Source organism: Mytilus edulis, chromosome 3 (assembly GCF_963676685.1).
Source record: "Mytilus edulis chromosome 3, xbMytEdul2.2, whole genome shotgun sequence".
NCBI lineage: Eukaryota > Metazoa > Mollusca > Bivalvia > Mytilida > Mytilidae > Mytilus > Mytilus edulis.
Genome location: NC_092346.1, coordinates 6,057,563 through 6,123,343, shown reverse-complemented (window position 1 = coordinate 6,123,343; position 65,781 = coordinate 6,057,563). Strand labels below are relative to the sequence as shown.

Below are 65,781 nucleotides of genomic sequence, written 5' to 3'. Positions count from 1 at the left end.
AGTCTGAGAAAGTTATTAAAATTTTAAAAAACTTTAACCAGAGTGAATGTAATATTTCCTGGCGAAAAAACTAAGTCCATTTATAAGTAAAATAAGGGAAAAATGATTTTTTTTTTACAAAATTCACTACTAGATACTATCTTATGATCATAAACAAGCTTCTGTCCAAGTTTGGTACTAATCCAAGATAGTTTTTAAAAAGTTATAAACCCTTACAAACCCTCATTCAAACCAATACAAACTTACAGCTATAATTTCGGATATTGCAAATCACATACTTTTCAAGCATTGGAAAAGATGAAAAAGAGAAAATATCTTTTCTTAATCTTTCCTTTGCCATCAAAGGTCTCGATGGCGTCAACTTAGGCAATATCCTTCATCATAAATTGAATCAATCGAGAATACCTCCTTATTTCAAAGACCAGTCTGTACCAATAATTTCTTACACCTATACCACTCATATTGCAACTAAAATTTCCAATTACAAACATATGGAACGCCGTAGCTGCCTTATGTGTACTTGTTTTTAGATACGCTTATACTTTTCAATATATGCACATAGTTTTTCTATATATGCACATACTTTTTCTCTATATGCACATAGTTTACTTTTTATGCACATAGTTTACTTTATATGCACATAGTTTTTCTATATATGCACATAGTTTTTCTATATATGCACATAGTTTTTCTATATATGCATATAGTTTTACTATATATGCACATACTTTTTCTCTATACGCACATACTTGTTCTCTATATGCACATAGTTTACTTTATATGCACATAGTTTTTCTCTATATGCACATCTGTTACTTATTCGTTTTTAATGCGCGGAGTATACGGTTGCACTTTGAATTAAATCGTTTTTCAATTGTGTTCATTTCATTGGTGGTAACAATGTGTTCTTACAGATGAAATGACCCTATAAGCGCGATTGCAACCGTTCCAGTGCTCGGTTAATACCCTGTTACTTATTCACTTATAATACATTTGTTGTACGTTGCACCTTTTAAAAAAGGATTTTCAATTGTGTCCGTGTCTTTGATGGTAACAATGTGTTTTAAAAAAATTGAAATTACCCTATTAGCGCGCATGTACCCGTTCCAGCGCTCGGTTAATACCCTGTTACCTATTCACTTATAATACGTTTGTCGTACGTAGAACCTTTTAGAAAAGGATTTTCAATTAAGTTCATATCTCTGGTGGTAATAATGTTTTCTAAGAGATGAAATGACCCTATCAGCGCGCATGCACCAGTTCCAGCGCTCTGTTAATACCATGTTACCTATTCACTTTTAATACGTTTGTTGTACGTTGCACCTTTCAGAAAAGGATTTTCAATTTTGTCCATGTCTCTTGTGGTAACAATGTGTTCTTAGAGATGAAATTACCCTATTAGCACGCAAGTATCCGTTCCAGCGCTCGGTAAATAACCTGTTAACTGTTATATAAAATTAAAGTATTTACATGTTTCTGCTTTTGCACATATTTTCCTTGGAGAACCCTGACAAATATGGTTGAAAATCAAATATGATGAATAAAAGATAAAAATTTGCTCTCCTTAATGAACATTTATCATTGTCATAGAAAATTGTAGATTAAAGCAATGTCCCTATTTTTTGGTGGCAGCTTTGTGACAAGTACAGCTTTCTCTTAAATGTTAAATTTACTATTCTAATAAATTCAAACTCTGAATGTTTACACTGCCATTACACATGGAATATTTAAACAAAATCATCCAAAACGTACAAACAAAAATAAGTCTGAACATACTACACTACACATAAAAAGTATTACAAACGTATTATAAGCGAATAAGTAACGAATAGGTAACAGGGTATTAACCGAGCGCTGGAACGGGTACATACGCAGTAATAGGGTTATTTCATCTCTAAGAACACATTGTTACCACCTGAGACATGGACATAATTGAAAATCCTTTTCTAAAAGGTGCAATGTACAACAAACGTATTATAAGTGAATAGGTAACGAATAGGTAACAAATAGGTAACAGGGTATTAACCGAGCGCTGGAACGGGTACATACGCGCTAATAGGGTCATTCAATCTCTAAGATCACATTGTTACCACCAGAGACATGAACACAATTGAAAATCCTTTTCTAAAAGGTGCAACGAACAATAAACGTATTATAAGTGAATAGGTAACGAATAGGTAACGAATAGATAACAGGGTGTCAACCGAGCGCTGGAACGGGTACATGCGCGCTAACAGGGTCATTTCATCTCTAAGAACACATTGTTACACCAAGAGACATGGGCACAATTGAATTTTTTTTTTTAAAGGTGCAACGTACAACAAACGTATTATAAGTGAATAAGTAACAGGGTATTAACCGAGCACTGGAACGGTTGCAATCGCGCTTATAGGGTCATTTCATCTGTAATAACACATCGTTACCACCAGAGACATGAACACAATTGAAAAACGTAACGTGCAACCGTATACTCCGCGCATTAAAAACGAATAAGTAACAGATGTGCATATAGAGAAAAACTATGTGCATATAAAGTAAACTATGTGCATATAGAGAACAAGTATGTGCGTATAGAGAAAAAGTATGTGCATATATAGTAAAACTATGTGCATATATAGAAAAACTATGTGCATATATAGAAAAACTATGTGCATATAAAGTAAACTATGTGCATATAAAGTAAACTATGTGCATATAGAGAAAAATTATGTGCATATATAGAAAAACTATGTGCATATATTGAAAAGTATAAGCGTATCTAAAAACAAGTACACATAAGGCAGCTACGGCGTTCCATACAAACACGTTTTGCAGAATCTAAGTATTGGCGACTTCAAGTCTAAACCTCCTGATTGCACTTGTGCTAGTTCCCAATTTACATATAATCTTTTTGGCCACATTATTACCGGTGACCTCAACATTGTTAATAACACTTCCCTACGAAATGTGTTATCGAAAGGTCCAAAATATCGTGAGCCGAAATCCATCAACTGGAAATACAACTTTAAAATTTTGATGGATTCAGTCGAGGATTATGCCAGGCAATGGGCTAAGCGTGAGAAGGAAGACGTAGAACTCTTTCCGAATGGATTAAGGCAGTGAGGTCGTTGATACAAATACGAATTAAAAAACTGAATGGGTCTATCAATGCCCATGCTTCGTCAATTTTTAAAGACCCTAAAGTTTCAAACACTTATCCTACCTTCATGACAAATATGTTGTTGTCCCCGCAGATAAAGCCCAAACAACATAATTTTTGTGTGTAAAACTCATTACATTAACTGATTGATAAACGAATTAGGTTTTGACAATTCAATTGTAAACCCAACACATACCCTCACGACACTTACCAAAGAGGAAATCCTGGATAATCATAGGTCTGTTCTATGTACCTTTGGAATTTCAACCAAAGATGATGAACTGGATCTTCCATCACTGTATTGGATATCTAAACTGCATAAATGTCCTTACAAATAACGGTATATTGCTGGGTCTTCAAAGTGCTTCACGAAACTTCAAATTATTAACATCTATGTTATCAGCAATCAAAGACGGGCTTCAAAGTTATTGTGAAACTGCCTATTCTAGAGGTGGCGTGAATCAGATGTGGATACTTAAAAATTCCAATCTAACTCTCATTCAAACAAAAAATTCTCTGAAACTGACATTATTAAGATGCTTGATTTCTTGATTGACAACATATTTGTTACGTTCGGAGGACGTGTTTTTCAACAGACTATCGGCATTCCAATGGGAACAAATTGTACCCCTCTTCTTGCCGACTTGTTTTTTTTTATTATTATGAGGCTGACTTCATACAGGAACTTCTTAGGAAGAAAGATAAGAAGTAAGGAACATCCTTTAACTCTACTTTCCGCTATATAGATGATGTTCTTTCATGCACTAAATAATTCAAAATTTGTTGACTATGTCGAATGCATCTATCCCATTGAACTAGAGATAAAGGATACAACATATACAGTTAAGTCGGCCTCATATCTTGACTTACATCTAGAAATCGACAATGAGGGTCGATTGAAAACAAAACTTTACGACAAAAGAGATGATTTCAGCTTTCCAATTGTGAACTTTCCATTTCTAAGTAGCAACATTCCAGCAGCACCTGCATACGGTGTATATATCTCCCAATTGGTACGATATCCCCGTGCTTGCATTTCCTATCATGATTTTCTTGATAAGAGGGTTGTTGCTTATAAGGAAGTATTAAATCAAGAGTTCCAAATGGTGAAGTTGAAAACATCTCTTCGTAAATTTTACGAACGCCATCACGAGTTGGTTAACCGTTATGGAATAACCATTTCACAAATGATATCGGATATGTTCCTTACGACGTAACTACAATCCCCTTCCCTTTCATGAATGTGACCTACCGAATTAGACTACTTACCGGATTTGTTATAACACAAGCAAAACGACGGGTGTCACATGTGGAGCAGGATCTGCTTACCCTTCCGGAGCACCTGAGTTCACCCCTAGTTTTTGGTGGGGTTCGTGTTGTTTATTCTTTAGTTTTCTATGTTGTGTCATGTGTACTATTGTTTGTCTGTTTGTCCTTTTCACTTTTAGCCATGGCGCTGTCAGTTTATTTTCGATTTATGAGATTGACTGTCCCTCTGGTATCTTTCGTCCCTTTTTTATAAAAAAATTAAAAACTTTAACCAGAGAGTGAATGTAATGTTTGTGGCAAAAAAACTAGGCCACTTATAAGAAAAATGCGGAAAACAGGATTTTTTTTTTATACAAAATTTACTTCTTGATACTATCTGATGATCATAAACAAGCCTCTGTCCAAGTTTGGTAGAAATCCAGGATAGTTTAAGAAAGTTATTAAAATTCAAAAACTTTAACCACAGAGTGAATATTTGTGGACGCCACGACGACGGAATGTAGAATCGGTATAGCTCGCTTTTTCGACTTAAGTCGAAGGCTCGACAAAATGTACGGAAAACAAATATGTAACACATCAACAAACGACAACCACTGAACTTCAGGCTCCAGACTTTGGACAACTTAGTTTTTTTCTTTCAATTAACAATTACATTCACTCTATGGTTAAATAAAAAAAAAATGATAACTGTCTTAAAAAAACCTGGATTTCTACCAAACTTGAACAGAAGCTTTTTTCTGATCAAAAGCTATTATCTAGAAGGAAATTTTGTAAACATTTATTTCCTGCTTATCCGTATGTATACATTACTTATAAATAGACTAAGTTTTTCTTCCAGTTAATATTACATACAGTATGCAGTTATAGTTTTAAACATTTATTAGATTCATAAATAATCCTTGATTTTTACCAAACTTTGGAACAAGCTTCTTGCAATCAAAAGTTAGTATCTAGAGGGAAAATTCTCTTATTTTTGTTGAGCCTGCGACTTTTATTCGCAAAAGCAAGACAGCGATCCTACATTCCGTATGAGTTAAGGGATAATCATCAAGCAATGTATAAAATCTTCTTTATCATGTGTTCATTTTATAAATCTATAGATTTGATTGCATACTGTATTCATTTTTTACTAGCATAACTCTTTCGTAAATTTTAAACGTTATAATTTCATTTACTGTAAACAACGGCAATCGTAGGCGAGACACGGGGTTAACCCATACGAATTTCAAAACTGTATTCGTTAAATAGCAATTGCATCAGTCAGTCAGTAAAATTAACAGCCCCTCTTAAGATGGTTGTAACTTTAGGATGGAGACATAAGGAATTATAATTTAATAAAATATGCATTGAAGACCTGTTGGTGACCCTCTGCTGTTGTTTTTTATTTGGTCGGGTTGTTGTCTCTTTGACACATTCCCCATTTCCATTCTCAATTTTATTTTCTTGCAAAACCAAAAACTTGGTTAGTCTTTTGTCTTTTTTTTCCATTTATTTATGTGCAACAGATTTGGAAAAATAAATAAAGAAGATCAAAGAAGCCAGGTTATTTTTCCATTAACAATCCGAACTTTTCTGAATGGGTTCCAGAGCTAGAAATTGAAGAAACAACAGACACGGCTTCCTCCGTCTCATTTTTAGAGTTATACCTCGAATTTGACATAAACAGTCACTTCAGAACAAGAATTTATGACAAACGAGACGATTTTTAATTGCTTTGTAACACGGAACCCGTGTCTGAGCAGAAAGTGGATGATTCAGGGGTGTTTCAAGGAACGTCTCGTCCTTTTTCTAAAAAGGATCATCGGAAGGTACCAATTAAGACCTTGTTGATAAATATTCCGTATCAACTTCACAAATAATACACGATAGTCTTGAAGTATCGATTTTGTGTACTAACGTGTTTTAGTATTCTTTTTTTTGTCTTTATTAATATTACTGTTACTGTTTAAAGTCTGTGTTTGGATGATATCAATTTGACGTGAATCCGTCATTTTGTTATTGTGCTATTGTAAATTTTTGTGTTCTTGTTTTTCATTTTTGCTAATGTGCTTTTGTATTTATGGCTTTTTGTGCTTATTTGTTACATATTTGTTTGTTTTATAAGGATTACGATTATAACACAATGTTGACTCCTGTACCCTTATTTTTTTTAACATTTTGACCTTTTACAAATGTATGTCTGTTTGTTTTGTTCACTAATCGTTGTCAATATAATGGAATTCGATGCAACTGTAGTACAAGTGAGAGGTTTACCTAGCTATAAAACCATGCTTTATCCACCATTTTCTACATAAATTGAACATCGGTAAACTACTGTTGCTAAAATATTCTGCATTAAATCTTTATGGCACTCTAGACCTTTATGGCACTCTAGACCATCAGTCTAATTGCCCAAAAGTAGCAGTTTTTGATTATCTGTAGAGAGGGCGACATAGATAGTAAGCAATCAATTCCTTTGCAAAAAGTTAAGGTAAACATTTTAGGAACATAAGGGATTTTACCCTCAAATATCAAAAATTGTATCAGTTTCCCGTCTGATATCCATGCCTATCCATGACTAACCGTTTTGAAACGATGAAACAATATGACTACTTATCGAAGTTGTTGCACGGTAGCGACGATTTTTCCGAATTTATATTAAAATCGGCTAATTATCTTGAAAACTATAATAGATAGAGAGTACTTTAAATAGCATAAACATGATAAATGATCAGCTAGACAAGACCTACAAGTATGTTAACATGGTCGTAATTTACTCCTGATATGAACTATTGCCATTGAATTAAGAACTTTTGTTAATCTTTTGTTTTTTTAATCATAGAAGTAAATAGAAAATTAAAATGTCAAATATTGTCAGCTATACGAGATCTACAAATCAGTCAACAGATTGTCGATGGTGGTATCAGAAAAAAGTAAAAATTACAAAACATCGAATTCCGAAGGAAAATTTAAAACAGAAAATCCATTTTTAAAAGCTGAAACACATCAAACAAATGAAAACAACTGTCATATTTCAGATTTGATACAGGCATTCCCTTATGCAGAAAATCGGGCAGAAAATGGTGGATTAACCCTGGTTGTATAGCTAGCTAAGACTTTCACGTGTATGACAGTCGCATAAAATTCCCTTATATTGACAATCCATTAGATTGTGATAAGGTCGGGTTGATGGGGACTTACTAGTTGGTCAATAAAATTTGGTGACAGTTGTGTTTGTATTGCAATACAAATTTAAGTAAAGATTATTTAACCACGCTCCCTCAGTCATGATCCTTTGATTGGAAACTTTTGCTTATTGTTGAAATGCGCATCATGGAACAGGAACTGGTCGATGCCTAGCTCTGCTCGCAGAAAATTCGACATAGGGATAGTCATCCGGTGGTGTTAGCTCAATTCTTAAAAGCTTTATATTTTAGAAGGTGGAAGACCTGGATGCTTCATACTTTGTATATGGATGCCTCATGTTACAAAGTTTCCGTCAGTCACATGTCCAATGTCCTTGACCTCATTTTCATGGTTCAGTGACCACTTGGAAAAAAAGATAAGATTTTTTTGTAATGTTAAATTCCCTGTTATTATAAATAATAGGATAACTATATTTGGTATGTGCGTACCTTGCAAGGTCCTCATGCCCGTCAGACAGTTTTCACTTGACATCGACCTCATTTCATGGATCAGTGAACAAGGTTAAGTTTTGGTGGTCAAGTCCATATCTGAGATTCATTAAGCAATAGGTCTAGAATATTCAGTGTATGGAAGCATTGTAAGGTGTACATGTCAAACAGACAGGTGTCATCTGACCTTGACCTCCTTTTCATGGTTCAGTGGTTATAGTTGAGTTTTTGTGTTTTGGTCTGTTTTTCTTATACTGTATGCAATAGGTAAACTATATTTGGTGTATGGAATGATTGTAAGGTGTACATGTCCAGCTGGCAGGTGTCATCTGACCTTGACCTCATTTTCATGGTTCAGTGGTCAAAGTTAAGTTTTTTAGTTTTGGCCTTTTTTTCTAATACTAAATGCAATAGGTCAACTCTATTTGGTGTATGGAAATATTTTATGATCTATGTCAGTTGTGCAGGTTTTATTTGACCTTGACCTCATTTTCACGGTTCATTGCTCAGTGTTAAGTTTTTGTGTTTTGGTCTGTTTTTCTTAAACTATAAGTAATAGATCAACTATATATGTTGTAGGGAAGAATTGTAAGCTGTACATGCATGCCTGGCATGGTTCATCTGACCTTGACCTCATTTTATTGGTTCAAAGGTCAATGTTAGTTTGCTTGGTTTATGTTTAGTTTATGTGACAGTTGTAATAAAGCTTTATGTTTAGGACTATCAACAGAATATCAATGATTCGTAAAGAAGGCGAGACATTTCAGTGTGTGCACTCTTGTTGTCATATGGCTCATGATGTGTGTACTCACGTGTTTGAAAAAAGGTACTTCGGTTCTTGCATGAACATCCGAAGTGTGTGTTATCAAAATTTGCAATTACACCCAGATTTGTATTCTCTCAATCGATCTATGACTTTCGAACAGCGGTATACAGCTGATGTCTTTTTTGGAAAAAGTAAAATAACAAAAATACCGAATTCCGAGGAAAATTCAAAACAAAAAGTCCTTAATAAAATGGCAAAATCAAAAGCTCAAACACATCAAACGAATGGATAACAACTGTCATATTCCTGACTTGGTACAGGTATTTTTTCATGTAGAAAATGATGGATTTATCTGGTTTTATAGCTAGCAAATCCTCTCACTTGTATGACAGTCCTTTAAAATTCCAAGGATGAAGTCTGACAGAGCGATTTGGAATGTAATATAGATTAAATAGTGTTGGAGAGCGTCACTTCTTGAAATGTGGCGTAGACCTAGTGATTTTCCCAGTAATCTCTATTGGTGTTATCTTTGTTTTTGAAGAAATACAAGGAGCGGATCCACGATTTTTTAATAGATGATGTAACTCCCAACAATTGCATATTTATTGCCGAGTGGAGCAATTCGAAACATTTTTTAGACGATTTTATACAAATCAATTATACATACCGTGGAAAACAGGATACTTTTTAATGTCTTTGGCGATCAAAGAGTGCCGGGCGTTCGTTCTCTACGCCCCCTTGTATCTGCCAATACAAACTATACCGGTATCATTTGTGACAAGTTATTTGTTCTTTCACCATTGAAGAAATCTCTGACGTAGTTTCGACTGTTTTCAAGTTAAGGAATACAAAAGCGTATGTGTATAACTAAATATTCTTTTTTATATAGGAAATCTATTAATAGTAGTATGAAATCAATGTGTACGGGTTAAAGTCCGTAAAGTAATAATTAATAGAAAATCTTGATCGATTTTTGACAAACTGTTGTTTGGTTAAAGCTATATTAGTATATGTAATGCGGTAACGATGTTTTCCATTGAGACAACTATATCCATGCGCCGAGACTAAAAATCAAGGATGTAAACATCTTCAGCATGTGGGCAAACCCAATGGTGTTTGTCGTATAAGAAACTAGAAATAGGATGACCATTATCATGGATAAAATGTGAACAATGCAAAAGAAAATAAACAAACAGCCTGTTTAAATCTAATATAAATGAATACTTTATTGCAAAAATTCCAGTTTGAATGGTTTTATACTAGTCATATTTTGGGACCCTTTAAAGCTTGCTGTTCGGCGGAGCCAAGGCTCCGTGTGAATACCGTACTTTGACCTATAATGGTGTACGTTTGCAAATTATGAGACTTGGATTGACAGTCATCTCGTGTCACTCATATCACACCTTCTTCTATCTATCTTTATGGTATAGCAACGAAAACATATTAACAACATGATAGTAGTAGAGACCGAACGGGAAAAAAACATTATAAGAAAACATATAAAATTAAGTAACAATATGTGATCTGATTGACCATCAAACATTAACCTAAAACAGCTACGATATGATATGAGATCATTGTAAAGCCTATAGTGACAATCGAAGATTTGGTAGAATTTCACTTCCATATTATATAAATGCATTCTATTTGGGTGAAATAGAAAACGAATCAAATTATAACCGAAGACGTATACCGGTATAGTTTGTATTGGCATGTTGTATCAACGATAGAATTTTAGTATATTCACGTTTTGCTGTGGGTTACCCTTTCGGTATACATGTCAAATATATCAACATACTATATAGTATATGATGAAGATGGTAATCTATATTTCAGTGAAAGGATATCTGTGAAAACTGTACACTGTTTTTTAGTCTAAATAATCTGAAAATACCTGTATCATCTGCTGAAACTTAATGACAGAAAGTTTCATTATTAGCTTTTATACTGGGTATATTTATCATATCTAAACTTAATAGTATATATAAATATATATATATATACAACTATATATATATATAAGAATAATTATTTTGTCCACAAATGTTTAATATTTTTTTTAAATGTTTCAAAGTCCCTCTGGTATTTCAAGTTTGGCGTCTATTTAAATACAACTTAATTAATAAGATTCTTAGTATAATTATAAAACTGCATGCTGGCTGTATAAATTTATCTGCATCTAATCCGGTCAGAAAATTTTCAAATCTATACCAGTTTTAAATAACTACCGTTTACAATACCATTTATGTATAAACTACATAAAAACGATACGTTTGCTTCCATAAAACCAATAATTCAAATAAGCAATAAGCATGAAACAAGCCAAAATTACACCCATACATCAAATATCTGATGAGTTATAAATAGAAATTCACCGACCAATCAAATTAAAGGACATTCGGTACTTCTCTACGCTTATCAGATTATGAAAGTACAAATAATGTTGGAGGGTTTGGCTTAGATGACAGTCAACTACAACAGATCAATAAAGAAGCATGCTGAAGATACAAGCAGGAATATTTGTGTTCTTTTATTTCTCAATTGTAAGTTTTTTTACCTTTTTTTCTTGTACACAAATATGCAATGACAAATCTGGTAAGAAAGTGTGTCACGTCACCAAACTGTCCAACGACATATTTCTTTTTATTAAACAAGAAAAGGTAAAGAAAACACTATCATTAAGAGAAATTAAATATTTTGTTTCATCTTTAAGGGATAGTTAAAAAAAACACTATCAATGTGTAAAGTGACAAGAAAATGGACAAACTTGTCATTTTAGTTCTTTACCTATAAATTTCAAGATTTCAGAGCTGTTATTTACCTCAAGGATAGCCTTGTTTACCTGATATATATATATATACATATCTTCTCACATGGATTTTCACTATGTTTCATATAAAACATTAAGTGTTTAATTGGATATATTCCTTGTGAAGCATTTTCATATATATCATGTATATATGGACTCTTTTATGTCGTCTTAAATGAAAGGTTAATTTTTTTTTCTCACAGAAAAAAATTAAAATAGCCGTTTAAGACATGATAATTATTTTGACCATGTGAATTGTTTGTATACTCTTATCCAACACCAAGAGTTTTGTTTAAATGTACATAGATGATAATGGGCTCCATTTCTGACCTGAAGACAAGTCACTTTATGTTTGGAATTTCATTTATGATCAATTAAACGATATATATATCACTCTTAATATATATGTGTCAATCCACATCATGTTGTAAAAATCCAGTCTTAAATAAAACAATTTTCATTTTTTTGTTACAATAAAACATAATTTTTGAAATATTTATAGAAAAGAATGATTTGTAACAAAATGTCCATGTTGCACTTTGTACATGTTGTATGTTAAAATATATCCAAATCTACATTTGTAATGTGACATTTCAGTAAACTTGTAGGGTGTTATTTGAGACATATAACTATTTTAAGGACTTTTTCTTGGTGAAACACACTTAACTTATTAGATTAAAAATGTACTCAACATGGTATAGTGAAAAAAGGCCATTTTTTATTAATATAATATAAGTCATATTAAAGCGACACTGGAGTCTTTTAAGTAGTTTAATTCCATTGCAGTAATTAAACATAAAGAATGTTCCATGATGTGTTCAAAAGTGAAATTGAAATTTAAAATTTTTTTTTATGCAAACATTTAATTTTTATCTGTTGCTTTTAAATCCCTTATGAAATTTTCTAATCATACAACTCATTTTAAAGTTTACATTCATTGCGACTCAAAGGAATACTTTGTATCAATCAAAATACATAAAAATCTTTTATAAAGCTACAATTTGAATAATTGCAAAGGTTTGCCAATTTTCAGAGGGTTGATAGGTACAATAAATTGTCCAACATGTCCAAGGCAAAAAGAAAATCATTTTTGAAATGAATTGATTACCAATAACAGTCATTGTGTGACAGCAATATTTTGTTATAAATGAACAATAAATAGTCATAACATTCTAGCCTACGGGGCATTTTATCTATACAGTTCAGTTCAATTTGATCAGTCAACATAATTGTCATGTAAGTCAGGGAAAGAATATGCAGCTTTTTTTGAGAGAGCAAACATTGCCATTATATGACTTTTTGTCATGTTTGTGCTAAGGTGGTGTTAAGCAAACATTAGTCAATCAATATATTGTTTTGATGGCATCAAACATTTTGCAGTATTTACTTTACATTGTGGTGAAATATAAAATTGAAAGCAGTACTGCACAAGTATAATTAAATTCCTCTTTAAATATTCAAACTACTGTTTTTGCCAATTAATAAAGTTCTAGTAAATTTAGAAATTCATACAAAAATATGACTGATAGATCATAGTTTGTTATTGTAATAAGAATGTTAATTTTAAAGCAATATTTTCAATTCTTCAAAATCATAGGCATCAACTAATTTTCAAATTTTCAAATATTTGTTTTTTAACATGTTTAAACTAAAGTACATTAAATATGTTAAACATGCAGTTCCACATGTTTTAAAAAAAAAAATATATAAATGTAATTAACATATATATATATATGTAAACAGTATACAATGTTCATTTGCTGGATGAAATTTACATTAAATGACAATACCATTATAACATTAGAATTTACAAAATGAGCTTGTTACAATTTTTATACGACCGCAAAATTTGAAAAATTTTTCGTCGTATATTGCTATCACGTTGGCGTCGGCGTCGTCGTCGTCGTCGTCGGCGTCGTCGTCGTCGTCGTCCTGCTTCCGAATACTTTTAGTTTTCGCACTCTAACTTTAGTAAAAGTGAATGGAAATCTATGAAATTTTAACACAAGGTTTATGACCACAAAAGGAAGGTTGGGATTGATTTTGGGAGTTTTGGTCCCAACATTTTAGGAATTAGGGGCCAAAAAGGGCCCAAATAAGCATTTTCTTGGTTTTCGCACTATAACTTTAGTTAAAGTTAATAGAAATCTATGAAATTTTGACACAAGGTTTATGACCACAAAAGGAAGGTTGGGATTGATTTTGGGAGTTTTGGTTCCAACAGTTTAGGAATTAAGGGCCAAAAAAAGGGCCCAAATAAGCATTATTCTTGGTTTTTGCACCATAACTTTAGTATAAGTAAATAGAAATCTATGAAATTTAAACACAAGGTTTATGACCATAAAAGGAAGGTTGGGTTTGATTTTGGGAGTTTTGGTCCTAACAGTTTAGGAATAAGGGGCCCAAAGGGTCTAAAATTGAACTTTGTGTGATTTCATCAAAAATTGAATAATTGGGGTTCTTTGATATGCCGAATCTAACTATGTATGTAGATTCTTAATTTTTGGTCCCGTTTTCAAATTGGTCTACATTAAGGTCCAAAGGGTCCAAAATTAAACTTGGTTTGATTTTAACAAAAATTAAATCCTTGGGGTTCTTTGATATGCTGAATTTAAAAATGTACTTAGATTTTTAATTATTGGCCTAGTTTTCAAGTTAGTCCAAATTGTGGTCCAAAATTAAACTTTGTTTGTTTTCATTAAAAATTGAATAATTGGGGTTTTTGATATGCCAAATCTAACTGTGTATGTAGATTCTTAATTTTTGGTCCAGTTTTCAAATTGGTCTACATTAAGGTCCAAAGGGTCCAAAATTAAACTAAGTTTGATTTTAACAAAAATTAAATTCTTGGGCTTATTAATATGCTTTATCTAAATATGTACTTTGATTTTTGATTATGGGCCCAGTTTTCAAGTTGGTCCAAATCAGGATTCCATATCAAGTATTGTGCAATAGCAAGAAATTTTCAATTGCACAGTATTGCACAATAGCAAGAAATATCTAATTGCACAATATTGTGCAATAGCAATTAATTTTCAATTAGAGTTATCTTTCTTTGTATAGAATAGTAGTTGATAATATATGTTGGAAATTTGCCAGACATGACTATGATGTCATTTTCTATTTTTATTTGCCAATAACTTTATGTAAATAACTTCATTGGAAATTTGCCAATATAAAATGTTGCTGATGAAGCTTTTTTTCCTTATCTTATCTAAAATGTTTTTAGATAATGTATGTTGGACATTTGCCAGACATGACTATGATGTCATTTTCTATTTTTATTTGCCAATAACTTTATGTAAATAACTTCATTGGAAATTTGCCAATATAAAATGTTGCTGATGAAGTTATTTTTATTGTTTTATACAATAAACAATGTATATTCACTTTTACTACCAACCAATCTTTACCATTCAGTGATAACAAATACTTTATTTTACATTTTAATATTTTATGATGTATTTAAAAGAGTAGTTATTGTTGCAAACTCCATTAGAAATTTGAATTGATATCAGTTTTGGAAAAAGGGAAGCGGGGATGTGAAAAAAAAGGGGGGGGGGGGTTAAATTTTTCTCATTTCAGATTTCATAAATAAAAAGAAAATTTCTTCAAACATTTTTTTGAGAGGATTAATATTCAACAGCATAGTGAATTGCTCAAAGGCAAAAAAAAAACTTTTAAGTTCATTAGACCACATTCATTCTGTGTCAGAAACCTATGCTGTGTCAACTATTTAATTTAAGATTTAAAAAGTTTGAAGAAGAAATCTTTAATTGATTTGTAAAATCTTGACATTTGTTTTGTGTAAAAAAAAAACATGTAATGTCAAAAATTTGATCACAATCCAAATTCAGAGCTGTATCACGCTTGAATGTTTTGTCCATACTTGCCCCAACTGTTCAGGGTTCGACCTCTGCGGTCGTATAAAGCTGCGCCCTGCGGAGCACCTGGTTTAGTCTAATAAAGTGATTTATAACAGTACAATGAAATATAATCAAGTGTTGGCTTAAGCTAGAGTACTTTCTATCTTATTAAACATTCATTTACAAACGTTGCAGTTATTAAAATTAGAATTATTGCTGAATTGTGACATATATACATGTAAACGTCTATATATATTTATTAATGGTTAAAAATAGACATAATGTTTACATGGTTTAATAAATCTCTTATCTGATTCAAAATCTGTAAGTTTAATATGCCATATGCTTTATGTTAGTTGATAATTGGATCTCATTTCAATATAGCCATTTCACTATGCTGTAGAGTATATGGAGTAATTAAGCAAATGATCAGAAATTGACATTTATAAACATGATAAAGACGCATCTAGATCTATAACGGAATACATGAAAAGAAAAACTATTCCAGGAACATTATCTTGTTAGCTTAGTTTTATTCGATCCTAGATATATATATGCATTGTGTGTTGAAGGCTGTACTTTTACCTATAATGGTTGTCTTATACAAATTGGATGGAGAGATGTCTCATTGGCACTCATACCACAACTTCTTTCAAAAAAGTATATCTTTTGAAAGGATTTAAGATAAAGTTTTTTATGCCTTTTCTTTTAACATACCTGCTGACTTTTGAAAAATCTCCATGGGTGATTTTAACCCAAACAGATGCCTATACTCCTCTTATATTGTCATAATAGATTTTCTTTAGGTCAACATCTCTAATGGGGGGTACCCTCCCCCCTCCCCCCCCCCCAATAAATTGGGATAGTTGGCAGGTTTGTATTCATTATCTATCATTCTGAAAGAGCCCACCATTTAGTTGCTACTGGTAAAGAAAATAGGGCAAGATAAAACAAAATTCTGAATAGCATACATTTGTATTTTTGTTTGGTCTCACATAATATTCATGATAGTGTTTAACAATTTTTGCTTAAGATTTTATATTGTATATCTATCCAACTTTTTGAGTAAAATAATTGCTTTGATAGAATGTGCATTTGATTCTATTAATATTTTTTGTTTAATTTTGATTTTATCCCCATTATTCTTTTTTATATAACAGTACAATATAGTTTCCAGATCCTCATTAATGATATTATTGATAAAGCTGAGAAAAAAAATCCCCTTGATACTATAAATGTTGTCAGACAAAAATTTAAACCAAGTGAAAATTTCCATCAGTACTACATGTATCTTATACTCTGGATTCTAATATGACGTGCTTTTTTAGCTTTGGGTACAAAGCCATGTTCTAATTCGAATAGAACATGGGCTGCACGTAATTGACGTCATAATTGAAACAGTAACTTCAGATGAATTTTGAACAACGCCAGAGATCAAAATTGACATTTTTGTTGGTGTTTCTCGCTAGGAAATAAAATAAAAACATTCTAAAAGCAAGTTTAAATGTTTCTGTTCTTTTTTATTGATAAACTTGATTTTTCTATAGGGATTTTGTTCATCAAATCAAAATGGCGACATTTCGAGCGTCTACTATAGGTCATCTTCGAAGTACAAAAGTTCAAAATATTCCTATTAGAATCGAAATAATTCTATCATGCCATGCTCTATGCTCATTTTAACATGGGTAGGCATTATATTTGTAAACATTTAATACCTCGCTTATGCTCGGTATCAAGATATTAACAAATATAATGCCTACCCATGTTAAAATGAGCATAGAGCAGGGCATGAAAGAATTATTTCTTAATTTTAATATATGTGAAGTTTTTCTGTGTTTTCAAAATAGGAGATTGCACTGGTATAATTTCAGTATTTGTCATATTTGTCAAGCACAATATATTTTTATGTTTTATTTCATACCATTGATAAAATGTCACTACAAAATACATTATACAACAACCACAAAAACTTCTCTATTTACTATAGCATTTCCCTAATGTGGTAAAATATATAGAGAAATATGGATTTTATATTCCCACGATAAAACACCTCTGTAATGTATAAGATAGGAGAATTAAAAGTCGTAATTGTTACTATCGGTTTATTGTATCACATTTCCCATCAACGATGATTAAAAAACAAGAGAAATAAATAAACTGTAAATGACAAGTGATGTCCGATACTACGTGATTAGGAGTTTCTATTAGGTTTCCAAGATAAGAAACAAACTTAGTCTCATGTCAGTTCAATTCTTATCTTTTACTAGTATTGAACATTAGGTCAGGAAAAAGTTAATTAGTTTCCAATTTTTCATTAACAGTATTTTTGATAATTAACTGTAACTAGAAAATATTCATATCACGTCTTTGATATGAAACTAATAGATATTAAAAAGCTTGTGGCTTACACTGTCATTGGTTTGTAAATTACATTCATGTTTTTGCATATGAAACAATCTATTCCTTATTCAACATTTTCGTAAAGGATTATTTTACGGGAAAAAATGCAGGGTTTTGTCATTACCGATTGTTTACAACTCATCCAGTTTCGATGAAGGGATAATGGTATTTAAATCGTGTTAGGTGTCTTCAGTTGACGGAGAATTCTTTTACGAGCTTAGCTTTAAAAAAAACCGCTATTGATTTAGTGTTTCTATGAAAATGATAGTCAGCAAGACTATAGCTGGCTTTTGTTATGTCAGGTTCAGATAATTTTGTTCAACACTTTTACTGTAGGTTATTTAAACCATGAAATCCGTCATAATTTTGAATTAGCTTAATATCATGGAGTAATTAAACTGCAAAATCAGAAATTTTCAAGATTCTTTTATTATATACTGAAAATAGTCACAGGAAATGTTTTACAAAAATGAAAACCTGGCATTTTATCTTTGATAGCATTATTTGTACGAAACAATTACTGAAATATTTTAACCTGCATTTTTGTCAATTGTTAAAAAAAAGAGCAAAAATAAATGCATACAAAGATTTCTGAATTTATAGCACATCTCATCATGATAAAATCTTCAGGGGTGTAACTAGTATATAGATAAGTAAAGAATTACCCAGACTACTGACTTTATACATGTACATACCTTAAATTAAAGCCCTTTAGACATTTTTTCAGGTTATTAGTTAATGAACTAAGTATCTTAATATCTGTATTTGTAAATAAAATAAGATAAAAATAAAATTGAGAATGGTAATAGGGAATATGTCAAAGAGACAACCAATCCAAAGAGCAGATAACAGCCAAAGACCACCAATGGGTCTGCAATGCAGCGAGAAAATCCCACACCTGGAGGAGGCCTCAGCCCCCACCCCCCAATAAAGATAATAACTTGTTCTGTGAAAATGGACCTCATACTAAACTCAAAAACATATAAATTAACTAAAATTAAAAACATAAAAGATTAGCAAAGGCCTGAGGCTCAAGACTTCAGACAGGTGCAAAAAAGCGGCAGTGTTAAACTTGTTTTTTGAATTCTAGACTAGAACCAAATACAAAAAAAACCAAAAAAGTCCTGTCATGTTATCATGGTTTTCAACATGATGTGAAGTGTCTAAAATTCTTTCATTTTTTACCAATAACTGCATGTAAATTAAAAAATTAATGCGTGCATATATTATTGCGATTTTGTCATTTTGGACTTCAATGCGATTTAAATTTTTGCGATATTGTAAAAAATCCGCAATAATTTCTGAATTTACAGTATTCTTTAAAATTTAGTACCCCATTATTATTCCTAATTTTTAGCTCACCTGGCCCGAAGGGCCAAGTGAGCTATTCCCATCACTTTGCGTCCGGCGTCCGGCGTCGTCGTCCGTCGTCGTCCGTCGTCGTTAACTTTTACAAAAATCTTCTCCTCTGAAACTACTGGGCCAAATCAAACCAAACTTGGCCACAATCATCATTGGGGTATCTAGTTTAAAAAATGTGTGGCGTGACCCGGTCAACCAACCAAGATGGCCGCCACGGCTAAAAATAGAACATAGGGGTAAAATGCAGTTTTTGGCTTATAACTCAAAAACCAAAGCATTTAGAGCAAATCTGACAGGGGTATAAATGTTTATCAGGTCAAGATCTATCTGCCCTGAAATTTTCAGATGAATCGGTCAATTGGTTGTTGGGTTGCTGCCCCTGAATTGGTAATTTTGAGGAAATTTTGCTGTTTTTGGTTAATATCTTGAATATTATTATAGATAGAGATAAATTGTAAAACAGCAATAATGTTCAGCAAAGCAAGATCTACAAATAAGTCAACATGACGAAAATGGTCAGTTGACCCGTTTAGGAGTTATTGCCCTTTATAGTCAATTTTTAACCATTTTTCGTTAATTAAAGTAATCTTTTACAAAAATCTTCTTCTCAGAAACTACTTGGCCAAATTAATCAAAACTTTGCCACAATCATCTTTGGGGTATCTAGTTTAAAAAATGTGTGGCGTGACCCGGTCAACCAACCAAGATGGCCGCCACGGCTAAAAATAGAACAAAGGGGTAAAATGCAGTTTTTGGCTTATAACTCAAAAACCAAAGCATTTTGAGGAAATCTAACATGGAATAAAAATGTTTATTAGGTCAAGATCTATCTGCCCTGAAATTTTCAGATGAATCGGTCAACCTGTTGTTGGGTTGCTGCCCCTGAATTGGTAATTTTGAGGAAATTTTTGCCGTTTTTGGTTATTATCTTGAATATTATTATAGATAGAGATAAACTGTAAAAGCAATAATGTTCAGCAAAGTTAGATTTACAAATAAGTCAACATGACCGAAATGGTCAGTTGACCCCTTAAGGAGTTATTGCCCTTTATAGTCAATTTTTAACCATTTTTCATAAATCTAAGTAATCTTTTACAAAAATCTTCTCCTCTGAAACTAATCCGTCAAATTAATCCAAAGTTGGCCACAATCATCTTTGGGGTATCTAGTTTAAAAAATGTGTGGCATGACCCGGTCAACCAACCAAGATGGCCGCCACGGCTAAAAATAGAACATAGGGGTAAAATGCAGTTTTTGGCTTATAACTCAAAAACCAAAACATTTAGAGGAAATCTGACATGGAGTAAAAATGTTTATCAGGTCAAGATCTATCTGCCCTGAAATTTTCAGATGAATCGGTCAACCTGTTGTTGGGTTGCTGCCCCTGAATTGGTAATTTTGAGGAAATTTTTGCCGTTTTTAGCTCACCTGGCCCGAAGGGCCAAGTGAGCTTTTCCCATCACTTGGCGTCCGGCGTCCGTCGTCCGTCGTCCGTCGTCCGTCGTCCGTCGTCCGTCGTCCGTCGTCGTCCGTCGTTAACTTTTACAAAAATCTTCTCCTCTGAAACTACTGGGCTAATTTCAACCAAACTTGGTTACAATCATCATTGGGGTATCTAGTTTAAAAATTGTGTTCGGTGACTCCGCCAACCAACCAAGATGGCCGCCATGGCTAAAAATAGAACATGGGGGTAAAATGCAGTTTTTGGCTTATAACTCAAAAACCAAAGCATTTAGAGCAAATCTGACATGGGGGTAAAATTGTTTATCAGGTCAAGATCTAACTGCCCTGAAATTTTCAGATGAATCGGACAACCCGTTGTTAGGTTGCTGCCCCTGAATTGGTAATTTTAAGAAAATTTTTGCTGTTTTTGGTTATTATCTTGAATATTATTATAGATAGAGATAAACTGTAAATAGAAAAAATGTTAAACAAAGTAAGAATTACAAATAAGTCAACAGGTCCAAAATGGTCAGTTGACCTCTTTAGGAGTTATTGCCCTTTATAGTCAATTTTTAACCATTTTTCGTAAATCTTAGTTATCTTTTACAAAAATCTTCTCCTCTGAAACTACTGGGCCAAATTTAACCAAATATGGCAATAATCATAATTAGGGTATTTATTTTAAAAATTGTGTCCGGTGACCCGCACAACAAACCAAGATGGCCGCCATGGCTAAAAATAGAACATAGGGGTAAAATGCAGTTTTTGGCTTATAACTCAAAAACCAAAGCAATTAGAGCAAATCTGACAGGATGAAAGTTGTTTATTAGGTCAAGATCTAACTGTCCTGAAATTTTCAGATGAATCGGACAACCCTTTGTTAGGTTGCTGCCCCTGAATTGGTAATTTTAAGGAAATTTTTGCTATTTTTGGTTATTTTCTTGAATATTATTATAGATAGAGATAAACTGTAAATAGAAAAAATGTTTAGCAAAGTAAGATTTACAAATAAGTCAACAGGTCCAAAATGGTCAGTTGACCCCTTTAGGAGTTATTGTCCTTTATAGTCAATTTTTAACCATTTTTTTCGTAAATCTTAGTTATATTTTACAAAAATCTTCTCCTCTGAAACTACTGGGCCAAATAAAAGCAAACTTGGCCACAATCATCATTGGGGTATCTAGTTTAAAAAATGTGTCCAGTGACCCAGCCAACCAACCAAGATGGCCGCCATGGCTAAAAATAGAACATAGGGGTAAAATGCAGTTTTGGGCTTATAACTTAAAAACCAAAGCATTTAGAGCAAATCTGACAGTGGAAAAAATTGTTTATCAAGTCCAGATCTATCTGCTCTAAAATTTTCAGATGAATTGGACAACTGGTTGTTAGGTTGCTGCCCCTGAATTGGTAATTTTAAGGAAATTTTGCTGTTTTTTGTTATTATCTTGAATACTATTATAGAGAGAGATAATCTGTAAACAGCAATAATGTTCAGAAAAGTAAGATTTACAAATAAGTCAACGTGACTGAAATGGTCAATTGACCCCCTAAGGAGTTATTGTCCTTTATAGTCAATTTTTTAAAATTTTCATAAAATTTGTAAATTTTTACTAACATTTTCCACTGAAACTACTTGGCCAAGTTCATTATAGATAAAGATAATTGTAAGCAGCAAGAATGTTCAGTAAAGTAAGATGTACAAACACTTCACCATCACTAAAACACAATTTTTCATGAATCTATCTGCGTCCTTTGTTTAATATTCACATATACCAAGGTGAGCGACACAGGCTCTTTAGAGCCTCTAGTTGGTTATTATCTTGAATATCATTATAGATAGAGATAAACTGTAAACAGCAATAATGTTCATCAAAGTAAGATTTACAAATAAGTCAACATGACCGAAATGGTCAGTTGACCCCTTTAGGAGTTATTGCCCTTTATAGTCAATTTTTAACCATTTTTCGTAAATCTTAGTTATCTTTTACAAAAATCTTCTCCTCTGAAACTACTGGGCCAAATTAATTCAAACTTGGCCACAATCATCTTTGAGGTACCTTGTTTGAAAAATGTGTCCGATGACCTGGCCATCCAACCAAGATGGCCACCACGGCTAAAAATAGAACAGGGGTAAAATGTAGTTTTTTGCTTACAACTCTGAAACCCAAATCATTTAGAGGAAATCTGACAAAGAGTTAAATTGTTAATCAAGTCAATATATATCTGCCCTGAAATATTCAAATGAATTGGACAACCGGTTGTTGGGTTGCTGCCCTCCAATTGGTAATTTTTAAAGAAATTTTGCTGTTTTTGGTTATTATCTTGAATACTATTATAGATAGCGATAAACTGTAAACAGCAACAATGTTCATCAAAGTAAGATCTACAAATAAGTCCACATGACCTAAATGGTCAATTGACCCCTTAAGGAGTTATTGCCCTTTATAGTCAATTTTTAACAATTTTCATTAATTTGGTAAATTTATGTAAATTTTTACCAAATATTTTTCTCTGTTACTAATGGGCAAAGTTCATTATAGATATAATTGTAAGAAGCAAGAATGTTCAGTAAAGTAAGAACTTCAAACACATCACCATCACCAAAATGCAATTTTGTCATGAATCCATTTGTGTCCTTTGTTTAATATGCACATAGACCAAGGTGAGCGACACAGGCTCTTTAGAGCCTCTAGTTTATTTTGAGTACCAATTTTTCTTTTAGTGTGACCCATTATTCTCTACTATTCTGTAAACCTCATTAAGACACTCATATAAAGGTTCTTTCTCAAGAACAAAATCTTATCATAATCTACCTCTTTTGATATGTTTAACAAGTGGTTGTTTTAATTTTTGTAGTAATTTCCTTGTGATGTGCTCACCTTAGTTCAAGAACATCGTTTTTCTATTAATAGTACATTTAATAAGCTTATGTATAAAAGAGTTTGTTGTCTGCTCTATGGTTGGGTTGTTGTCACTTTGACACATTCCCCATTTCCTATCTTAATTTTATCTTGTTTACATTACAGACATCACTGCAAACAAACCCTACGGTGTCTTTGATATATAATTAATGTAGGCATGTCATTTATTATTTAACTAGCTTTAAAACATAATTTTTTTATTTTTATATCACATTTAGAAGTGTTTGCTTTATATTTACAATTATAATAACATTGATGATTAAAGATGCTTGAAATATAACATGTATAAGGTCACATGTAAATCACATGACAAATGAGTCTGGGTTCTATTGTTTTATGCAAATAGAGAGATTTATTAGCTTTTCATTTCTGTTTCACTTATTGTTTATCTTAAGGAATTTTGAATTCTCAATACTACAGTATTAAAATTCTGAAATTAATGCGAATAATGGGACTAAATGAGTATCACAATACAAAATGTAATAAAAACTCTCATTCTGATATATGATACATACAACTCTAGACAGATTTCCCTGATTTTGCAAAAATCAATCACACATTAAATCAGTCCATTCTTCAAAATTCCCAATGATAAATTTATGCACGCCAATTTTTTTTGAATTTACAGTATAGACGTCTTGGTACTCTATCTTGTCTATTTTACTTATTGAATTCAAGCATCACAGATGAGTTTTTTTAAGACAAAGTGTGCATCTGGGGTACAAAATTTTAGGCCGGGTATCTTTGTGGAGTTTTCAAATGTTTGTTGGATAAAAAATCTTGAAAAATTTGGAATGTTAAGGTTCGCCTAAATTGAATGATATAACAAATTACGCTTAATTAGATTGTTTTTACATTAATCACTGGAATTTGTCATGTTTATAAGACTGATTGATATTAGTAGGTCATGTTGTACATGATACTTTACGATCAATACACATGACAATCTTACATGTTCAGTTATGTAAGGTAACATGAGGGTACTCAAATTGCACCTGTTTTGATAGTTACATGTATTTCACCTTTGATACCTGGGACTATTATATATATATATGTTAGTATAATAGTCCAAGATGATACATACAAAAGTCTTTATTCTGTAATTTGTGTACTCAGTGCAATTTGGGTACTGTTACGTTAATCTCATTTTGAAACATGTTCAAGAAAATTTCAAATATTGATTAAATAGTGAAAGAAGTTACATGTCTTTTATCACTACAAACAAGCCTCTAGCTTTTACAATTTTAATTCTGGTATCTATATGATGTGTTTATTACTATAAAAAGGAATCTAATCTTTAAGTCACAATTATAAACATTTAATATAGCCTCTAAGTCACCATTATAAACATGATATACATGTAGCCTCTAAGTCATTATTATAAACATATAATATAGCCTCTAGGTCACAATTATAAACATAATCTAGCCTATTTAAGTCACCATTATAAACATATAATATAGTCTGTAAGTCACAATTATAAACATATAATATAGTCTATAAGTCATCATTATAAACATATAATCTAGCCTCTTAGTCAAAATTATAAACATATAATATCGTCTCTAAGTCACAATTATAAACAGATAATCTAGCCTCTAAGTCACCATTATAAACATTTAATCTAGCCTCTAAGTCGTCAATTTAAACATGTAATATAGTCTATATTAAAGTCACAATTATAAACATATAATCTAGCCTCTAAGTCACCATTATAAATGATATAGTCTAGTCTCCAAGTCTAATGCTAATAATAAAGAAAAATGAAGAACTTGTTCACAAAAGCATAGAAAACATGAATATTGAGCAACACAAAAAGGAACTCTTACTTAATACAATATCTTGACTAGGCTTTAAAAATATTAGCTATTTCTTCAGAGTAAAAATTCACTCACAATCACTAGCATTCACTGAAAATTCAAAAAGAGTCATTGAAATTAACTGATTCACCTTGGATGTGCTGTAGATACAGTGAAACAAGGAGTCAAAGAGTTCATATGGTTTACATGTAAGGAACTCTTATAAGAAGCCTTCAGGTAATTAAAGTACTTCTGTGAATTGAAGTTTACCATTAGGCTTGGTTGGTGCTCATATCTAAGTGGTTGAAATGTCAATGATATCAATCTTTTTATTATTGAAAAGTAAATTAGAAACAGTTTTCAAAAATAAAATGATATTAATTGCTTTTGATTGCAAATAATACAGTGCCGTAATCCTTTCTCGTTGTAAATCAATTCAACAAATTCCTTGGTGTAATCTTCCACTTCCTCCCTGGTAAAATCTTTCACTTAATCATGACCAGTTGTTTTGCTGAAGGTTAATGTCAATGCTTTAAAATTGCAGTGTGAAATTAAGGTAATCTTGAAGTTGACAATACCATTAAAATAGATTATCCCACTGTTTGAATGGAACATTTTATAGAATACTAAGTGTAATGAGATTTAGAGCCCCTGGCTAAAAATGTGCCATTTATGAAAGGCAAATACTCCTTTTAAGTGTGGGAGGATTTTACAGCCTATTTCCTAATGCTTGTAGAGTCAAACTTTGGTTGGCTTGCTTGCTTTGTTTGTATAAATGTTTACTCAAACTTTGTAATGAAGATTATATACATATAGGCATAGTTGAACCTGTATATATTGTATGATGTTATCCCAATTATAATCGAACAATATACAAACAAAGCAAATAAGCTAACCAAAGTCTTGCTTTGCATGCATTAGGAAATCAGCTTTAATACTTGTTGTTTTTAAAAATTTAGAATTTACAGGAAAGTACTATTGTTGCTTTGATGTAGCATAAAAATGCTTCAGACACCAGAGAAAAAATAATTAACACATCAAGGCAGTTGGAAATAGAATTTTCATGGGCAGTTTGAAAGTGTAACTAAGCTTGAATGTTTTTATCAGTAAATAAGTTCATTTAAAAAAGTTGGTTAATCGAAAAGTAGACTTTGCTTAGCAATGAATTAGATAGAACAAAGTTAAAAGAAAAATAACAGGTATTTTTGGAATCATGAAATACCAAGAACATATTTATTTTTATTACTTGTGTAGATTAATACAGGAACAGACATTTGTAAATTTAATTGCATAGTAAAATTACATTATGTTAAGGGAAAAGAGAACACTGCAAAAAACTAGGTATATGGTTCAACAATATTTTCTTCAGCCATCTTTAAATAAGAATAGAATTGACAGTCTCAACAAAGGATCATACATAGCCATTATGAGAATTGATTGGTTGGTTATCATGCTTTGAAGTAGTAGCTGCTTACGCTTAGTGGTCCCTTCCTGAGCACATGCATTCATATCAATGTTTATCTAGCTTTAAAAATTTAATTTTGGATGTAAATTTTTGCTGACATTATTAAGTTTATCAGGTGACGGCATCAACCTTTTTATGATTTTTCCGGCTTGAAATATATAACATAAAAAATGTGGTGCACTCTTTAAAATAACCCGCTACACTGGTTATTCAGAGTGCCCCACAATTCTTATGTTATTTTAAATAGACAGAAAAAATATTACAGTCATTCCTTAAATTTTGGTCTCTCATATAAGTTTCTATTGATGTCTTCTGTCTCTATTTTGACTTGCCATTTGAGCAATGAATTGATGGTTTCTTTTGACTTGCCATTAGAGCAATGAATTGATATTTTTATCCTTCAATTAACATGTGAAGAGTCATTAGGTAAGTCTGTTCTTTCTAATGACTTAAAATGTTCTGGTACCAGCTAATATATTATTACAGAGACTGCAGTTTATTTTTGTCTTTTCTTCACACGCAACTTCTGTTTCTTTAGCAAAAAAGCATAGCTGTGTGTAGGATGTACATAATGTAGCAAGGAAAAACAATTAGCAACTTTAATCGAATTGCAAACTAATATATATATTATACATAATATTCTGCTCTTTGATTGGGTTGTTGTCTCTCTTTGACAAATTCCCCATTTCAATTCTCAATTTTATATTATATTTATGCTTTGGAAAATATATTTTTTGTCCATTTCTAAAGGTTGTATCAGTAGATTTCATATTTTGCATTTACGTATTGATATATACAGTAACATTGTTTAAGATCTATAACATCAATAAACAAGTATAAATATACAGTATTTTATATTAGAAAAGAGTGACAATTGACACCCACAAATCAACATGGCCTTAAATGTCAATTATTTAAATCCCTCCTTTTCATGAAAAGATCAAAGTTTGTGCCAAAAATAAAGATTTTTTTTGAAAGGATGAAATACTCCTACACTTTTGGACTCTTAATCCCTTTTTTGTTTCAGATAAAAAAAAAAACAACATTAGCTTATTCTAGAAAGAAATTAATCAAATAGTTATTCACTTTCATCAACGGGCGCTGGAAGAATTATAAGGAGAGTTTATCCTTTCTATTCAATAGCAGCAGATTGACAGCGTGTTAATCTTCTAATGTTTTCTTTGAGGCCTTTGAAACGTCCAAATGTCAAAAACTATCAAACAGCCTTAACTAATCTGATAAGTTTGAAATTACTCTTTTCATTATTTCCATACTGTTGGGGAAACAATAAGCTAATGGATGCCTTCTGCAGTATTTCTTTTGATATATTAATGTTTTAAAAGATAAATATGTCTATACATTTCCATTCAGATGGTAAATTAGTCTTTTTAATTTCATTAAGATGAAAAATTTATGTGTTAATTTTCTGTAAAATATTAGAAAATTTTGTAATTGAAGTTAATGAAATTTTTTCTGTCAAAGAACTTATAAATCATTTTGATGTTCTAAAGAAGCTAATACAAATAAAAGGAAACATTAGGTATACATCAATATGTGACAGCCACACAAAAACAATAATGACCAAAGGACATCTATATACTTTATAAAATTTTATAAGCCGCTGTAAATACAATGGTACACAGAAGAACACAGAAATTTATTTACAATAATACAAAGGAAATAAATAATAATTCTAATACATAAATATGTTCCATGTTTAAAGTGTAAAATGTATATTAAATGGAAGACTTTAAAATATGGGAGAAGACGAAGAAAGGAGTAGGTCCGGTAAGGGCAGATTTTGGCCTCAAATTTCAGGTTCATCTGACGAAAGATTTTGACCACTTTTTAAACACTCAAGTGTCTATTTTATTTGAATCAATTAGTTTATGTGAAAGATTTTAACTGATTTAGTTATAAAAAACGCACAGATTCAAGCTAAAATATGAAAAATCTACCAAATATGCAGAAAAATGTCACTTTTCAGATGGTTTTTATCAAAAATGAAAGTGGCCGCATCCGTGTTCATCCTCAACCTTTATATATGTTATGTATTATCCTAAAATACAACTGACATTTCAATATTAAGGATGAACACGAATGCGGTCACTTTTGTTTTACACGAAAACGTCTAAAAATTAACTAAAATGCTAGAATTGTGAAGATTTCATTTTAGCATGACTTAATGGTGCAGCTGCTAGTACCCAATATATGTGCATTGTATAGTCAAAAACAGCCCATATTTATGTAGCAGAAGCATTTTACTGTCCAATAGATAACTTAAAGTTTACATTTTAACAATTTTGTAAAACTGCTATATTTTGGGGCCAAAAAGGAGTCTTACTGGACCTACTCCTTTAATTGAAAGAATTTACTTCATTGTTTATAAATTTAATGAACTTGCACAAATTTCAAAGCGTTAGACTGTTGAATGGTTATATGAACTCATAAGTTCTCTGAACTTACGAATATTACATGTTTTTGTGAATATTACTTCTAAGTATTTTGTCTTTCTGGTGTTGTACAATGTTGTAAGGAATTTGCACTTGAGGAGATAATGGGGCTCATCACTAAAATCACCATCTTCACATAAAGGATAGGTCTGATTTTCTTTTTGGGTATAAGACCCCTTTTCACATTCTTTTGGCTGAACAATCAGATAGAAAGCTGTCCATACAATATCCAAAGCTCTTAATCATAATGAGTTTAATGTTATAAATCAAGAGTACTGCAGATGCAGAGAGAAGCAAACAATAATATTTCCAAAAGAAAAAGATGAAAATACAAATAACAGTTGTCCACAACAGACTGTAACAGTTCACAACAGTCCAGAACACAACATAAAAATCTTGTCATCTAAGGAATTTAGTAGATCTTTGTTGTCTTTACCTTTCTTAATTGTTAAAATTTATATTGCGATGTTAAGATTTCTTTTTTTGTGTCGTTGTGTTGCTGTCATCTTTAAGTCACAGTCACAATACTAGTAGGATAATCATCATTATTTTTATAAAGGTTGAGTTAAAAGATTATAGTCACATCTCAAAAATGTACAGTGACAATAGTATAAAGAAAGCAAAAATAAGACGTATTTCGAATTGACCATATTTTGTTGGCTTGTATTATTCACAGACATTATTTGAATGTAGTCCAAGTTTTTAGTTAATATATTGTATAAGAGATTACAGGTCAGCAACTGTATGAAAACAAAATGTTGATAAGAACAATCTTATCTGTTGCACTAGTAAATATTTTGTAACTGTTGATTCGTAACAATTGTGGGGTGGTACATTTTGTACCAGTTATCGATTTGTGCCTATGAAATTTTATGCCAGTTATTAAGGAATGTATGTTTTATGCCTCAGGGGTATTATGTTTTCCCGGTCTATACATCTGCTAGTCAGTTTGGCAAATATCAGATTCAAGTTTTAATTCAAAGAAAGGAGTAGGTTCAGTAAAACCCCTTTTTGGCCTCAAATTAGGCAGTTTTGCAAAATTGTGAAAATGTAATCTTTTAGCTAATTTTATGCCCCACCTACGATAGTAGAGGGGCATTATGTTTTCTGGTCTGTGCGTCCGTCCGTTCGTCCGTCCGTCTGTTCGTCCGTTCGTTCGTCCGTCTGTCCCGCTTCAGGTTAAAGTTTTTGGTCAAGGTAGTTTTTGATGAAGTTGAAGTCCAATCAACTTGAAATTTAGTATACATGTTCCCTTTGATAAGAATATTCTAATTTTAATGCCAAATTAGAGAATTTATTCCAATTTCACGGTCCACTAAACATAGAAAATGATAGTGCGAGTGGGGCATCCGTGTACTGTGGACACATTCTTGTTTGGAAAGTAGAATGCTTCTGCTACATAAATATGTGCTGTTTTTGACAATACAATGTACATATATCGTGTACTAGCATCATAAAGTCATGCTTAATTACTGAAATTTTCACAATTATAGCATTTTAGTTAAATTTTAGACGGTTTCTGTCTTAAATGAAAGTGGCAGCATTCGTGTTCATTCATAATATTGAAATGTAAGTTGTATTTGATGATAATACATAACATATATAAAGGTTGAGGATGAACAAGGATGCGGCCACTTTCATTTTTGACGAAAACCATCTGAAAAGTGACGTTTTTTGGCATATTTGATAGATTTTTCATATTTAAGCTTCAATCGGAGCGTTTTTAATGACTGAATCAGTTAAAATCTTTTACATAAACTAATCGAATCAATTGAAATAGACACTTAAGTGTTTAAAAAGTGTCCTAAATATCTCGTTAGATGAAACTGAAATTTGGGGCCAAAATCGGCCCTTACCGGACCTACTCCTTTGCCATGAAATGTTGGTCGCATGAACTTAAAACTCAGTAACTTGTTTATTATTATATAAGATAAAAAAAATATGTCAAATTATGTTTTTTATTCTTATTTTTTTTCAATGATGTTTAAAAATTTGTTAGTGATTGGTTTCATTGAAAATTAAAAAAAGGTTTCACTGTGAATGCCGATTTTGGTAATTCTCTTACAAGTCTCTTGTATAGTCTGATGATAAATTACTGTTCATGATCAAGCAATTATCCTGTGTCTCACATTGAATCTACAAAACAAGCATTCATGATATATAAGTGAATCACGATTAATAGATCTGCTTGTTTTTGTTGACGTGATTAACTTATCATACATAGACGTGTAATACTTATGGGACATATATATGAAATTACTAGGCAGTATTATAGACCAAGTAATTTCACGAATTTGTGAGTCATTCTTTAGTCTACTTTTGGACTTATTGCACTTATTTAGATGAGAATTTTATTCCACCTATTATTTTTTTTCATTTCAGAGCAGCACTTTAACAATAAAATGGGGATCAACAAAAGTGATGGAAATATTAGCAAAAGAATTCACAGAACACAAAACTTTCAAAGAACTTCTTCAACCTATACTGGTCCCTAGAATGGTAGATACAGACTCTCATCGTAATGTCAGAGAGGTAGGTCATGTCATTGCATGTCTGGTTCCCTGAATAGCTTCAACCTATACTGGTCCCTAGAATGGTAGATAACTGACTCACATCGTAATGTCAGAGAGGTAGGTCAAGTCATTGCATGTCTGGTTCCCTGAATAACTTCAACCTATACTGGTCCCTAGAATGGTAGATACAGACTCTCATCGTAATGTCAGAGAGGTAGGTCATGTCATTGCATGTCTGGTTCCCTGAATAACTTCAACCTATACTGGTCCCTAGAATGGTAGATACAGACTCTCATCGTAATGTCAGAGAGGTAGGTCAAGTCATTGCATGTCTGGTTCCCTGAATAACTTCAACCTATACTGGTCCCTAGAATGGTAGATACAGACTCTCATCGTAATGTCAGAGAGGTAGGTCATGTCATTGCATGTCTGGTTCCCTGAATAACTTCAACCTATACTGGTCCCTAGAATGGTAGATACAGACTCTCATCGTAATGTCAGAGAGGTAGGTCATGTCATTGCATGTCTGGTTCCCTGAATAACTTCAACCTATACTGGTCCCTAGAATGGTAGATACAGACTCTCATCGTAATGTCAGAGAGGTAGGTCAAGTCATTGCATGTCTGGTTCCCTGAATAACTTCAACCTATACTGGTCCCTAGAATGGTAGATAACTGACTCACATCGTAATGTCAGAGAGGTAGGTCAAGTCATTGCATGTCTGGTTCCCTGAATAACTTCAACCTATACTGGTACCTAGAATGGTAGATACAGACTCTCATCGTAATGTCAGAGAGGTAGGTCATGTCATTGCATGTCTGGTTCCCTGAATAACTTCAACCTATACTGCTCCCTAGAATGTTAGATACAGACTCTCATCGTAATGTCAGAGAGGTAGGTCATGTCATTGCATGTCTGGTTCCCTGAATAGCTTCAACCTATACTGGTACCTAGAATGGTAGATACAGACTCTCATCGTAATGTCAGAGAGGTAGGTCAAGTCATTGCATGTCTGGTTCCCTGAATAACTTCAACCTATACTGGTCCCTAGAATGGTAGATACAGACTCTCATCGTAATGTCAGAGAGGTAGGTCATGTCATTGCATGTCTGGTTCCCTGAATAACTTCAACCTATACTGGTCCCTAGAATGGTAGATACAGACTCTCATCGTAATGTCAGAGAGGTAGGTCATGTCATTGCATGTCTGGTTCCCTGAATAACTTCAACCTATACTGCTCCCTAGAATGGTAGATACAGACTCTCATCGTAATGTCAGAAAGGTAGGTCAAGTCATTGCATGTCTGGTTCCCTGAATAACTTCAACCTATACTGGTCCCTAGAATGGTAGATACAGACTCTCATCGTAATGTCAGAGAGGTAGGTCAAGTCATTGCATGTCTGGTTCCCTACCTAAAATTTGCAAAGCATGGGTTGTCCTCAGCTTAATAAAGAATATTTTGTTAATATTGCCTCAAAATAATTAAGTTTGCTCCCCTAACCTAAAATCCTTGATCTGCCCCTGCCCTGAATAACTTTAACCTGCAAAGGTCCCTAAAATGGTAGACCATGCATTGTATGTCTTGTTCCCTAAATAACTTTAACCTATACTGGTCCCTAGAATGGTAGATACAGATTCATATTGAAATGTCAGAGAGGTAAGTCATGTGATTGTAATTTTTTGTCTGGTCCCCTGAATGAATAAATCCTGTACCTGGCTCTAGACTACTTCAAGATGTCAGAGGTAGGTAAAGGTATATGTCTGGTTCCCTGAATATTTTCAAATTTCACTGGTTCCTAGAATGAGAGATTAACCTCAAAGGAGGGCCCTCATGGGGTTTTTGATTATGTGATTACTTGGCCGTTTTTTTAATGATTATTTGATTATTAAGCCAAATATTTCATGATTATTTGATTACCTAGGACTGTATTTTTAGTTTATGATTATTTGATTACTAAAGATAAGCAAATATTTAATGATTATGTGATTATATTGGCAAAAAAATGGTGATTATGTGATTACTAGGACCCCCCATGAGGGGCCTCTCAAAGGTAGTCTAGATCACTAAAAGAGGTAGGTTAATTCATTAATATATGATAAAAAGAAGACGTGATATCATTGCCAATGAGACAACTATCCACCAAATTTCAAATGACGAAGGTAAAAGCAATTAAAGGTCACCATACAGCATTATATGTCTGGTTCTCTTAATTACAAGAGCATACTTATAAGTCTTAGAATCTTATTCAGTTATCTAGACAAAGGCATGCTTTTAAATCATAAAATGTTATACTAAAAACTGTATAGAATATAGGAGGAACTTTATATTTTTAGAACAGAAATATAAGAATATAAAAATAAGAAGATGTGGTATAATTGCCAATTACATGCTTTTAAATCATAAAATGTATACTAAAAACTGTATAGAATATAAGAGGAACTTTATATTTTTAGAACAGAAATATAAGAATAAAAAAATAAGAAGATGTGGTATAATTGCCAATTAGACGAACTCTCCATAAGAAACCAAATGACGCAGAAATTAACAACAATTGGTCACTCAGTACAACCACATCTTTTATCTTAAATTCGTTGTCATTAAATCAGATGTTTCCTATCTTCTTGATGTGACAGCAGATGAACATTGATATTATCTTTGGGTTCTACTTTCTTTTATTTCAATAGAAAATAAAGGTTATTAACCCCAATGTATTTGCTTTAAGCAAAACGTGTCTGCAAGAAAATTGTTTGAAATTGTTTCTGCAAGAACAACAACCCCAAACAAACAAATAAAAAAAGACTTGCTGCTGCTTTTGTCTGAAATAATTGTTTCTGCAAGAACAACAACCTCAAATAAACAAATAAAAAAAGACTTGCTGCTGCTTTTGTCTGAAATAACAGTATTTCTAATCTTTAAGCTAGAAGAATGCAGCAAAAGGTAAATGAAATACAAAGCAGCAAAAACAAATAAAAGTGAATGAAACTTGATCAAATTTCATCAAATTACACAAAGCAGTTATTTCATTACACGCTGAGAAAATAAAATAAAAATATTTACTTGGTAATTTCTTCAAACAATTTAGTTTGTTTATTGGGAAATAAAGATTTATTTTTTGTATTATACCTAATTGAATTTAACCTGACACAGTAGGAAGGATACTGTTGAAGTCAGGACTGTATCCCTAAATAGAAAGTCATTGCTTAGCATTAATCTTTAAGTCAAAGGAACAGTTTGATAGCATCAATTTATTGGGTGTTAAATGTCACCATCAAAGAGGCATTGTTCCGAGTCATTTAATGTCGGATTTCCTGCTGTGGCGGATAAAATCGACGATAAAATCTACGGTAAATCTATAATGTCCATTAAAGGAAATCTGTGATTCCAATTATTACCAATACACCTCCGTTCTTCTTCTCCAGAGACAATACTACAAACGCTAATTATATTTCGATACACATTGATTATAATAACTGGCGTAAATGGGATTCGTTCCTTCATCAAGAGGGAGTGTAATTATTGTCACTTCAAAACTGGAGAGCATATTGATTTAGAATTGTTGACATATAACTTGACACCCTCTCAACATTTCTGTATGTATTTTCATAGAAACATTTATTTTTTCATGGGTTGATGGCATATAACTTGACACCCTCTAATCTTTTCTGTATGTATTTACATAGAAGCCTTTTTTTTTTTTTTCGTTTGTCGATATCATTTTATATGGTCATATGTTACTTTCAAGAGCAAACATTTACAAGACTTTTTCTGAAGAGCATTTCTATGTTTTGAAATCAAGCTCTAAGGAGAAGTAATGGAGAAAAAATGTTTCTCTTCCCAGTATCAGATAATATTTAAAGGAAAACATTGTTTGGAAGGCATGTTTTACATGATGCTCTTCAAACTAATAAATAGCTTGTATTAAAAACAACAAAAATGTAAATGAGTAAAAAGGGAGATCCCATCTGAGTTGGTTTTAAAGCATTCTATGCATTTTATATCTATAATTACCTACATCTGAAATAAGATTTTTCGTAAAAAATAAAATGTTTTAATCTCGGTGCAAATAATTTATTTTAATTTTGATATTTTAGCAGTTGACTAAATATAAAGATTTTGCTATTATTTTTTATATGTGCAGAATTTGTTTTGTCTTGCTACAAATGACATATATGTAGAAATACCTTACCAGTCTTATATGTTATTTATTGATTTAGTGCTACACAAAAGAAAGTTTTTAATGATCCTTATTAACCCCTATCACCTTTTCAATGTTGAGGAAGGTCATGACCTCACTGAAATTTGAGTACAAAACAGTTCATCTTTGAGACCTTCCATCCTTATAAGATATAGGACAGCAATAACAATGTTTTTATTTAATTTATTTCCTAGTTTTATGAGATTTTTGTTGTGCGTTCATCAAGACCATGTCCTTTTCATTTGTTAGCCACTGGGATCTGAAACATCCATCAATTTGCATAGATACATCATCATCTGTTTGGTAACCAATGGACGCAAAACAGCCATCCATCACATTTCCTATTAATTTGATGATCAAAGAGTTTAACAAGATATCAGAAGTATGTTTTAAAATTTCCCTGTGTTGAAATTTTTGTTTTGATTTTAAAGAGATTATTAATGATGGAAATCTGTTTGTAAGGACTAATTCTTAAAGATTTGAAGAAAAAAAAACATCCACTTGTATAACCGAATGCAAAATTGTTCTTTTCTTATATTTCCTAGTGCAATGTTGTTAAATTGAATTAAGGTGGTCACATGATTGTAAGTGTCTAAAGTTCAAAAGGTCATGAGTGCAATACCCAATTTGGTCAATCAAAATACTTGTCTTGTTAGCTAGCATGCTAAAAAATCTGACTTGTGTTATAAATCTAATATAAAGCAGGGAATTCATGTTATTGGCCGAAATATTTATGTAATATTTGCTGCGAGACTTAAGTAACCATCAATAAATTTATATAAATGGCAGTAACATGAACTCTCTTATATTATAGGTAGTATATTTGTAAATGTTTTATTCATAATGTATTTTATTAGCTCATTTTTAGCTCACCTGGCCCTTTCAAGTGAGCTTTTCTCATCACTTTGCGTCCATCGTCTGTCGTCGTCGTTGTTGTCTGTTAACTTTTACAAAAATCTTCTCCTCTGAAACTACTGGGTCAAATTTAACCAAACTTAGCCACAATCATCATTGGGGTATCTAGTTTAAAAAATGTGTCTGGTGACCCGGCCAACCAACCAAGATGGCCGCCATGGCTAAAAATACAACATAGGGGTATAAAATGTAGATTTTGGCTTATATCTCTGAAACCAAAGTATTTAGAGCAAATCTGACATGGGATCAAAAAAATTATCAGGTCAAGATCTATCTGCCCTGAATTTTCAGATGAATCAGAGAACCTGTTGTTGGGTTGCTGCCACTAAATTGGTAATTTTAAGAAAATTTTGCAGTTTTTGGTTATTATTTTGAATATTATTATAGATAGAGATAAACTGAAAACATAATGTTCAGCAAAGTAAGATCTACAAATAAGTCAACATGACCAAAATGGTCAGTTGACCCCTTAAGGAGTTATTGCCCTTTATAGTCATTTTTTACCAATTTTTTGTAAATTTTTGTAATCTTCTACAAAAATCTTCTCCTCTGAAACTACTGGGCCAAATTTGATCAAAGTTAGCCACAATCATTATAAGGGTATCTAGTTAAAAAAATGTGTGTGGTAACCCTGCCAACCAACCAAGATAACTTTGAAACCAAAGCATTTAAAGCAAATCTGACAAGCATTTAAATTGTTTATCAAGCTAATATCTATCTGCCCTGAAATTTTCAGATGAATTGGACAACTGGTTGTTGGGTTGCAGTCCCCCAATTGGTAATTTTTAATGAAATTTTGCCATTTTTGGTTATTATCTTGAATACTATTATAGATAGAGATAAACTGTAAACAGCAATAATGTTTCGCAAAGTAAGATCTACAAATAAGTCAATATGACCAAAATGGTCAGTTGACCCATTAAGAAGTTATTGCCCTTATAGTCAAATTTTAACAATTTTCATTAATTTGGTAATTTTTAGTAAATTTTTACAAAATATTTTCCTCTGTATGTTTATTATAGATAGAGAAAATTGTAAGGAGCAAGAAATTAAGTGCATAAAGATCTACAAACACATCACCTTGCCAAAACACAATTTTGTCATGAATCCATCAGTGCAATTTGTTTAATGTGCACATAGACCAAGGTGAGCAACACAGGCTCTTAAGAGCCCTTAGTTTTTTTTTTTTACTTATGACACAAATTAAGCTTCATCTAATTATGCTTTGACATTCTACATTCTATTTGCTGAAAACTTCAATCTTTTAAATGGCATACGTGTGATTAGCTTCATCTTGTGTCCCATGTGACAATTTTTTTATGTCCTACTTCCTGTTTGCCGAAAAAATTAATCAGGGGTATAATTTTCATCTTGTTATTGCTTTTGTCATTTGTTTATAATTTGCATGGTCGGATTAAATGTGATTTTTCAATTATGATTCAACACCCACTGTTTAATTCTAAGAAATACTCCTACTGCAGGAAATTATATGTTTAAAGAACAATACTATAGAATTATCAGGAATTACCATCTGAGTCAACAAAAATTTAGACTTTAGGGAAATGTAATTTTGAATTCTCTGTGATTAATATTTGAATAATCTTAAAAGCTGATTTACGTGGTAGGAAAAATTCTTTCCCAATGGAGTTCGTATGTTACGTTGCATAAGCTGACTTTAAGAAGAATTTAATTAAATTTGCATTTAAATTCCCTCAAATTCTTATTCCAATGTTGGTGCTCATTTTGTCTGTTAATTATTAGTGCCAGTTTAACATTAAGAATACAAAATTAAAGTTAATAAGTGCTGAAATAGAGAATTATTTGTAAGAGTAGAATTAAACATTGACAATTTGGCACTGTCAACTTTAATTTGACTTTGAATTATTTTTTCCAATTTTTTTTCAATTAGAAAAAAATACATTTTCTTGCTGATTAAAAAGATAAGTTAGATAATGTGGTATGATTTCTAATGAGGTAGCTTTTTATTATTCCCCAAAGACAAAAGAATAAGGAATTTTACAAATAGAGGACTGTGAGTCATTACCTTCAACAATGAGCAACACCCATACCAGCTATAAGCTGTAAACGGATACCATAATGATAAACAATTCAAAAGAGTTTAGTTTAAACATATTTTATATGCTTAACTGTGCAAAAGGGATGAGACACAAGTTTTAAAATCAAACTTATATAGTTTTCTCTCAAAAAGAGAAAACCAGCTACCTGATTTAAAAGATAAAAGGCAGAAGATGCCAAAAGGATTTCAATTACTTTATTCCAGCATTTTGTTTCTGGCTCATGAAGATGAAAATTTTTAAGACATTTTTCCTATATTTTATAATTAAAATTTGAGATGAAAACATTCTTAATTACATATAAAGCATATTTACACAAAATTTATAAAACAAAAACAACAAATTTTTGTAACAAATTATAAGCTAAAATCTAAGAGAACAATTACTACTTTAAAAATTTTGTTTGTTTATGAAACAATTTGTTTTTTATCCAGAACTATGCCATCAGCAATTCAACATCATCTCATAATAATTTTCACAGAAATTAATTTTCATCTAATAAAATATTTTACGACTACTCAATTGTATTTTAGCGTCAAGTAATCAATATTAGAGCATGACTTTGCGTATGATTGTTACATTTATGAGGGATGAAGGAGTGTTGTTTAATTGTTTTCCTGTAACTCTAGGAGGATCTGTTTCAACACTGCATGTTTACCGCCCAATTTCCATATTCAAATTACATCAATTAACAAGAGTACAATTAAAAATTGAAACCTTTGAAGGATGAAAGACTATATGATGGTAAATCATGTCATACAGTGTTTGCTGTTATGTTCTAATAGGAATTAAATTGATTTTTATGTTAATAAAATGTGCTGTGATGTTGCTGATAGAGATACAAATGTATTAAACTCCCGTCAGTTTTCAGACAAACAGAATTTATGAATTTTAGAGTTTCACAGTATAAAGGTTCCTTTATTTGAGACTAGCAAAACTTGAACTTAAAGATAAAAATTGAATTATAGCAAAGTTCTATTCTTTTATGAAGATTTCAGGAAATCTGTATAAAGTTTAACTGAAATTTACTATATATTTATAGTTTACTTAAAAAAAGTTTAAAAGAAACTATTTTTTTAAATTTGAATTTTGCAATTTCAAGTGGAAAACCTATAGGCTATAGCTCACATTTATGAGCAAAGTTAAATTTTTGTTTTTCTCGTCTTTCATTGTTTTCTTCTCGAGATAAAATTTACACAAGGGTATATTTTTTTCCGATTTCATCTTATTCTCAAAATAAGAAAAATATTAACAACCAAATTGAGAAATAATTCCTATTTGACAGCAATTATTTTGATTTGCTAAAACTAATACATTGACCGATTTTATTATTTGATGGAATTGTTACAAACAACTTTTATGTATTGTTTATCTGATTTACACTGAGGATGGTCAATGTACACAGTAAACACTTTAATTTTCCACAGAGATAAAGAACTAATAGATTTTATTACAATAAAACTGGACTGCTGTCATTGAAGTTATACATATTTGTCTCTAAGGAAAAATGACTTTATATTCACGTCAATTTTGATTAGTTTCCAGCATATTTTTCTACGATCTTGTAGTGTATTGCTTTGATATCAGTTGATCGTTTTCATGGCATAGACCAATCTGAAGAATATTATTATACGGATTTCTTATCAGATCTATTCAAGAACTGATATTGTTCATTGGGTCTGTCAGTGTGAAAAATTGTGTCCTCCATTCTCAACTTGAGGCCATTTTTGACATTCAAGTCCCCCCCCCCCCCTAAAAATATGAATCCAAAGAAATATAAATTATGCTTCATAACATTTATTCTGTCATACTTTATTTTACACAATTAGAGTGGTGACCTAGCTAATCAGTGAGTATGCCTTTGTTGTGCATAACATATACAACAGTATGTTTAACAAAGGGATGGATATCCTATTAGAAATAATAGTAATATACACCCACTCTATGCAGTGATTTTGTCTGTCCATTCATCCTTCTGTCCATTTTGCATCCTTTTGTCCATTCTTCCATCGATCTTCTGTCCATTTGGTCAAACACAAATATTTTTGTCACACTTTTCTTAGGAACTACTTTACAAAATTAAATTTCTGGTCAGCATCAATGCCGGTGATAAGATTTAATGACTGTGAGCACTTAATAGATCTGTCAGACACCTTATTCTGAGTTGTTAGTACACTGAATTTTTCTGTAGTACTATACTCAACAATATGCTTGTAAGATTTTGGGGGTCTTTTGGAGACAATACTTTGTGTTTTTGAATACTTTGAATAAAGAATGAGATATTCTGGGCATAACAACCTTTGCTATAAAGCTAAGTATCAGAAAATATTTACATGACAAAATAATCTTGAACTGAAAATACGTCAATACATGGAGAAAAAAACCCATTAAGCATCAAAACCATCTGACAGGTCTATTAGGTAATATCTGTTTTTAAATACCCTATGGTAATTTCAGAACATTAAAGAATGTTCCCTGCTGGTATTCCAATAACTGGTTCCCTGCTGGTATTCCAATAACTGCACTTTCACAGTAGACATTTTTTGTTCAATAAATAATGCAACCATTTATTATCAATATAACACGCATAATGCAACATAATGATTTAAAAGTAAAGATAGGTTTATGTACTTGTTATTGAGTTTATGGAATTCAAGATTCAAATTTTTGGTGGGGGAAAATAGATTGCTGCTTAAAGCTTAACTTTAGCACATTCATTTTAATCAATTAAGGTATTCATTAATTAGGATCAAGGATCTTCGAATCAACGTTTAAAGATTATTGAGTCTTTTTCTTTGATACAGATTAGCAGCTCTATGTATGCAAGTTGATAGTTGGCAGTTAACTAAAAAGTCTTTTATTCATTTGTTCATTATTCATCCATTGTTGAACCAACATAGACTAATTACTTTATAAAAATGACATTTCTTTTTAGCTCACTTGGCCTAAAAGGCCAAGTTAGCTTTTGTCATTACTTGGCGTCCGTCGTCGTTGTCCCTTGTCTGTCGTTGTTAACTTTTACTAAAATCTTCTCCTCTATAACTACTGGGCCAAATTTAACCAAACTTTGCAACAATCATCATTGGGGTATCTAGTTTAAAAAATGTGTCCGGTGACCCAGCCAACCAACCAAGATGGCCGCCATGGCTAAAAATAGAACATAGGGATAAAATGTAGATTTTGGCTTATAACTCTGAAACCAAAGCATCTAGAGCAAATCAGACAAGGTGTAAAATTGTTTATCAAGTCAAGATCTATCTGCCCTGAAATTTTCAGATGAATCGGACAACCTGTTGGGTTGCTGCCCCTGAATTGGTAATTTTTAAGGAAATTTTGCCGTTATTTTATGACTGCAAAAAATTTTTGCGTTGTATAATGGTATCATGTCGTTGTCTACATCGTCTACGTCGTCGTCGCCGTCCAAAGACACATTTAGTTTCCGGACAATTACTTTAGATTAAGTGAATGGATCTATATAAATTTTTACCAGAAGGTTTAATACCACTAAAGGAAGGTTTGGACTGATTTTGGGGGTTATGGTCCCAATAGTTAAGGAATAAGGGGCCAAAAATAAGCATTTTTGTAGTTTTCAAACAATAACTTGTGTTTAAGTGTATGAATCTCTCTGAAATTATACCACAAGTTTCCATACCATGAAGGGATGGTTAGTAATGACTTTAGAGGGTTATGGCTCAAAATGTTTTTGGAATTAGGGCTAAAAAAGGGGAATTAGGGGCAAACAAGGGGGGATAGGTTTTTCCAGTCAATAACTTTAGATTTAGTGAATTGATCTATATAGATTTTTACCAGAAGGTTTAATACCATTAAAGAAAGGTTGAGATTGATTTTGGGGGTTATGGTCCCAATAGTTTAGGAATTAGGGGCCAAAAAGGGGGTCAAAAATAAGCATTTTTGTAGTTTTCAAACAATAACTTGTGTTTAAGTGTATGAATCTCTCTGAATTTATACCACAAGTTTCCATACCATGAAGGGATAGTTAGTAATGACTTTGGGGGGTTATGGATCTAAATGTTTTGGAATTAGGGTAAAAAAAGGGAAAAACTAGGTTTTTCTGGTCAATGGACAATTAAGACAATTTAAAAGCAGTGTAAGGGAGGTAATTCAAAAACAGTAAATATAGAATGTTGGTATGTTTGCATTTTCCTCCCTTACACTACTTGTAAATTATGTATAAAGAAATGTCAGGTTTTGGACTTATTACAAAAAAAAGTGGGGTGGTAGTAGTTTTCATTTTCCCCCCCAAATTTCTCAAATTCCAAATTTTTGAAAAGTTTGAAGAAGAAATCTTTAATTGCAAAATATTGCATAATAGATTTGTAAGATCTTGACATTTGTTTTGTGTCAGAAACTCATATTATGTCAAGAATTTGATCACAATCCAAATTCCAAATTCAGAGCTGTATCAAGCTTGAATGTTGTGTCCATACTTGCCCCAACTGTTCAGAGCTCGACCACTGCAGTCGTATAAAGCTGCACCCTGTGGAGCACCTGGTTGGTTATTATCTTGAATATTATTATAGATAGAGATGCACTGTAAACAGCAATAATGTTCAGTAAAGTAAGATCTACAAATAAGTCAACATGACCAAAATTGTCAGTGGACCCCTTAAGGAGTTATTGCCCTTTACAGTCAATTTTCAACAATTTTCCTAAATTTTGTAAATTTTTGTAAATTTTAACAAAATATTTTCCTCTGTAACTACTGGGCCAAGTTCATTATAGATAGAGATAATTGTAAGTAGCAAGAACGTTCAATAAAGTAAGATCTACAAACACATCACCATCTCCAAAACACAATTTTGTCATTAATCCGTCTGTGTCTTTTGTTTAATATGCACATAGACCAAGGTGAGCAACACAGGCTCTTAAGAGCCTCTAGTTTTAATCTTCAATATTTCTGTGCATCTCATCATAAATTTCATCCATATGACTTTTGGTTTCCCATAGCAACACAAGAACTCAGTCTTTTGTTTTATCATAGAAAAACCTGGCATTTGCATGTGTATAAATGAAATCAGTGGTTAGCCTATATATAACGTTGTAAACTAAGTAATTAAGCTAACAGCATCTCAAAAGATGATAATTTTTTTTGCATTACGGTATATCATTTCATTAATTTTCATCAATGAAAAAGAATCTAAATTTTTTTTTATTATCAATAATATTATTTACTTTCTTAAAGTTCAAAATTGAATTGAGATTTTAAATGTGACAGATTGTTTTGTTTTTTGTTGTGTGAAGATTGTCTTTTTCATTTTTAGCCATGGCGTTGTCAGTTTGTTTTAGATTTATGAGTTTGACTGTCCCTTTGGTATCTTTCGTCCCTCTTTTGAAGTATGTGGTTGATAGTTAATTGTCTTATTGACAATCATACCACATCTCCTTATTTTATTTTTGCAATTCTTTACAATTTAATACTAATGAAAGGATGGAACTGAAAAAGAAAAAAAACACCTAGTAAAATATCAATCTATTATTTTCACACTATGGATAAATGGATGTCTGCATGCCATGTTGTAACACCAGATTTACGCATGTTCATGAAAGAAATGATTTGTTAGTGAATTTTTATTGACACAAGGCATCTGATTTTATGAAATCAGGGTTCTTATAAAGTAGCATTAAAAATAGCTATAATTGAAATGTCAGACAGGGAACTTGTATATGGATAAACTGATTACGTTTATAAAGGCATTATTATAGGGGGAGATATTTGTATGATGTAGAATTGAATTAACTTTTATAGTGTGGAAAATAAATGTCTTTTTGTTGAGAATTATTTAGAAGGTGAAATTTTCAGACATAAAATAATAATAGATTCCTAAAATAATCAAAGTTGTATTGCAGTATATCATTGTATTTCAATTTGATGTTTTTTTAAATATGGAAAAGGAAAAAGGAAAAATTTAGGCTAAATGAAACAATAAGTAACACACTCATTTTTTTTTCAATACACAAAAATCAGTAAGAACCGAAATAAACAAATCCACAGTGTTAAAATAGGACAAATGTGGATTTTAACGATTTTGCCTTTTGAGAATTTTATATGGCTTCTAATTTTTATCTTTTCTTTATTTTTCAGCATCTTATAAATACATTAAAGAGTTTAAATTGGCACGTAGAGGTTGACGAGTTCCAGGATGAGACCCCTTACGGAACAAAGACATTCCGTAATATTATAGCAACATATGACCCTTCCAAACCACAACGTCTAGTCCTGTCGGCTCATTACGACTCCAAGAACCTTACTGACGGCAAAAAATATTTTGTAGCGGCCACAGATTCCGCTGTTCCATGTGCTATTTTACTGGACATGGCTAAACAACTAGATTGTCTTCTTACTAAAGAAAAAAGTAATAGGGTAGGTCATTAATGCTTTGGTAGGTGTGGACATTATTGGAAATTAACAAGGAAAATACAACTATATGTCCATTGATTTTTGCATTTTTTTTTTAAGAAATGTATTTTTGAAAGGAATGACTGTAATATTTTTCTTGTCTATGAAGAAATAACATAAATAATGTGGTGCACACTGAAAATCGCCCATAGCAGAAAAAATATTACAATGATTTCTTGTACATGTAATTTTAATTCTTAATTCCGTTTCAGTATTGAGTAAATCATGAAAAAACGTTGATGGTGTCAAGGTCAAATGACAAAATTATGTCGTTGTACTCATATTAAAAAAACTTCGGCCAATTGGAAGCCAATTACATCCTAAATTAAATTATTTGTAAATATACAGCAGAAATTAGTTAAAAAAAACAAGAACTTTCCCAAAAAGATATTTTGCTACAAGATGTTTAAAATGTGGATACATTTTTATACGACTGCAAAATTTGAAAAATTTTTCGTCGTATATTGCTATCACGTTGGCGTCGGCGTCGGCGTCGGCGTCGTCGTCGTCGTCCGGCGTCCGAATACTTTTAGTTTTCGCACTCTAACTTTAGTAAAAGTGAATGGAAATCTATGAAATTTTAACACAAGGTTTATGACCACAAAAGGAAGGTTGGTATTGATTTTGGGAGTTTTGGTCCCAACATTTTAGGAATTAGGGGCCAAAAAGGGCCCAAATAAGCATTTTCTTGGTTTTCGCACTATAACTTTAGTTTAAGTTAATAGAAATCTATGAAATTTTGACACAAGGTTTATGACCACAAAAGAACGGTTGGGATTGATTTTGGGAGTATAGGTTTCAACAGTTTAGGAATTAGGGGCCAAAAAAGGGCCCAAATAAGCATTATTCTTGGTTTTCGCACAATAACTTTAGTTTAAGTAAATAGAAATCAATGAAATTTAAACACAATGTGAATGACTACAAAAGGAAGGTTGGTATTGATTTTGGGAGTTTAGGTCCCAACAGTTTAGGAATTAGGGGCCAAAAAGGGACCCAAATAAGCATTTTTCTTGGTTTTCGCACCATAACGTTAGTATAAGTAAACAGAAATCTATGAAATTTAAACACAAGGTTTATGACCATAAAAGGAAGGTTGGTATTGATTTTGGGAGTTTTGGTCCCAACAGAATAAGGGGCCCAAAGGGTCCAAAATTAAACTTTGTTTGATTTCATCAAAATTGAATAATTGGGGTTCTTTGATATGCCGAATCTAACTGTCATGACTGTGTATGTAGATTCTTAACTTTTGGTCCCGTTTTCAAATTGGTCTACATTAAGGTCCAAAGGGTCCAAAATTAAACTTAGTTTGATTTTGACAAAAAATGAATCAGTTAGGTTCTTTGATATGCTGAATCTAAAAATGTACTTAGATTCTTGATTATTGGCCCAGTTTTCAAGTTGGTCCAAATCGGGGTCCAAAATTAAACTTTGTTTGATTTTATCAAAAATTGAATAAATGGGGTTCTTTGATATACCAAATCTAACTGTGTATGTAGATTCTTCATTTTTGGTCCTGTTTTCAAATTGGTCTACACTAAAGTCCAAAGGGTCCAAAATTAAACTTAGTCTGATTTCAACAAAAATTGAAATCTTGGGGTTCTTTGATATGCTGAATCCAAAAATGTACTTAGATTTTTTATTATGGGCCCAGTTTTCAAGTTGGTCCAAATCAGGATCTAAAATTATTATATTAAGTATTGTGCAATAGCAAGTCTTTTCAATTGCACAGTATTGCGCAATGGCAAGAAATATCTAATTGCACAATATTGTGAAATAGCAAATTTTTTTTTAATTAGAGTTATCTTTCTTTGTCCAGAATAGTAAGCAAGAAATATCTAATTGCAAAATATTGTGCAATAGCAAGATTTTTTTTTAATTGGAGTTATCTTTCTTTGTCCAGAATCAACTTAAATCTTTGTTATATACAATATACAATGTATATTCACTTTTTACTACCAACTGATAAATTATAATAAATAACATTCATTGATAACAAGCAGTTTTTTTTACATCTTAATATTTTATGATGTATTTAAATGAGTAGTTATTGTTGCAAACTCCATTAGAAATTTTAATTGAGATTAGTTTTGGAATAAGGGAAAGGGGGATGTGATTAAAAAAATTGGGTTCAATTTTTCTCATTTGAAATTTCATAAATAAAAAAGAAAGTTTCTTCAAACATTTTTATGCCCCACCTACGATAGTAGAGGGGCATTATGTTTTCTGGTCTGTGCGTCCGTCCTTCCGTCCGTCTGTCCGTTCGTTCGTCCGTCCGTTCGTCCGTCCGTCCGTCCGTCTGTCCCGCTTCAGGTTAAAGTTTTTGGTCAAGGTAGTTTTTGATGAAGTTTAAGTCCAATCGACTTCAAACTTAGTACACATGTCCCCTATGATATGATCTTTCTAATTTTAATGCCAAATTAGAGTTTTTACCCCAATTTCACGGTCCACTGAACATGGAAAATGATAGTGCGAGTGGGGCATTCGTGTACTGAGGACACAATCACAATCCAAATTTAGAGCTGAATCCAGCTTGAATGTTGTGTCCATACTTGCCCCAACCGTTCAGGGTTCAACCTCTGCGGTCGTATAAAGCTACGCCCTGCGGAGCATCTGGTTAATTTTGGTAAAGGCCTTGTTGCATAAATAATTACACCCAGAACTATATGTAAAATGACTTTTTTACATACCATATGTCATTATCAACAAACTTACGATGTCAAAGTGACAGTTATAATCAACAGTAATATTGTGTTCTAATCTGCCTAAATTATATTATCATTAAAAAATGAGAAGATGTGGTATGATTGTAAATGAGACAACAACCCACTAGAGACCAAGTGCGATAGTTGTTTGTTAGCAACGGAAGGTCAATGTACGACCTTCGATATTGAGCTGAATCCAAAACGCACAGCCAGCTGTAAAAAGCAAGGTTGTTATAACAAAATGTCAAAATTCAAATGAGAAAACCAATGTTTATGTACAAAATAATTAACAAAAAACAATGTTGTATACATTACAATGAATATATGATAAATATTCATTTTTGAATAGAAATATTATAATTTTGAAAGGATTGAAATTTTTTTTTTTTTTTATGAATTTCTAAGGCCATTTAAAAACCTCCTCCTCAACATACATCATTTGAATTCATGACAATATGTAAAGCACTTGCTAAACAAATAATGCTTACACTTTCCAAATAATTTGAAAAAAAATATGAAAGGTTTACGTAGCATTTGTTTTGGATATATCTTTCAAATCATGTGCAAAATTTCATTTGGTATCTGACAACTTCCTGTCGTAAGTGGTTGTCTTTATTGCCGCCACATTTATCGGTTTTCCTATATGATTACACAGTCGCCATGTAATCGCTGTTGATTAATTTCATGCTTAATCAAGGTTTTAATCTGGTGTAAAATTCAATGTTTTGGAAACTTAATCACCTGTGAGAGGATAGCTTGTATTACAGAAAAATATTAATAAACTCGTGTAAATAGATCGGCCATTGTCTTGATTAGAAATATACAGATTATGTCTTTAATATCGTCCTCAGATGAATTTGATTCACGGTTAGATTCAGACACTACGATGAAAGTGACAAGTACGTGATCTCTATATGTCAATGTGCTAAATAAAAATTTAAATGAAATGAGATCATTTTGTAACCACACTTTACATTTTTGATTTAATCTTGGATTTTAGAATGATTATAAGAGAATTGGATTAATTTGTTTTTACTTGAAAAATTATAAAATGGAGCCTCATTATGATTCAGGCTTTAATTAGACTGTTTTTGAAATAATCCATATTTAAAGGAAATAATTATATATGCATTAAAAAAATCTGAATTTAATTACAGTGACTTCATAACATTGGGAAAGTCACATTGTGTACTTTGAAATGTTTGCAAGTAGAATAAGATTGAGGGGAACTTACAAATTGTTTTTTTCTTTGCTAAAAAATTTAACATGGCTTAAATTGATATTTTTTTGTTATACATAATTCATTTCCAATAAGTTCAGGAGACAATCCTCTTGGAAACTTAATTGACTCTTAAAAAAACTAGAAATATCAAGAAAAATAGATTTTTTAATGTAGAAAAATAATATTTTGTTTGGTGTATTTACTAATTTAAGATTAAAGGAAATCACTATTTTGGAGCAAAAAAAACCAATGTTCACCTCCTTGCAAGATTAAGACGGAACTGACTGAGCGTAAATTGTGCAAAAATGATTAGGAGAGATATTTTAATCTTCTGTTCTCTAGATTCAATATACAACTACCTGTGAATGAGTTTTTGATAAGATATGACATACCTTCTATGCTGAGTTCACACGTAATTCGAATTTGATTCGCATTAACTAATTTGAATTAGTTCAATTCGCATTCTAAATGTTTTATGTCCTAACGTCAATTCTAATTCGAAAAACAATGCCCGTCAAAATCGCTTTACTGTTCAAACGACGTTAACTTTTAATTCCTATTAACAAAAGCATATTTCTAATGCGAATTGAATAATTCGTATTAGCCAATTCGAATTAAATAAGAAGAGTGTGTGAACACGATAAGCGAATTCGATTCACATTCGATTCGAATTCAATTTGAATTAAATATACGTGTGAACGAGGCATTAGTTTGTAATTAAGATCAAAAGAACTTTTCAGTTTCAATGTTCACCTCAGTGCAAAATTAAGACGGAACTGACTGAGCGTAATTTGTGCAAAAATGATTAGGAGAGATATTTTAATCTTCTGTTCTCTAGATTCAATATACAACTACCTGTGAATGAGTTTTTGATTAGATTTGACATACCTTCTATGCTGAGTTCACACGTAATTCTAATTCAATTCACATTAACTAATTCGAATTAGTTTAATTCACATTCAAAACGTTTTAGGTCCTAATGTCAATTCTAATTTGAATTACAATGCGCGTCAAATTCGCTTTACTGTCCAAACGGCGTTAACTTTTAATTCGTATTAACAAAAGCGTATATCTAATGCAAATTGAATACTGTGGATTCATTATTATTCGTTGGATATCAATTTTCGTGGATTTCGTGGGTACAGGTAAACCACGAAATACAATGTTTAACGAATGACTAATTTCCAAAAGGTTTGCATACAGACTTTAGTAAAACCACGAAATCAAATATCCACTAATATGCAAGTTTTCCTTAATCAACGAACATTGGTACCCACGAAAATTAATGAATCCACAGTAATTCGTATTAGCCAATTCAAATCAATTCGAATGAAATAAGAAGAGTGTGTGAACACAATAAGCGAATTCGATTCGCATTCAATTCCAATTCAATTCGACTTAAATGTACATGTGAACGATGCATTAGTTTGTAATTAAGATCAAAAGACCTTTCAGTTTAAAAGAAACCAAAGTAATAAATAGTAACTTTCTTTTAAACCCATGTCTGTATCATAGAATGCAGTTATTCCACTGAGGTCCAAGGATTAATTTCCTGCAATGGATGTTTTAAGGGGTCTGTTGTATATTATTTTCAATTATTGCTGAGATATAAGGCCCTGGAAGTATTCCTATATAGGATAGAAATGTTATTTTGCCCCATTTATGGGCATTATGTTTTTTGGTTTGTGTGTCCATTCATCCGTCTGTTCATTCGTTCGTTTGTCCCACTTCAGGTAATTTTTTTTGGTTGAGATAGTTTTTGATGAAGTTGAAGTCCAATCAAGTTGAAACTTAGTAAACATACATGTTCCCTATGATATGATCTTTCTAATTTTAATGCCAAATTAGAAATTTCATCCCATTTTTACGGTCCACTGAACATAGAAAAATCATAGTACGGATGGGGCATCCGTGTACTTGGGGCACATTCTTGTTTTAGACCTATTAAGTGAAGGACAATTTATACCTGAATGATATATATACATGTATTATTAAGCAAGAAAAATATATTTAATTTCAGAAAACAGATGTAACTCCACAGATTGTGTTTTTTGATGGAGAAGAGGCTTACAACCATTGGACAGAAACAGATTCTCTGTATGGAGCTAGACATCTGGCTGATAAATGGCAAAAAACTACCGATCGTAATTTACAAACAAAAAATAATTTACAAACAATTGTAAGTTTAATTGGTATTATTTCTTCATGTTTATTGAAATCTAGAGACAAGAAGTTAAAAAGCCATGAAGAAAAAAAAAATCAAAATAACAAAAAAGCATTGAGGGACATACTAAGAATGCTTCCCATTTTTTCTCATATTCAGGTCTCCAGACATATCTTAACCAATTTAACAGCAACTAATGTATTTTACAAGTTCTAATTTGTCCCTGAGTCTAGACAACATCTTAATCAATTCAAAGAGAAAAAACAAAGATTCTACCTAAGTGAACATCAGATTGATAAATAGATGTGTTAGGGCAACATGAATTATCTCCCTTGTTAAATTACTGAAGAAGTCATTGATTGTGTGAAAAGTAGTTAGAAAAATATCTTTTTTTTTGCATAAAAAACAAGTAAAAAAGATTCCACACTTCAACTCTGAAAATTGACCAGTGTCTGCTAGCCACTTAACTAAAGAAAAAAAAATCCAGAATTAGCAAACAAAATGACATTAACAGTGACAAACTTTGATGCAGTTTCTGACGGACTGATTGGATTAAACACGCATTTCTAAAACAAAAAGTACTGAACTCCAAAGAAAATTATAAAAGGAAAGTCCCCAATCCAATGGCAAAATGAAAAGCCTAAACATATCAAACGACTGGATAACAAGTAACTATATTCATATACCATTCTAAGATTTACTGTTCAATCTTTTTTTTCCAGAAACTTCTTGTTTTGTTAGATTTAATTGGGTCAGCTGATGTAGCTTTCAGAAACTTTTTCCCAGAGACATCAAAAGAATTTGAAAATTTAGTGAAACTTGGTAAGTGCATGCATTTTTTTAATATCAGTAATGGATGTAATGCAATTTTATAAATACAATTAAACAGTTGATTGTGGTATCGAAAAAAAACCTTTCAAACTCAATTAGTTCATTAAAATGGGATTTAGAAATGTTAAACTATACTGTAAATAATTCAAAATGATTTGTAAACTTAGTATTTTTTTATTATTTTTTAGGGGGTGGGGTGACACCACGATCTTTTAAAAGTAAAGATCTTTTTGGTTATTTTTTATTTTCTTTTTCAGAAAAAGTTCTTAATGAAAAAGATTTTTTGAATAAAGAAGGTGTAAAAAAGAGGTCGCCATTATTTGTAACAGATAATAGATTTTCCTACTTTGGTGGAGGGATTGAAGATGATCACATTCCATTTCTTAGAAAAGGTAAGATTTAATTAGATAATAGGCCAGTTCCGGGGTTCCGGTTTTCAGATGAATCTGTCATGTGACTTCCATCAAAACGTGACAAAAATGTATGCATAGAAATTTCCAACACATGTTGAGCAAATGGGTGAAAAAGTTTTATTTGATACAGCACAAAATATTTGGGAAATTAAAATCTAAAAGGATGGTCACCCTCCCTCAGTCATACATCAATCACGATTATTATCATCATTACATACGGTACATTAATTATTTCTATACTACCCTACAGAATGATGATAATGAAAGTGCTGGAAACTTTTAATAGAGCAGAGATACAGGCGCGCCTTCTATCTGGTTAATGACGTCATGAAGGGGTGCAAAATTGACGATCTTTTCCAATGAAAGACATGATTCCAGAAATGACCTATCAGTCTACATGACTGTCATACAAGTGATAAGGTCAGCTAGCTATAAAACCAAGTTTAATCAACCATTTTGTACAAAAGGAAATGTCTGTACGAAGTCAGGAATATGGCATTTGTTTTTTCTTTTGTTTGATGTTTTTAAGTTTTTGATTTTGATGCAAAAAGTAACAAGGAATTAAACGTGTATTTATGTTCTTTTAAGCACACAAGTTTCAACAATATGGTATTTAAGGAATTGTACGTGGGATTTAGTTTGATAATTTTGAATCACAAATTGAATTTATTAACAACCTTTTTTGTAACTATCAAATTAAAAATAGATGTCCAATTAATACTACAGTAGTTTACCAATGTTAAAATCTTAAGATGTTAAAATGTTTAGAAGATACCATACAAGGTATTAGACACAAACTTAGGGAATCACATGAGTACCACTGTGTCCATTGATAGGGCAAGCTTCTAATCATACTAAGCCACAAGTGAATCACAATCAGTCAAAATGTCAAAATCAGGAATAGGACACAATCATAAGGAATCTATACTAGGAAGAGACTGATTTCCTTGAGTCGCAACTCTTCTGAAACCATATAAAGTCGAAAATATATGTGATATTATGTAAAAATGTAGTGTTTTGTACTTCCTAAATTTGTCTTTGAAACAATCTTTCCACAGAAAATGACAATTTTTGAGAAATATCAAAATATGAAGAACGTTATCGATCCTTATCTAATACGCTGTCACACATGCTCAGTGAATGTACTACCTGCCAAGTTTTAAAACTCTCTGTTTCAACACTTGCCTGAATGTACCGTGATTTTGCAGACTTCGTTTAGATTGCTATTTAAAATATCATATTAATATATTTTCTTTTGAAGGTGTTAAAATTCTTCATCTGATATCTAGTCCGTTTCCACGTGTCTGGCACACGATGGGTGATGATGAGACTGCTATAGACTATGATGTAACGGATAATTTCAACAGAATCTTCAGGACGTTTGTTGCTAATTATTTACGATTAGACGCAACAGATTCAAACTGTCGCAGAAAAAAGAAATAAAGTTGTTAATATTTTATATAAAGTATTTATGTTATATTTGTCAAAAATAGTGTTTATTTGTTTTTTTGATTTGAGATATATGCAATACTCAGAACAATCCTGTCATGTTTGGTTCAGAGTGGTTGATCCCAAAAAATCAAAGATCACTGACTTGAGTATACGTTGTGTTAGGATTGGTAAAAGTTAGTTTTCCAGAGTAATATGACTTAAGCCATCAGATTGAAGGAAATTTTTCACATGACATGCCCTTACTTAAGTATGCTACATGTGTAATAGAAATTTATTTCAAACTTGAAGCTGTTGTTGGCATTTTTTGTGTTGATTTTGAAAAAAAAGAATGATTTTATAAAAATATGAAGATGGAGTATCAATTCCAAGGAGACAACTCTCCACAAGAGACCAAATGACACAGAAATTAACAACTATAGGTCACCGTTCAGCTTTCAACAATGAGCAAAGGCAAAGGCCCCCCGTGCCCCCTGGATCTGCCAATGTATAGTAGTTAACAGATGTTCAAATCTCGTAAACAAGATTCAGAGGAGACACATGAAAAAAACAAACAAATCAGCAGTACATCTTCAACAATCAGTTGATTTCTAGTCAGGTTATTGTCCTTAATGACGATTTTTGACTTCTTGTAGCATTTCTGTGTAGTATTTCAAAACCGCTTTTTATTTTTTCAAAGAGACTGCATTAAAGAGCATAAGCTACGCTATATATACAAAAAAAATAATTTTGTTTTGTTTAATCTTTAATGAAAGTGAAATAGTGAAATAATAATTCACTTTTAGAAACCATTTTGGTTAAATTTTGTCCAAATATGCTAAAAAAACCTTTGCCAATGAATTATTCGCTTGAATAATTTGACCTCATTACCTTCAATCTAACCCTTAGCTAGAGATTGGTTATGCATGAATTAGGCATATTCAGTTATTAAAAGGAATAGAATGTCAACATTGAAAGTTAAACAAGGGTAAACCATCTGATTGGCTGATTTGATCCACAAAAACTAAATCTTATGCATTTAAATAATGATGATCAACATATATTTTTAGCCCACAGTATGTAACCAAACAGACTTAGAAAAATCCAATTGCATGAGTTAGTTATCTTTTTATATCTATATTTATGTTTATATCGGGTAACATTACTGTCAGCAGTCTTCGGAGGTATTAGATGACGTCTACACTAAAAAAAACACCATACAAAATGTTGATACATATCATCGAGCATTGTAAATTGTTTATTTTGTACTTTTTTTCATTTGAATATACGTTTTAGTATGTTATAAATCAAATATTAGAATTTGAAATAGGTGAACATGAATTTGACAGCTAATTCCCCAGCAACCAGATCAACAATACAGTCAGTGGCGTAGCCAGGGTTGAAATGATGTGGATGTTTTGCCGAGTCGAGTGAGCCGAAAAATGTTTTGGACCTTTTTGTGCAGAAAATATTTTTTATTTAAGCACATGTACTCCCCCAGAATCCGACACTAGTTAGATTTTTGTTTAAATTCAAAATACCCACCAATTCATATATTTATATTTTTAACCAAATTTTATTGTTTCCTTGAAACTACCATCATTCAATTCATAAATATTTGATGTAAAGTTTCCCCCCCAATCTTCTATTTGACATACCAAAAAACGTTTTAACGGACTCCATTACAGCGGCACTTCTGTATAATTTAGGAACTTCGGAGTATAGGAACTGAAGTGACTTCTCTTTCCAGGAATTTGAGTCTACAACCTTGGATTTTTTATTACTGAGCTAAACGCATGCAGGAGACTTAAAAATACCGGGCGTCCGATCGTCCGGTCTTGTTAGCACTCTCATGTGTACAATTCTTGTCAGATTAAGTGAAACTCATATCATAAGCAATGTCTTTGACAATTTTGAAAATAATTCGTAATCAAATATTTTTAACTAGTAATGTCCCTTTGAAATATAAATTGTAATGGAAATCCCAATTCATTTGCTGTGAAGCTTTTATTTCTTTTTAGATATTGAAAATAAAAAAGAAAAAGAAATAAAAGTTTTTTTTAGTTATTCCCTTGTTCCTTGGCCTTTGATAGATAAAATATGACATGTAATGTGCATGGCGGGGTATATTGGATCTTTGTTCTTTACTGAATAAAAATAAAATTAGTATTTGAACCTAAATAGAAACGGGAATTCATAAGCCTAGGACTTAGATCACGATCTATTACAAATTGATTTGTTTTATCACGTCATTTACAATGTAGCAAGAAACGATATCAGGATATGGTGTTTTAGTTGTTAGTTACTATAGTCAAATGAGAAGCCATTCCTCCACTAGGTTCAATTTCAGATGAAACATGTCCACGGGTCTGCGTATCAGTCCTCTCAGCTTGCCTTAGCTGATGACATAGACTAAATACGAGCAAAAGTTAACTTCAAGATTATAAAAAACCGGTTTTTTTCTATAGTGAACATTGATTGGTTAAATATTTCTCAGTGTGTTTGAATTTGTTTGTCAGCTTTTTGGTCATGAATGTTTGTCTCTAATATTTATTTAACTGTGCATTTGTATTCAGATATCGCAGATCAAATTTATTCGTTCATTGTGTAATCATACGTTTTTTGATTGAGTTAAGTCTGCCAATTGATATTTTATCGTATGTTTTTCTATGTTGTGATGTTATGCTATTGTTTCGGAAAAAGGGAGAAGGTTTGGATCCATTAAAACGTTTAATCCCGCTGCAAATGTTTGCACCTGTCCTAAGTCCTAATGTTTGTCTCTAATATTTATTTAACTGTGCATTTGTATTCAGATATCGCAGATCAAATTTATTCGTTCATTGTGTAATCATACGTTTTTTGATTGAGTTAAGTCTGCCAATTGATATTTTATCGTATGTTTTTCTATGTTGTGATGTTATGCTATTGTTTCGGAAAAAGGGAGAAGGTTTGGATCCATTAAAACGTTTAGTCCCGCTGCAAATGTTTGCACCTGTCCTAAGTCAGGAATCTGATGTACAGTAGTTGTCGTTTGTTTATGTAATATATACGTGTTTCTCGTTTCTCGTTTTGTTTATATAGATAAGACCGTTGGTTTTCCCGTTTGAATGGTTTTATACTAGTAATTTTGGGGCCCTTTATAGCTTGTTGTTCGGTGTGAGCCAAGGCTCCGTGTTGAAGGCCGTACTTTAACCTATAATGGTTTACTTTTTTAAAATTGTTATTTGGATGGAGAGTTGTCTCATTGGCACTCACACCACATCTGCCTTTATCTATTGAAACACTATTCTGCGATTCATGTATCAAACTAAATTATCCTAAATGAAAGACCAGGCATACTGCTTCGAAAATGACTGGACGTTATCCTCATATCCTCAGCCTTGTTACATTTTGATACTTCCGAGTTAAACTGCTGTTTTTTTATTTTTGTTTTGTCAAAATGATGTGGATGCTTGAGCATCTGAGCATACATGCAAGCTACGCCACTGACAGTACTATGTCTAGGATTATTAATTGACTATTTATTAGACCTATTGCACTGAAATTGCATTTCTCGGCTGTAACAAACTCTTTTGAGTCAAGACACAGACACAAATTTTTATGTTAATCAATTGGTGGTGGCGTCTGTAAAACTTACAAAGTACCGTTTTAGTTGTTATTTCTCATATCTCAAGACATCCGTGGTTGAGTGAACTTAGATTGATTAATTGTTGGTGTTTTAACGCCATTTTTAAGCGCCACTTTTGGGCTATTTCGTGGCGGTCAGTTTGTATGGGTGGAGGAAGCCGGAGTGCCCGGGGAAAATACCGAACTTAGATAAGAAAACTAACAATCCTAGTCAATTAAGATTGGAGTCGGGTGGGGTTCGAACTCACAACCTCATTGTTGACTGGCTAGTTATTACAGTAGAACTACTTAGACTACTTGGCCACCGAGGCCCCTTGAGTGAACTTAGAATTTCATCTACAGTTATCTATATAAAAAAGAAGATGAAGTATGATTGCCAATGATAATGCATAGAGAGAGAGAGTTTTACTTTTATTTTAAAATAAAAGTAAAACTCTCTCTCTCTGCATTATCATTGGCAATCATTCTGTTACAGTCTTTAAAAAAGAGAGTAAGGAACATCCTTCACAGTATTATACATGTATTTCCTTTCAATGAAATTAAAATTTGCCTCATATATACGCACAAACTGCTATATTTGACTAAGGTATGAAAAGGAGACGGATTGCATGACCAGATTTTCCAGTGATTTTTTGTTGATGTTAAATTTAAAAATTAGATGGTTTTTAAATGATAATCATACCACTGCACAACCAGAAATTTTATTTATCCTGGTATTGGTCAATTGTTAGATGATTTCTATCTTTCACCAGACTGTCAGTCAGTCCTACAGTTCATTTGCGTCTATCTTTTCTTACTATATTTAAATATTTAAAGTAGTTTTGATTTGATACAAAACAAAATGAGGTGGGATGAAATAAACTAGGGTTTTAGGTGCCAAAGTTAAGTTTAAATATTGCTTCAGGTTGGCAGATCACTTTTTTGCAAATTTGACAAATTTGTTGTCAGGTCAATTAAACCATGTTGGAGCCATCTTCATATTTCTAATGCTCTTCATTGCATTGTGGTTATCCAGGAACTTTGTGTTTTGCAGAAAAAAATGTATCTTTATTGTAATGCTTTGTATGTGTATAAAATAACTTTGAATACATTTGTATTCTTTTCAGTGTCAGTTACTGTTTCTGAATGGCAATAAATTACTTTTTTTAATAACGTATAACTCTTTGTGTTTGTTTTATTACAAACAAGTTGCTAGCAGCTACAAGTAGTTGGACGATTGAAATGATGATGTAAATACTGTGTAACCTGCCTTATTCTGAGTATTCCAACATTCTGCTGTAACCAACACATTTTCATGGTCTCATCATATACCTATCCTTGTAGAAAAAACCTGAGTTTTCCAACACCCTGTTCAATCCAACATTTTTTTTTCTGCCAAACTTTCAAACATGGACTGAAAATGATTAAATTGGGATGAATTCCATTCCACATACACCAACATTCAAGTAAAAAGCATATGGTATAACCTTACAGATAGTGGTGAGACCATACATACATGATCACAGTGGTGTGACTATACATACATGATCACAGTGGTGTGACCATACATACATGATCACAGTGGTGTGACCATACATACATGATTACGGGGTGTGACAATACATACATGATCACAGCGGTGTGACCATACATACATGATCACAGTGGTGTGACCATACATACATGATCACAGTGGTGTGACCATACATACATGATTGGGGGGTGTGACCATACATACGTGATCACAGCGGTGTGACCATACATACATGATTACGGGGTGTGACCATACATACATGATCACAGCGGTGTGACCATACATACATGATTGGGGGGTGTGACCATACATACGTGATCACAGCGGTGTGACCATACATACATGATTACGGGGTGTGACCATACATACATGATTACGGGGTGTGACCATACATACATGATCACAGCTGTGTGACCATACATACATGATCACAGCGGTGTGACCATACATACATGATCACAGTGGTGTGACCATACATACATGATTGGGGGGTGTGACCATACATACATGATCACAGCTGTGTGACCATACATATGTTATATTTCTTATTTTGCAAATTCGGAATTATGACAGATGTATATCTGTTGTCTAATAGTGCTAAGAGTATGCGCATGCTCATCTAACAACTCATCACACATTTTTTTTTCATTTTTACATGTTAAGGTTAAATAACACTTAGAAACTTTTCACTGATGACAGTTTTTTTTTATGGTGTTAATATTTTCTTGAATGATACAGACTGAAAGCCAAAGCATAAAGAGAAAGTACACACACATTGTGGACAGTTTTTTACGAAGAGTTACATAGAGTCATGACTAATGTTGAAGTACGTTTTTTGTTTAATTTATTTGTATATAATATGATAATTTTCTTATATTTTTGTGGTTCAAAGCAAGAACATTTACTTCAACACTTGTTATTTTACAGTACAAAAGAAAGCAACATGTGCGTTTGTACCTTCTTTTATTTTTGCAAGCCGCGACGGCTTTTCCTTCCGAGCCATTGCTTCTATAATTTTGAGCAACAATGCTAATATTCACCTGACTATTTTATTTTGGTTTAGTTTGGTTGATTTTTTTTTTTTGGCAAACTGCGTGTAGAACCAAATTTAAATTTGTTTTCACAAAACAAAACAAAAATTCCGTGGATAGTACATGTGTTACAGTACCAGTCCTTATTCTGCCTCTGTGTCCATCCTACTTTACTATTAAACCTCACTGTATTTATAACATTGTATTGACAAAAGTGAGTAAACTGTCAAATGTCAGATTTCACGATACCCATGTCCAGCAATGCAGAGTATGAGTTTTTAAAGTATCTTATATATTGGCATAAATTCAGCAAACTCACGATATTTTTTTCAAACATAAATGGCATTTATTCAGCACCTATTAATGTGGCTAAATGAGCATACTACCTTACACAACAATAGCAGAAAACAATAGAACATTATATTTGTGACAATGTATATATATTTTATGAGTGTATATAAAATTGATTAACTTGATTTTCTAATCTTATATGTCTTATATTTGTAGTTGATGTTATGTGGCTTTGGGGTCAAAGCCAATTAAGGCAGAGGGGAGATGTTATAGATATATTTTGAAATTCCGAATTTGCAAAATAAGAAATATAACAGCTTTGCAAACTTTCTTTTATTAAATATTTTATTTTTTATTCTCAAAATGAATTTGTAAAAGTGGACAATTTAGAAGAAAATAGATTTTACAGATATTTGACAAATATTGATAATTATTCATTCATTAATTATACATGCTATATTTTGAATAAAAGAAAGAGTGTAGGCAATTAGGCCTATTGTCAAAATTACAAAGATTGTCGCAACATAGGTATACGAAAATCAATAATTTAGATTAAAGTGTCAGCTTGGTTGACAAGACAAAATTATGAGTGACCAATTAAAATGTTGTGGTCAGCTACGAAATTATGTAACGATAATTTTCATTGGTAAAACGAAGAAAACCTGGGATCTCTAAGCACGTGAGCAACGACCTTTTTAAGCTAGTGTTTTGGGCTATTCGTCAGTTGCCATGAGATCTCAGTTGTAATAAAATTTAGTTATTTTGGAATTCTTCGTTTTAACCAGGTAATTCATATTTAATATTTTAAAGCCTTCTTTTTATGAAAATTACATTTCACATTTACTTTTTAATTTAGTTTTATTTATTTAATTCTATTTATTTAAAATGAGCGTTTTTAGTTTATTACATTACGATTAATATAGATGATTTTTAAGTGAAAATATACAGTAATCATTAATTCCCTAAATGTTATTTATTTCATTAATATTCATTATTACATGCGAATTTGTTTACAGGAGATTTGTTTATTTGAAGCATAATTTATTCGTAGTAAAGTTAAATTCTGTTATTTGGTTATATTTAATATTCAACGAAGTTTAAAGAAATCTTTGTTTGTCACTTTGGTTTACCTTGACAACGCAACAGAACACAAAGAAAATATTTGTTGTTTCATGTATATTGAAATCGTACCGATGCAGGATTGATCTCCAGAACAGAAATATTTGCGTATTACGTAATAGCAAGAAACATTTAATATATTACAGCTTGACATTATCTATGTATGATGAACTATAAATATTGTGAAATATATTGTATGCATTTATATGAAATTGTATTATAGAGTTGCCATGAGATCTCAGTGGTAATAAAATTTAGTTATTTTGGAATTCTTCGTTTTAACCAGGCCAGCTAAAGTCCAGATGACATAGGCTGAAAGTTAAGTACGACATTTACATGATCACAGTGGTGTGACCATACGTGCATGATCCCAGTGTTGTGACCATACATACATGATCACAGGGGTGTAACCATACATACATGATCACAGTGGTGTGACCATACGTGCATGATCCCAGTGTTGTGACCATACATACATGATCACAGGGGTGTAACCATACATACATAGTCACAAAAAAGTATGTGGCCAACGGAAAGCCTTTTTTCAGAAGAAAACTTATGACAACATTATAGTAACATCCCATGATCTAAACCTTTCCATTTTCTAGAATTCTTAATAAACTCTCAATCTAAATAATTCTCTATATTGATCTATATTAACAAGGTAAATTATTTTTAGAATAAACGCAAAGATTTTTAATGCGGTGACCCTTCAAATATGGTGAATGTCGAAAAAAAGAAGTTTACAAGTGAAACAAACATGTATACTCAAATTATTAGCAATAAATATTATTTGAGAGCTTATAAAATAGCACTTCAGATATAGACGTTGAATGTGTCTTCCGTGTCGCTTCTTGACTCTTCATATCTCTAATAGTGAAATCAGGTACGACGTTGTAAATAGTGTACCTGTCTACCTTTCATAGATAAGATAAGAAGGTGGGGAAATACTGATTTGTGAAAACGAAACCATCCGTATTGCCAAATGAACAGGAACCATGCAGATTCTAATTAATTCCAAGTCATAAAAATACTGCAAATAGAGGCCTTATCATTTGGAAGGTAATGTAACAAATATAGATATATATAGTTAGTGAGGAATGCCCACTTTCGAAATTTAATGTCACACTATTGATATTTTGAATTAACGCGTTAAAAGTGATTTAAGTTTAATATTTTCCACACACTCTTTTCTAATTTCCTACGCGTACCAGCTTGGCATAACGCATTATTAAAATTGAATGTCATGATTTAAATGTATACATACGTCAAGTTATATACATGTGAAAGTGAAAGTAAAATCAAAGTAAGGTAAACCTCATCGTTCTAATTGCTTATGTACTTGATAACTAAATAAGATTTGTACCAAATTATAACATAATATACGGTAACCTACACAAATATAGCAAAAAGAAATAACAGATCCATCATATGAAAGCAACTACATGATTTAACACTTCCTGACCCCCATTTAAAGCTGTATTTGACAAAACCGTTCTGAAATTTTTGGTCCTCAATGCTCTTCGAATTCGTACTTTATTTGGCCCTTGTAAATATTTATTTGATTTGAGTGTCACTGATGAGTATTTCGAAGACAAAACGCGCGTCAAGCGTAGAAAATGTTAATCCTGGTATCTTTGATGAGTTTATTTAACTATTATGTAATATGCAAAATATTCAAAAACATCAAACGAAAAATAATGAATAAAACAGACAGGAACCTGTTGTTCAGTGGTTGTTGATGTGGTTCATAAGTGTTTCTCGTTTCTCGTTTTAGACCGTGGGTTTTCCTGTTTGAATGGTTTTACAAAAGCCATTTTTGTGACCCTTTATAGATTGCTGTTCAGTGTGAGCAAAGGCTCCGTGTTGAAGGCCGTACTTTGACATATAATGGTTTACTTTTTACAAATTGTGACTTGGATGGAGAGTTGTCTCATTGGCACTCCTTTTTGAATCTATATAAGACATTATGTACATATACCATAAAGTGACATCGTTCTCAAAGATATTACATTTATTGTTGAATTGTATTAAACGTTTAATGAGGATTTTTGGGGAGATCAATGAAATCCCATAGACTTTATTTCAGAGATTCTCATTTTAACATTGTGAGGACAGATTACTTAACTCATTCGCCCCCAAGAGGTTTCTGGAAAATCAGGCATTTTCGAAAATTTGCAATCATATGCAAATCATATGCAAATTAGCAGACTCTTGATGCTGTCACTGATGCTCATCTATTAAACTATAATATATTGAGATTTGGGGGCGGATGGCATGGCTGGGGGGTGGGGTGGGAGGTGGAAGATTTTCTCGTGGGTTTGAACCCACCCCCACTGAAAAATGGTCATTTTCCGTCTATTTTCCTATTTTAAAACGACCTTGAGAGGTGAACATTGCCCAGACTGTGTTTCTTTGTCATTCAAATCTTACCCTATAGATACAGCAGTCAATTCATGCTAACTGGGAGTTTATGGGACTTAAGTGTCTTGCTGGCGAATTATTATTGTTAAGTCAGGTCTGCCTAAATGTCTGTTTTTACGGATTTTTGACAAAACGGTGACCTAGATTTTACAGACTAGTTTCCTATTGGCCATATGATACCTCTTTGTGTTCCTATACCACCTATGCATGAATTTACTATAATAGTTTATACCTACAATGACTACCAGTTACGTAGTGGCCATCAAAAGATGCCCACCCCCACCTGATTTTGGCTACTTTTCACGTTTTTCCGATTTTGAACTCTTAAACGGCTTTCAAAGTGCCATATTCTCACAATCAGACGTCTGAGAAGAGTTTAGGGACCATGAACTGCTTGGTTGAAGTCCCTGCTCTAATGACAGTTCAGGTTGGGCAGTTCAAAAAAGGTATGGAGGGTCATACGGGCCATCAAAGAATGGTTGTCGCCATCACGCCTACAGGTGTTGTTTTACGTGTTAGCATACGTTTATTATTCAAACAGTGTTAAACTATCTTATTATTTAAAGAACATCGGGCTTGGATCGCTACAAGCGGTACTGTTAACTAAATCATGTTGGTTGAGACAAAGTCAAGAATCAGTCAATATACATGATGAAACATAAATTTGTCTCTTAACCCCATTCAGTAGCATTCGTGTTTATATGTGTAATAAAGTTGGTATAAACTAGGAGGAATTTTGATGCAGTACCTTTGGTGTCTAAATATGCATGCTTACATTTGACAATTCAGTACAAATATAAAGCGATCACTCCATGATTGATTTTCTAGGCACTTTATACATATTCTAACGCCTGGTAATCTTACAGTTAAAATAATAAACCATGCTTATCAAGAGTTTAAATGCCTTGCTTGCAAACTGTGATTGGTTGTTTGCTCAGACATTGTACAGTTATTAAGATTGACACCTAAATTCAACGGGCAGGTGGAGTATAACAGTCTGTTTACTATATATTAAGGTTAGATTGGTCAATGAAAATCAAAATTGTATCTAATATAATATCCATTGTCCAATCAACTCTTTTTTATATAGTAAACAGACGGTTACTCTGCCTATCCATTGGAATTAGGTGCAATCTTAATTACATATACATATATTAATTTACAGTAATTGTATGCTTCTAAAAATAGATTAGCAACCTAGCTGTAAATAGTAAATGATCATTTCTGTACACTAAAAAGAATTCTTCTTGTATTGTATCAGAGATCCTTGTTTAATTCCTACGAGAAGGTAACACCTTCCGAAACGAAAGCTAATTTTTATAAGCTAAAGTTAGATCTCTGCGCAATGCTAGGGGTTGTTGCCGTAGAAGTAAGAAATAAAAAGTACAGTTCCAGCCGTGCTCGGGGAGGAAGTTACGAATCAGATCTACTCTAACATCGTTAGGTTGATTTTCTATGCACTTATACATATTCTAACGCCTGGTATTTCTTAATCATAAGAAATCCGATGGACAAGGTATAATTTGCAGTTGTCACTACACATACGCAGATATATACATATATTAATTTACAGTGATTGTATGCTTCTAAAAA

At 32.1% G+C, this 65,781-nt stretch overlaps 1 protein-coding gene across 4 annotated transcripts; it reads left to right on the top strand.

Annotated features, from left to right (window-relative positions):
- Nucleotides 1-11,175: 11,175 nt before the first annotated feature.
- On the top strand, nucleotides 11,176-54,245 carry LOC139514143 (glutaminyl-peptide cyclotransferase-like). 4 transcript variants are annotated; one of them, XM_071302919.1, is made up of 7 exons: nucleotides 11,176-11,331; nucleotides 31,689-31,838; nucleotides 45,109-45,387; nucleotides 51,368-51,526; nucleotides 52,234-52,333; nucleotides 52,600-52,734; nucleotides 54,017-54,245. In XM_071302919.1, the coding sequence occupies exons 1-7, from the start codon at nucleotides 11,284-11,286 to the stop codon at nucleotides 54,196-54,198; spliced, it is 1,053 nt and encodes a 350-aa protein (XP_071159020.1). In that variant the 5' UTR covers nucleotides 11,176-11,283; the 3' UTR covers nucleotides 54,199-54,245. The 4 variants fall into 4 exon arrangements, with proteins under 4 accessions (XP_071159020.1, XP_071159024.1, XP_071159023.1 ...); XM_071302923.1 differs by lacking the exons at nucleotides 11,176-11,331; nucleotides 31,689-31,838 and adding an exon at nucleotides 32,743-32,810; XM_071302922.1 differs by lacking the exons at nucleotides 11,176-11,331; nucleotides 31,689-31,838 and adding an exon at nucleotides 33,145-33,198.
- Nucleotides 54,246-65,781: the final 11,536 nt, after the last annotated feature.

Coding starts and splice junctions, on each gene's coding strand:
- LOC139514143 (XM_071302919.1), top strand. CDS start 11,284: ATGCTGAAGATACAAGCAGGAATATTTGTGTTCTTTTATTTCTCAATT. Junction 31,839..45,108: donor CTCATCGTAATGTCAGAGAG/GTAGGTCATGTC, acceptor TTTATTTTTCAG/CATCTTATAAATACATTAAA. Junction 51,527..52,233: donor AAAATAATTTACAAACAATT/GTAAGTTTAATT, acceptor TTTTTTTTCCAG/AAACTTCTTGTTTTGTTAGA.